Source organism: Salvia hispanica, chromosome 5 (assembly GCF_029641045.1).
Source record: "Salvia hispanica isolate PSC_SH4W2 chromosome 5, Shi_PSC_v1, whole genome shotgun sequence".
NCBI lineage: Eukaryota > Viridiplantae > Streptophyta > Magnoliopsida > Lamiales > Lamiaceae > Salvia > Salvia hispanica.
In genome coordinates, this window is record NC_142696.1 from 5,650,649 (window position 1) to 5,711,596 (window position 60,948).

The 60,948-nt window shown below is 35.7% G+C and overlaps 9 protein-coding genes and 2 pseudogenes across 9 annotated transcripts in view; 9 read left to right on the top strand and 2 right to left on the bottom strand.

Moving 5' to 3' along the window:
- CYP59 (cyclophilin 59) overlaps nt 1-872 on the top strand; it is a 6,716-nt gene extending 5,844 nt beyond the window's left edge. Inside the window, exon 14 of the mRNA XM_048087368.2 lies at nt 78-872. Within this exon, the coding sequence (XP_047943325.1) occupies nt 78-648 (571 nt within the window). The 3' untranslated portion in view covers nt 649-872. The remainder of the gene's footprint in view (nt 1-77) is intronic.
- A 2,118-nt stretch (nt 873-2,990) lies between these two features.
- On the top strand, nt 2,991-3,732 carry LOC125186017 (SAUR-like auxin-responsive protein family). Its single transcript, XM_048082316.2, has one exon. The coding sequence runs from the start codon at nt 3,148-3,150 to the stop codon at nt 3,490-3,492; it is 345 nt and encodes a 114-aa protein (XP_047938273.2). The 5' UTR covers nt 2,991-3,147; the 3' UTR covers nt 3,493-3,732.
- Nucleotides 3,733-4,879: 1,147 nt separating this feature from the next.
- Nucleotides 4,880-9,370, top strand: LOC125191258 (uncharacterized). Its single transcript, XM_048088773.2, has 12 exons — nt 4,880-5,219; nt 5,670-5,738; nt 6,290-6,378; nt 6,597-6,643; nt 6,729-6,809; nt 6,887-7,052; nt 7,154-7,373; nt 7,470-7,535; nt 8,521-8,634; nt 8,786-8,849; nt 8,948-9,003; nt 9,122-9,370. Exons 1-12 carry the CDS (start codon nt 5,020-5,022, stop codon nt 9,189-9,191), a joined length of 1,242 nt encoding a protein of 413 aa, XP_047944730.1. The 5' UTR covers nt 4,880-5,019; the 3' UTR covers nt 9,192-9,370.
- A 707-nt stretch (nt 9,371-10,077) lies between these two features.
- Nucleotides 10,078-10,682, top strand: LOC125187149 (large ribosomal subunit protein eL27x-like). The gene has a single exon (XM_048083681.2). The coding sequence runs from the start codon at nt 10,144-10,146 to the stop codon at nt 10,549-10,551; it is 408 nt and encodes a 135-aa protein (XP_047939638.1). The 5' UTR covers nt 10,078-10,143; the 3' UTR covers nt 10,552-10,682.
- A 2,533-nt stretch (nt 10,683-13,215) lies between these two features.
- On the bottom strand, nt 13,216-19,306 carry LOC125188529 (BTB/POZ domain-containing protein). The gene is made up of 8 exons (XM_048085438.2): nt 19,029-19,306; nt 17,763-17,886; nt 17,156-17,657; nt 16,928-17,061; nt 16,395-16,840; nt 15,061-16,194; nt 14,506-14,661; nt 13,216-13,995 (listed from the first exon to the last, which is right to left on the bottom strand). The coding sequence occupies exons 1-8, from the start codon at nt 19,127-19,129 to the stop codon at nt 13,554-13,556; spliced, it is 3,039 nt and encodes a 1,012-aa protein (XP_047941395.1). The 5' UTR covers nt 19,130-19,306; the 3' UTR covers nt 13,216-13,553.
- Nucleotides 19,307-20,356: 1,050 nt separating this feature from the next.
- LOC125186353 (uncharacterized) lies at nt 20,357-21,853 on the top strand (annotated as a pseudogene).
- A 1,820-nt stretch (nt 21,854-23,673) lies between these two features.
- On the top strand, nt 23,674-31,650 carry LOC148924256 (uncharacterized; annotated as a pseudogene).
- A 3,662-nt stretch (nt 31,651-35,312) lies between these two features.
- Nucleotides 35,313-38,329, top strand: LOC125187752 (NAC domain-containing protein 21/22-like). Its single transcript, XM_048084387.2, has 3 exons — nt 35,313-35,600; nt 36,488-36,759; nt 37,743-38,329. Exons 1-3 carry the CDS (start codon nt 35,429-35,431, stop codon nt 38,160-38,162), a joined length of 864 nt encoding a protein of 287 aa, XP_047940344.1. The 5' UTR covers nt 35,313-35,428; the 3' UTR covers nt 38,163-38,329.
- Nucleotides 38,330-45,284: 6,955 nt separating this feature from the next.
- RECA1 (recA DNA recombination family protein) lies at nt 45,285-49,590 on the top strand. The gene is made up of 13 exons (XM_048085720.2): nt 45,285-45,541; nt 45,687-45,778; nt 46,019-46,094; nt 46,489-46,551; nt 46,693-46,822; nt 46,955-47,040; nt 47,129-47,254; nt 47,421-47,525; nt 47,611-47,667; nt 48,177-48,239; nt 48,320-48,396; nt 49,034-49,106; nt 49,298-49,590. Exons 1-13 carry the CDS (start codon nt 45,368-45,370, stop codon nt 49,400-49,402), a joined length of 1,227 nt encoding a protein of 408 aa, XP_047941677.1. The 5' UTR covers nt 45,285-45,367; the 3' UTR covers nt 49,403-49,590.
- Nucleotides 49,591-49,642: 52 nt separating this feature from the next.
- On the bottom strand, nt 49,643-50,517 carry PSBR (photosystem II subunit R). Its single transcript, XM_048085721.2, has 3 exons — nt 50,312-50,517; nt 50,007-50,121; nt 49,643-49,919 (listed from the first exon to the last, which is right to left on the bottom strand). The coding sequence occupies exons 1-3, from the start codon at nt 50,463-50,465 to the stop codon at nt 49,772-49,774; spliced, it is 417 nt and encodes a 138-aa protein (XP_047941678.1). The 5' UTR covers nt 50,466-50,517; the 3' UTR covers nt 49,643-49,771.
- A 1,757-nt stretch (nt 50,518-52,274) lies between these two features.
- Nucleotides 52,275-55,697, top strand: LOC125186849 (cold-responsive protein kinase 1-like). Its single transcript, XM_048083316.2, has 7 exons — nt 52,275-52,542; nt 53,307-53,437; nt 53,651-53,766; nt 53,877-54,087; nt 54,183-54,420; nt 54,565-54,715; nt 55,024-55,697. The coding sequence occupies exons 2-7, from the start codon at nt 53,374-53,376 to the stop codon at nt 55,414-55,416; spliced, it is 1,173 nt and encodes a 390-aa protein (XP_047939273.1). The 5' UTR covers nt 52,275-52,542; nt 53,307-53,373; the 3' UTR covers nt 55,417-55,697.
- Nucleotides 55,698-60,948: the final 5,251 nt, after the last annotated feature.

The following is a 60,948-nucleotide window of genomic DNA, read 5'->3' on the forward strand; positions in this document are numbered from 1 at the left end:
CTACTGCCTACTGCAATTTTTCTTTCAAAATACCCACTGACGCATGCTCTATAATCTTGCGTTTCATCATTTTTTAGGTATGAGATGGTTTTTGATGAAGATGAAGATGATGGAGGGCCAAGGCATAATAAAAGGAGAAGAGACTATAAAGATGAACAGAGTGACGATAAGCATGACAACAGACATCGTGATGAAAGGAGAAGGGATACGCATGATCGGCCGAGTCGATATGAAAAAAGTAAGAGCAGGGAAAATGAGGGTTATGCACGGCGTCAAATAAGTCCACACAGGAGAGGAGCAAAAGACTATTCGGACAGAAATGGCGGAGATGAGAGAGAACGCAGAAGAAGGCATGGCAGTGGGGACCGTGAAAAGAAGGATGGAGATGATGCTGGCCACGGACACACACACATTAGGGATACAGTTAAGTACGAAAAGAAGCGTGTAGATGACGTCGACCATGGAGACAGGAGAAACGAAGATGAGATCAGAAGGAGAAATGGCAATGAAGATGTACGAGGGAGTCACAGGAACAGACATGATTCTGAAGATGATAAATATAATCATAAACGTAGGGATGAAGAGCGACGCTCAGATAAGAGAAGCTCGAGAGGTGATGATTATCGCGGAACTAGTAGGAGGAACTGAGTTGAGAAAGTGCCTTCTCTCTGTGGCTGGGAAAGGTGAAAACGTTCTAGTCGATCATTTGGCTTTCATCCTAGATTTAAGTAAAGGTACAGATGCTATGCAGGATTCTTATAAAAATTGTACTGGTTATAGAGCAGAGTTTTAACTGAATCCCGCGTCAAAAAGATACTGATACAAATGATTTGGGGTTTTCATTGAAGTGAAAATTTTTCAATGCTGATTCACTTTGGATGCAACCGTGCAACCTTTTTCATTATAATGTATCCGCCACTTAAAATTATATAATTTTTTTAATTATATATCCAACAGATTGTGATTAGGTGAATTAGTTTTCTACGTCAATGAGAACAAAGAGAATTTTGTAACTTTCTCATAAATAGTTGTTCCCCTTGATTGTGCAATAAACCGTTATAGATGCCTATAAATAGACACGCAAACAGTTATACAGTTCCATTTAGTATAGGTTACTACTCGAAATTTGTTTGTGCATGTGATCAATTACGCCAACGTACAATGATCATGTATTCATGTGTACGGCATGGATATATAATATTACGATTTAATTGAAAATTTGGAATTAGTTTCGTCTACTAGAAGTCTGGAACTCACTTCTTATCATTATTAGTAATCAAGAGCACAGTGTTAGATGATTGTCACACCAAACTTATACTCCTAATTAAGATTTGTTACGTAGAAGATAAGATTTAATCATTCAAGATTCAAACTTTGTAAAAAACAAGTTTATTTTTCGTATGGAATAAAATGATAAGTTCTCCATATTTTTTACATTATAAGAAAAAGACAGTGAAAACTAACATTTACGGAAGAAAACTAGTCAACTAAATGACTTCATAAATAACTAAAATCGCTAGAGTCATCTCCAATCATTTATAGTTAGTTTTACACTAAATGCATACTCTTTTTTTTTTAGTATATGTTACATTAAAAAGTAATTTTACTCCGTATATTTACACCAAACTCAAATTGTAAACTTTTTTTAGTGTACGTCTCACAAAATTTTTGAAGTATTTATAGTGACACCCATACTTGGTATTGTTTTGTATACAGACGCAAAAATGGGTTGTATTTGTATTATGATCGGAGGAAGTTTTCTAAATTAGAAATGAGATTTGGTGTACGTTGAAGATGATGGTTTTAGACTTTTAGTTATCCAAAATGCCATACTTTATCCTAATTGACTGTATTTTGGGTTTTAATTAAATTTTAGAGCACAACGTTACAATGAAGTTTTAGCACGAAAGAAGCAATCAATTAGTGGTGGAACCTGAATTGATAAACACTGATAATTGCTATAGTATAATTGAAAATGAATATGGCATGTGGGTAGGGTTACCCTTCAAAAACTTCACACGTTCAAACTTTTGTCACTTAACTGCTAAAACCATCTCTAGCTTTTATTCCTTTCAAATCTTTCGGATAATGCAATCATAAAAAAAAGAGACAAATTGTCAAAAATCACTATTATAGTACTACAATGATAAATCTCCTACATATATGGTTTAAGAATTTTGCAATTATCTCCTATATGGTTTTTCCGATGAAACTCATGATAATGTGCCAATCTATGTGGACAAAACGGCTGTGACAAATAACAACACTGTGTGGTTTACCTAGAAACGATCATGGGATAATTGCGAAATCAGCCACATCATCGCGGGGTCTATTGAAAAAATGACGTATGTGATAATTACAAAATTCTGAAACTTGGTGATTTATTATTCGATGTTTGAAAAGTATAAGACAAACCATAATTAAACTGTTCTTCGTAATTTATTTGACAATTTATCCTAAAAAATGATAAATCATATTTTAATGTCCATATTTAATTTTTTATCCCATGTGTTGTAGGGTCTACATATTAATTTATTCGTCCTCCCTCGTGTGGGAGAGTGGAGCCCTTAAACGGCCACTTGAAGTATAATTGTTTAGTTTAGTGCATGCACTTCTTGTTATGAGAGCTTTGTCTTTTTGTATTCACATTGCGATTCATGAATCATTTTAGCAGATTTGACGAAAAAATCTTTAAATACAAGCTGTAAAATGTAAGTGTTTAACTAGGCAAGATCTAAGGTAAAGCTTCAATTTTTGATGTGGTAAAAAGAATGATTAAGTTAGTTAACAAGTTTGGTGAGCAAGATAAGTCCATCTATTCCCTGACAAAGAAGATGGCATGTTGAAATCACAGCAAATATGGTCGGTTGCGAGTGGATCTCAAATACCCGTACCCGCTTCCCACGAACAGCGACCCGCCACCACATGACCAATCGAGCTATATACTACTCTTATTTGCTAGAGTAGATAACTTTGATAACTCGCTTAATGTATAAAAATATCAACACTGTGACAGAAGTATGTCAACTATATCTTTGTGTTGACATTTTTTATATACTGAATTGATGAATGATCACATTAAGCTAGTTATCATCGAAACACGACCCTATATATATTAATCAATAACCTCATCCATCTAGACAAAACATGAAGAAGAGAATCAACCACTTGCTCCGGAAATGCAAGACCCTTTCGCGGCAGCTGAGCCGGAGCTCCTCCTACACGAGCTTGAGATCGAAATCCGCCAGGGAAGACGGTGGGGAGGAGATCTTCGTGGGGAGCTCGCGGAGGAGGTACGTGATCAGGTCGGAGCACTTGAGCCACCCGCTGGTCACCGCGCTCATCGAGAGGGATTCGGGCCTGGCTGCTACTGTGGTCAAGTGCGAGGTCGTGCTGTTCGATCACCTCTTGTGGATGCTTGAAAATGCGGATCCAAATATCGCTTCCGATTCTCATTCTCTCCAAGAGCTGGCCGACCTCTACGTTTACTGACCATCTCCACTCTTCTATACGTATAATTATATTAAACCTCTTTTTTTTTCTCTTTTCTTCTATAATTATAGAATAAGATTATGTTCAAACTTTATTCATTCATATCTTCATTGTTGTTAAATTCTCATCTTGGAATTAATTTCCACAGGATATATATAGGTTTTCGGATTTTTTTCACATTCTTGTGTTCTCTTGTAACCAACCATATAAGATTCTATCCTATGATTCGGTTCCTTGCAATTTGTATGTTGTTGGGGTTGAAACTATCACATGTTAGAGAATTAGAAAATGTACGAGCAATATATAAGTGAATTCCTACTCTATTAGTACGAGGCCTTTTGGAGAGTGATCTTTAAGTAAAACCGTGAGGGCTTTTTCCCTGTGCGATTATGGTTAGTTGTTGCCTCTATGCAGTTTAAGGAAGGGTCGTTTTAGTTGTGCTTGTTTTCAAAATTGTGTGTTCGGTTTTTCAAAATTTTATTTGTGTGTTCGGTTTTCAAATTGATTAATTGTGTATCTTCGTGTTAACGTCATTTTTAAAAAGAGACATCGTTTCAAAATGGCAAACCCGGGTATAGGAATCACACCTATTAATAGAAAAAAAAAAAGATTTTATTTGGAAAGAAAAAGATAAGTGTATCTATATAACCAACAAAAGTATATTTTCGAAGCCGAGAGCAAAAACAGTCTTTATGTGACTATTGTCGTGCCCATTAGCGAACCTTTTAAAATCAATAAAACCATCATATAGAACAATAGGTTAGAGCTTTTCGTTTGTGAAACATATTTTTTAAAAATATCCTTGTCGAGTCTCCTTTCCTGTTTCTTCGGTTGAATGTACGGTATTAGCTGAACTGTGCTAGAGTACCTACACATTAAGTCCTTCTATTGTGCTTTCCCATGGGGACTTTATCATTTGTTGACAACATCTCTCTTAAAACTTAGTGCTTTCTTCTGAAAAATTGGTAAAACTTGTTCCATGCGTGAAATGTTTATGATACCACTTTTTAAATTCGTGACAAGCATGATAAAAAGCAAGCAAAAAACCATGTTGATTTAGTTGTTTCAAGAAGCATAATGCCACGTGCGTTAATGAGATATGATGATTGACCTGCCGTAGGAGTTGATATTTTAAATTAATTTTAAAATTGATGGAACCAATAACCTTACTTAAGAAAAGTGAACGTTCATATAATCAATAAAATTAAAATTTTAATATAATCTCATTTGTACAACTTTTTAAATGAAGATGTGGTAAAAATAGTAGTGACTAGTGAAAAAGAGGTTTGGATCCCCTGCTATGCATTCAGCCACGGCAGGGGTGCTGTTACATGTATATTTTAGTAATATATATTAATAGGATGTATGTAATAGCATCCCTTGCTGTGGCTGAATGCACGGCAGGGGATCCAAACCCGTGAAAGAGGGTAGAGCTAGAACAATAGAAGCACAAATCCTGTCCGTTCATTTACATCTTGAAGTGAGTTAGGGTTTATCGGGGGATAGGCTTTGAATCGCTCTACTCCGATGGCTAAACCCGCCCGCGGCCGCCCGGCGTCGCCGTCGGGATCAGATTCTCGCTCTTCCTCCCGCTCTCGTTCCCGTTCTTACTCCGGATCAGGCTCCCGCTCCACTTCCAGGTCGCGTTCCCGCTCCCGTTCTAAATCCATATCCTCCTCTTCTCCTTCTCGTAGCGGCAGCTCCCACAGCCCTCCGCCGCGGAAAAGGTGAATTTCATCCGCTTATTCTGGAATTCTTCTAAGATATCTTAATTAAGTGTCGATTTAGATTTTATAGTAACAAATTTTGTGTTACTTTAGTGGGTGATTACATTGGCTTATGATCTAGCTTCCAATATAGATTTTGGTACTCCAAACCCATAGTACCGTTCTGATTTGTAGTAGAAATGTGGTGGGACAGCTCTATAACGCCTTTCAGTTGGTATCTGGTTGATTAATTTGTTAAAATGTGCCTTTGCTACCGTCTTTTGCTCAATTGAGCTGCATCCCTCGGACCATATATTGTTCTTCTTCTGTGATTTTACATCAATTTGCTAACCGAGGGTATAAGACAGCTATTTAGGGTCTGGTTGCGCAACATATGTGTGGTCTTACTTGTTTTCATGTTTCCTGAACTACACCCGATGATACTATTTTATTTCCAATTCTTTTGCTTAGCCCTGCTGAAGGAGTTAAGAGAGGTCGCTCACCTCCACCACAAACCAAGAAATCTTCCCCACCTCCAAGGTGAGATAACTTCTTCCTTAACTTAAATTGAAATGTGGAATCTTGTTTCCATTCCATTTTTTGTCAATTATTTTGCACATTTTTGGTTTTGTGAATTGATGTTAATTTTGCTTGCAATTTTTCATGTATTGTAATTCGGATCGTGAAATGACCTTGCCTAGCAACCTAAATCTACTTATGGAAAATTTGTGCCCCAAAAGGTTAAGATAATTTCAATATTCAATAGCCTGATGTGGCATCTTGTGGTTTTTTCGGGCTTATGGAAGACAATATTTTTACATTGAGAATCCAAATGTCTATGATTTGCTGCTTCAATAGAAAAGCCTAAGATTTCATTCATTCGGATTTATTCTGATAGTTATACATTAGAGGGTCGATTCTGTAACCCATGTACTTTATCTGTTTTTCTTCATTGCAGCAACTCTGCTGGTCTAATTCCAATTCTGGTTCAGCTGTTCTTTTAGTTTCATACTTTGGGAAATTGTCTCTGGTACTAGTATCTCAAGATATGTGTTGTGCTTTTCCTTTTCTTATATACTATCTGTCTCCAGGAAAGCTTCGCCTGCTCCTGAATCTCTGGTGCTGCATGTGGACCAGCTTAGTAGGAATGTTAACGAAAACCACTTGAAAGAAATATTTGGTATATTTACAGTACTTATTGAAACATTTGATCACTTGCTATGTTTATTTTGTTATAATTTAATAGATTAGATTCATTATATGCTACTTATACTGGGAGTGTTTACTGTTTAATGACTTCAATCAATTGAAAGTATGTTGACATTATCAAATAGTTTTGTTATTTGATTCTTAAGTCTAGGTTTTCCATTTTGTTAATTTCTCTATTCCTTTTTGTAGGTAATTTTGGTGAAGTGGTGAATGTACGGCTTGCCATGGATTATGCTGTAAGTCTTATGCACCAATTCGTTTTATTACTCTAAGATCAGGGGTATTTGCTTCAGTTTTGACTTTGTTATTTTCTATACACAGGTTAACCTTCCAAAAGGATTTGCATATGTTGAGTTCAAGATTAGGGCAGATGCTGAAAAGGCCCAGTTATATATGGATGGTGTATGATTCTATTAGTTTTTCTATTGCTCTGCTTCATTTATCATGCAATCAATTTCTACCTGCCCATGTATTTTCAGGCTCAAATAGATGGTAAAGTTGTTCGGGCAAAGTTTACATTACCTGAGAGAAAGAAGGTTGCTTCTCCTCCCAAAGCTGTCGCCACCACATCAAGGAGAGATGCCTCAAAAGCTGAAGATACTGCTACAGATGGTGATAGAGATGTAGGAAAACGTGCAAGAGATGGTAAGATCTCATTCTCAAAATGCTGCTGAGTGTTTTCATACATTTTTTTTGTTTTATATAGTTGTTTAAGCAGATTTGGAAAAATTTCATTATATTATCAGCTTCTCCTCGTCGAAAGCAACCATCTCCTCTTCGAAGAAGATCTCCTGGACCACGAAGAGGATCTCCTAGACGAGAGCAAGATTCTCCACCCCCACCTCGCCGTAGAGCTGATTCCCCCTACCGGCGAGGTGATTCCCCTCCAATCAGGAGAAGGCCTCCACTATCTCCTGCCAGAGGCCGTTCGCCTTCTCCTCCGAGACGCTTCCGGTCACCACCAAGGTTTAGCTCTACCCTCCCATGTATCCCTGCACTTATTTTCTTCTGAAAGCAAGGGTTGGGGTCTCGGGGCAGCTTCTGATGATTTGATCTTGGCAGGTCATCTCCTAGAAGAATACGCGGTAGTCCTGTTCGTCGGCGATCCCCTCCTCCACCTAGACGACGGTATGTTAGATAATGGCTGCATTCTCATCTGTTCTTATCATAATTCTATTACTCCCTTGTTTTTCCCTTTCTTTTTCTACTGTTCTCTAGTGTTATGAGTATATTCTCTGCTTCAAATTTGATTATCCTTGCACTCCATTTGTATTGGCTCTACCATGGTTCCAACGCTACTGTTATTGGTGTTAACATTTTTGTTATCGAATGGTGTTTTTGTACTGGGTGAACTTTTTCAACTTGTTTTGTTTGCCTCGTATATTTAACTGGACGCAAATTGTTAATAATAATTGCATACACTGGAAAGATTCCTTTCTAACTTCATTTTTAGGCTTCAAAATCGGAATTACAGCCATTTGACAAATCATGTTGGAAATCCACTGATTATAGGCCTTCGTGGTTTGATAGTTCAGTCAAATGGTCATTTGAAGGAATGCACAAACCATACTAATTGCTATCATTGCTTAAAATATGTACTACTACCATTCCCTGGGACCATAAATAGTGACTTATATTGTACAGAATATCTAGACTAACACTGGGTAATAGCTGGCGAAGTTAGTTTGAGATAATTTTATGGAATATTTCAAGTTGTATGTTTTAACATAAAACACCTTGATTTAATTAGATTTGGAGTAATTATGATTTACATACAAAATGCCATATCATATAGTAGTTCTCTAATGCTCTTGCCTACAATTGGCAGAAGGTCCTTTCTCAGCAGTTGATTCTTCATTCACACATCTATATTTTTGTATAACAATAATCTAGGTAAATACCCATCTCTTGTAAAATGGTGCATCCTGTTAATGTCTCAGACTACTGAGTTCACCGACCTAATGAATTAACAACCTAGAACCTGCATAGCTTACTGTCCCAGACTACTGAGTTTAACATCCTTGTGCGTGGATTACATTTTCTCTTATCGTCATAGTGGGTCGTTTACTATTATCATAATAAGTTATCCTGATAGTCATTGATTATGTTTTAGTTCACCAAGGCGTCTTCGAAGTCCTCCAAGAAGGTCTCCTGTTGGTCGCAGACGTTCTCGCTCTCCTATTAGAAGGCCAGCTCGTTCGCCATCACGATCACCCTCCCCTAGAAGGTGATATTTGAATATTGCATTAGTTTTGGTTGATTACATTATCTTCATGACTACTTCATTACTTTTATACCCTCTCTTTTTATTGGAATTAAATCAGCCCACGGGCTGTTTTCTGTCTTAATCATGGTGTTTTCTCTTGCCATCTGTGCAGAGGTCGAGTGCCGCCTTCTAAACGTGGGAGGTCTTATTCTTCTTCATCGCCTAGTCCGCGCAGGGTTTGTATCTCTTCTCTTGATATTATATGTAATCTAAGCTGCAGGTTCGTTTTAGGTCAGCACAGCTAATGCTTGTATATCTTGTGAATATGCTGCAGGGACCTCGCAGGGTATCACGGAGTCGGAGCCGTAGCCGTAGCCGGAGCCCTCGAAGGTAATTTATCAAATTGTATTTTGTAAATTTTGCGTCAACTTTGATGCGCTGTGGAACTGTTCATTTTACCCTGAAATTTCATGACCTTGCGTGATTATATTTTTATATATCCTGTCAGGCCTATTAGAGGGAGGAATGACAGCACCAGCAGCAGCAGCACCAGCAGTTCTCCTCCGCCTAAGCCATAAATCATGATACAATCAAGCTGTGTTGAGTTTCAGCAGTGCTCTATAATTTGGGGGAACTTTTGTAATCCCTAGTTCGTGCCTGGATGCTGTCAATTAGACATTTGTTGTAGTGAGATACTATTCTCCAATGTAATTTAGGGACCTGCTTCAATGATTATATTAATGCCTTTTTGCTGATTTGAGATTATGAAATAAACGTTTAATTACAACAACAAAGACGTGTAACATTTCCCATACAAAACTTAGACAATCCAATCTTCTTCATGCATTTTGATGGTGGAAAGGTTGCTGGGGTAACTCGATAGGTGTTGACAATTGTTGTGTAGGCATTTTGTACATCTACATCACCTGAAATAAGTACTCCTATCATAGCAATCTAAGAATATGTCCAACTACATTTACTTTTAGTAATTTTCTTTTATGCTTTATTAATTTTGTAAAATTCGTAAATTGCATATATGAAATTATTTTTAGTTGACGGAGTATTAAAAAGATAGAATGTATTCCACCTTTCCATAAAAAAAAGTACACTTACATTTTTTATCCGTCCCAATGATATTATCTCATTATTACCATTTATAGAAAGTTCTCTCAAACTCATTAATTTTATTTATTACTTATATCACTAATATCTGCTATTAAACACTAATAATAATGTGAGTCTTATTATTCACTAACACTCTCATTTCTTCATCTCTCTTATTTTACTAATTATACATTAATTTTTGTATCCTTTCAAATGTCTTTTTTTTTTTTTTCTTTTTTTTTTGGAAGACTGTGTAACTAACAACGGTAGAAAAGTAAAGATATTGAGCCCACTTTACAGAGGCCCATTCAAATTAAAAATGGAGAAAAACCCTAGAGGGCCTTCCCCCCAAACTCATATACTATAAATTCCACTCAAAACCCTAATTCTCCGATCGGCCTCTCACCTCTGCACAATCACACAACAATGGTGAAGTTTCTCAAGGCAAACAAGGCGGTGGTCCTCCTCCAAGGGCGTTACGCCGGCCAGAAGGCAACCATCGTGAAGAACTTCGACGACGGAACGCGCGACCGCCCCTACGGTCACTGCCTCGTCGCCGGCATCGCCAAGTACCCGAGCAAGGTCATCCGCAAGGACTCAGCGAAGAAGCAGGCGAAGAAGTCGCGCGTGAAGGCGTTCGTGAAGCTGGTCAACTACAATCACATTATGCCCACGCGCTACACGCTCGACGTGGATCTCAAGGACATCGTCTCCGTCGACGCGCTCGTCTCGCGTGACAAGAAGGTCTCCGCCTGCAAGGAGGTGAAGAGCAGGTTCGAGGAGAGGTTTAAGACCGGGAAGAACCGTTGGTTTTTCTCAAAGCTCAGGTTCTGAAGCGTAGCACTCACAGCGTTTCGTTTCCAATTTTTTAAACTAGTTTTGATTAACGAAGTTGTTTGTTTATGAGACTGAATTTATGATATGGCTACGATTTAAATTTTTATATGAAATCTCAAGTTTACATATGCCTACGATTATTTATTGTTTTTTTTTACTGCGAATTACACACCGTTGTTCAGTATGTTCCTTGATTTGATCATAAAATGCCAATGTGCCGTGTTTTGATTTCATTATCGACTTCTGATTGTTTGATGTTGTACACGGTTTTAAGAGCACTCCCAATGGGTCGGCGTTAAATCCGGCGAAAAATCGCCGATTATCGCCGGATTATCGCCGGGCGTTGGAGTGAATTCGGCGATAATTCGGCGATAAAACTCCCTTATTATCGCCAACTCCCTTATTATCGCCGATTTATCGCCGAATCATCGCCGCCCACTGTGGGCGCGAATCGCCGAATCATCGCCGCCCACTGTGGGCGCGATTCGGCGATAAATCGGCTATAATTTTTTTTTTTTTTTTAAATCTTTGTTTTTTAAATCTTTGTTTTTATGGTTTTTATTTGTAGTTTTTTTTAAATCTTTGTTTTTTTAAATCTTTGTTTTTTATGGTTTTTATTTGTAGTTTTTTTTTTTCTTGTTGTATTATATTTTCCAATGATTAATACAGCGATGAATTGTTCATTATAAATCTATTTATTAAACACATTTGTAGAGAAAATTAAACAATATTAAAAATGATAATGTAAAAATGAAATATTGAGTTAGGGAGAAATAAGGGAGAAACTATTGGAGCAGTTGGTTAAAAACTGGGGATAAATTTTAGTGCTGATGTGGCGCTGATGTGACAGGAGTTAAGGAGAAATAAGGGAGTTTTTAGCTGGACCATTGGGAGTGCTTTAACATGTACTATCACGGAGCTCTTCACAAGTTCATTTCTCGTTAATTTGAAGGCCTCTCTTGTTGATTTGGTGTGGTTTTTAACTTTTCATTTTCCCGTTGTTTCCTTTGGTAATGCTGTGATAAATTTTTTCAAAATGGAATTGAAATGAGTGTACTTATGAAAGTATATTAGACAACTCACATTTATTTATGAGTGAACTTCAAAAATGGTTCCTGGACTATGGGTTTATCTCGAAAATGGTCCCTGGACTTTAAAAATATCACCAGTAGTCCCTGGACTAAGGGTTAATATCAAAAACAATATTTTGAGACGAAAATGCCCTTTTGAGGGGTTTTGGAGTTTGGACAATTTGGTCTTTTTACACTTTTAACATTTTAAATCTGATATTATTTTAGTTTTGTACTAAATCTGATATTATTTCAAAATTATCATTCTTCTTCACTTTTGTCATCCTTCACTTTGTTTCTTTATTTCAATTTAGATTTAATTTTACAAAATTAAATTTTAAATTTCAGTTTTTAAATATCAATAAATTTTTTTAATTATAAAAATTATTAAATAACAAAAATTATTAGTCATAATCAATATTTGATAGTGTCTAATATTTAATCAATAAGATATAACAACGTCTTAGTTTTAATCAATATTTAATAGCTTTAATCATAAATAGACAATATAACACGATTTATTCTGAAATAAATATGCGTCTAATGTAAGACTAATATAATTTTCGTTTATTAATTTGAAAACAATCAATCAAAATGACTAGAAAATTTCAACAAAAATACTCCTATACAAAATTTTTAGTCTACTTCATAATATTCAATCACAAGCAATTATAACAACCGAACGAAGGCTAAATAGAATAGCTCTTATTTTTCCATCACGATTAATATTATTTTTCTGTACTTCTTCAATTCAGCTTAATATTATATTAAATAACAAAAAATAATAGTTTCAATCAATATTTATAGTGTCCATGAATTAATAGTTTTAATTAAAAAAATTTATTGATATTTAAAAATTGAAATTTAAAATTTAATTTTGTAAAATTAACTCTAATATTGAAATAAAGAAACAAAGTGAAGGATGACAAAAGGGATGAAGAATGATAATTTTAAAATAATATCAGATTTAGTACATAACTAAAATAATATCAGATTTAAAATGTTAAAAGTGTAAAAAGACCAAATTGCCCAAACCCTCAAAACCCCTCAAAAGGGCATTTTCGTCTCAAAATACCGTTTTTGATATTAACCCTTAGTCCAGGGACTACTGGTGATATTTTTAAAGTCCAGGGACCATTTTCGAGATAAACCCATAGTCCAGGGACCATTTTTGAAGTTCACTCTTTATTTATTAAGCGTCTCTGCACCAATAGCTGACCTTGCACTATAATATTTTGGAGAAATTATTATTACGTGTAACATATCTACTCGAAAATAGGTTTGAGTTGGTTCTCGAAAATAGGTTTGAGTTGGTTGGAAATGTCACTCCAGTAATTAGACTCAAGAAGAAGCTAATGACACAATTTTCTTGTTTACAATATTTTCACCTAGTATTTTGAGGTATTCTGGCCTCTGGGCATCGGGTTGATTGGGGCTTGTACCCGGAAAGGAGTTAAGGTCCGGCTCAGGCTCGGGCATCAGTTTAGCACTCAACCGGCTAATCAAATTTTTAATCATTAAGCAGTTTATTTACCCGAGTGATAGTAGCACTACATTTCACAGGCATTATTTCTTGTATAACCAAAGAAGCTCATCAAAATTAAGATGGCAAAATACCACTTAATGAAGTATAGTATACAACTATAGCCTGATGTATACACAGGTGATGTGAAGGTGAGTTGTATTATCCAGTACTAGCAGCAATATAAGTCAGTTTGCCTCTACATAACATTTCAAAAAAATACAAATCGTTGTAATCAGCTGCGCTTTGCTCTAGTCCACCCTATTTCACCTGTATACAATATATAGTTCCATTTCTATGTCCTCCACCCAACAACCAAATAGGTTAACATCAGCTGGCAAGATTCAAGATTTTTCTTGGGATGAGTCACCAGCAAAAAGATAACAGTGATGATACAGTACACCCAGTCATCTGGGCTGAGCACGCTCTTGAGAAAGCCGCACTGATGCAGCCCGCACCATCTCAACAAGATTGCTGTCTAAGCCATCGAGCTCGCCAGAATTGCGCAGACGATGATATGAAGGTGCCATATGGTCTGCCGCCATTTGAGCCAGTCTCCACTGGGAGAAATTAGCAGCAGTTTGAATTACTTTAGTAGACAAATACTCCGTTGAATCTAAGCAAGAGATGACGACTTCGTAACATTCTTCATGAAGGTCTTCAATAAACCAAAACTCGGCAAGCCAACACAGCTCTATGTACGTCTGGATTTCTTGAAGTTTGATCTCAGGATCCAAACTCTCCCATAGACAGTCAAAAGCGGGCACAGGTAAATGCTCAGAGTAAAACCAACTGACCAGTTTATTGAGAGACTCCCAACTTCCAGGGACCTTGACAACTTGCAAATGACTGCAACGAGAATCACAAGTAATAAATTAAACTTTCAGGTTTTTGCAGCCAACACATAGTCTTATACTTCCTGGACATAAAATTTGTTAGCAAGTGATACCTGCTTAAGACAATGATTAGGCTCTCTAGTATTATTTTATAATTACTGGGCTGTCTACCTTCAGAATCCATGGGAAAAAGCCCTAGAATGCTAATTAGAACATATCCTACTTGTGGAGAGAACAAACAAATTCACGATTGGAATTAAATGAAGAAAAGCATGAAGGTGCCATCTCATCTAATGATCCGTATGTAAGAATATTAAATGCATTCTCAGCCAATCAACAAAAGTGCAAATACAGAAGATAAAAACTTATGTTGGAACCTAACAATCCTAACAATATCTCAGACTTTGAAGTCTACAAAAGATTCAATAAACATTAAAGGTAACAAAACATTAGATTTGATATGTCAACTAGTATATTATACTCCATGTAAAAACTTATGCCCACAAAATATATATCTGCTTACCTTTCTCTCATTCCTGATTGAAATAACGCCCGCAAATAATCACAACTTGACTCCACTATAACTTTGTGAACATGTAGATGTGGAACCAAAGAGGAGCAACTATTGCACTTCCAATTCACCAATGGCATCGTGCTGCTAGATTCAAATATGAGATCTCTGAATCCATGAAAAAAACAAAAGAAAAATATGAAAAGAGAGCTACGAAAAAATGTGGGGAACAAATAACCGCAAATAAGGAACTCCCCACCCAACATCCCATAGAATAGCCCTTCTCCAATTGTGCATATAGTAAGCTAGCTTCATATACGCTAATCAGTGTATCCAGGACTCGAAGTTATATTTTGAAATCTCTTCTTATTAGACCAGTGTCAATACCCATATATTTTTAGGAAAAAAGAATAAAAAGTAACAATGTTTAAGATGGTGAATGTATAACAACCAGATCAAGAATTCACAAGGCCACATGACCTTCTTAAACATGGCCCAATATCCAAACAATTATTCCAAGATAGCACGCAAATGCCTATGGTCATTAATTGGGGAAATGGTACTTACGAAAAATGTTGTCCGCCTGGCCTAAGAGCAGGACTCAAATCAAAGCTTGGTAAAGGGATACCCCACTTCGGATTTCTTCTAGAAAGCATTTGGACTAAAGGTTCCAGTTTACAATGCCTGGAGATGACTTTAAGCTTTCTGACATGGCCTTCTTCTGCTTGTAAATAACCAGAGTAAACATACTCCAGCAACTTCAACAATGATTGCCGATCCACGTGAGCAGATAGATGGACTGCCTTTGTAATGTTTCTCTCAATATCCAATTCTGTGCTCACTCCATTGGATGATTTCTCATCAGGAACTGCTGTCCCAGGAGGAAGTAATGATGGACATCTTACAGCGAGAATTACTTCATGAACATGGACAGATTCCTCATGAACAAGAACTAGATTTATATTAGAATGATCTCTCACCCCTAGGGATTTCCCAATTCTCTTCCCCAAATTACTTGGGAAACCATATAGTCCAAAATAGCTAAGCACATATGCAGCATACCATCTTGAACCATAAGCACTATGGTTTCTGCATATAGCTTCCAATTCCTCAATCAACTGGGATTTAGAAAATTCTATCTGGCTGTCAGAGGGATGAACTTTCACATCAGTAAAATGATGTAACAACTCAGCAAGGATCCACAAGCTAAAAATCAAAAGTACATCCTCCCCTTCCCAATCTTCTATGCCGGAAACACAACAACTCCTATCACTGAATGGATCACGTAAATGAGACACCAAAGCAGCTCTTTTGACACGAACAGGATTGTTTAACCACCATCGTATAAAGGCCAACACAGTCTTCATCCCTTCGAATTTAACTATGAGTTCCCGATATGCAGGTAGGCTACAATAACTTGCCAAACTAATCAAGCTGACCATAATCTCAAGGTTTCCTGGAAGACCAAACATGCTACCAGTCAATCCAGCATTTAGAATGTTCAGTAAGTATTGAACATAATCCTTAGCATCCAGCCTAAGTACTTCGTGTAGTATGGACCTGGCTGAGGATGCAATCCATTTGCAAGGAGAATAAACCATCATAAGAACTGCCCTACTTGCTGATTCAGATTCGCTCATATATGTGAGACCATATTGAGAGACTTGACGTAATGTCCGAATTGAGTTTGCGAAGGACAAGCTGCCAAAGAGACAAGAAAGAGAAAAGAGTATAAATAGAATAAGCACCACATGTTAAACCGCCACAATCAACTGTAATAACAAGAACTAATTACAGAGAGTAGCAGGAAAAAACCCACAACGATAATACTAATTGGAGAAAAAAAAGAAAATATTCCAACCTGAGCTACAAAAGCACTCTCTTGCAGATAGATGTATTACCATGCACATATTATGAGGACATTAAGTTGGAGTTCATTCCCTTGCACCTTATGATTGATATTTCCTGCACAATTAGCCGCAAGTCCTCCAAGAATATCCCATACATATGGTCTATAGGTAAGTAGAAAATTTGCTTCATGGCTCTCCCGCACAATAATTATCAGATCATTCAAGGAGGACTCACACTGCATTTTTTGAATTTTGGGATAATCTTCCAGAAGAAGATCAAGGAGTACTCTATCTACACCAGCTTTCCAAAAGTGCATGTGGTGATCACCGACCCATAAAGTTATTGAAGCCAAACGACAAGCTTCCTCCACAAAAGATGGTTGGCTTTTAGCAGATTTTTCAGCAATTGAACTCCGACTCTTCAATGCATTGATGACAGCTTTGACAAGCGGCTCAGAGCATATCTTCAGCATTTTTGTAGATCCTCTCCTGCTAAGCTGATAAAATTCATGAAGTAGAACAATTCATACACAGAAATGTCTACAAGATCAATTCAGGATAATGGTCAATACAAGAAAGGATACCGCTAAGCATCGAGCAAGTTTAAATGACTCCATGCGGACTGACTCAGTATTTGAACTATCCATGTAGCTAACAATCATCTCAAGAAGGTGCTCTCCCTTTTCAAGAAGCTTCTCCGCACCATTTGCACACAGGGCTGGCAAACACAAAAGACAGAAAAAGTTGTTTACATTTACAAGATTAGCTTCAAACAATAGGAAATACTTATATCATAACAAATAATGTGATACCTAAAGAAGAATATAACTGCAGCACAGCAACTACTGAGTTTTCAGACTGTATGATAGCATCCAAGATGTTTAAGAACTCAGAATCATTCCACACAGAGTATCTAAAGGATGACCACCGCCACAACATTTTACTCAAAACAAATGACATCTCTAGAAAGTACTGAATTGGTTTTCCGTCTATATAGAACTGCTTGATATTTTGGACAATACAACTAACTGCATTTGCTTCCTTCAGAAGATGCCACACTTCTTTTTCGTGTCTAGAATTTAACTTGGATAGAATGATATTTGTGGATGCAGCACATGACATTGCAACTTGCCATTCTTGGCAAGATAATAAATCTGCTAATGGATAGAGTATATCCAGAACATGAATATTCAGCATTGAACTCGGTAAAATATTAACCAGCTTTACGGTAACATTAGAAGCCAGGCTCAATATTGATTGACTTTTGAATTCCAATATGCTCTTTATTGCTCTGACTATATCAACCACTGAGTCCTGGAACAAAATGAGTTAAATAGGGCTAATAAAAGGTAGACACATATGAATTAAGATTATGAGCTATTCATATTGCTTCGTTTAGATCTGTCATAATATAAGTACCTTGACAAGTGGGTATTGCAATGTTTCACTAGAGACACACTCAAGGAACGCATCAATTGAACGAAGCACTTGTTTTTGTATCTCATTGTCTGAACAGTTCCATTTCTCTTTCCTCTCCCAGCTTCTGCGATCACAAGTTGCAATATGATATGATGTAACCAATTTTTAAAGAGACTACATTTGCTATCTTTTTGGTGTTGAAAAGCTATTACTCTAGTAACTCTGAATGGGAAGACATATCTACCATTACAATACCCAAGAAATAAAAGTGCAATAAATAAGCAGTTAAAACCAACCACTTTACCGTCCATCTAAACCAAGCAATGTTTGATAGAAAATGCGATTATTTTAGTTTTGACTTTTGAGAAGTTTTTATTGGGAGTTTAAACAAAAGAATGCTTAGATCGAGGATAAAATATGAATAATCATTGACTTGAATTAATTTGTTTTGGAAAACTCCAGTATTTTAGCATAGCTCTGGGCCTCTGGCCATGAGAGGGTTTGCTATTAATGACTTCAAAGATTAGCATTGATCAATGCTACTTCAGATATATGCTTGGAGAGGCTTAAGTAAGAACTGCAGCAAAATATTGAAATGACTCATCTAGCATTTCTTGTATTGTGCGGCAGAGTTCCATGGCTCCAGATTAAAATACATATACAAGTATTGATATTTAGCAGAAAGAGGAAAAATTATTAAGGATAAATGAGTACAAGGGGATGAGGTATCCGTGCTGATTAAAATACGGTCGGATCTGATGAACTATGCATTATAACTTGCACAAGGAGAGGCACCATGAGCGTTTTGATATTCGTACCTAATCAAAACAGAATTTTTTTCATTCACTACTGAGGTGCACACACCCCATTTAGCAGCCAGATTCTCCTCTCTAGCTTAAATCGTACAGTTGATCTATGTGTATGCAGGCAATGCATATGTAAAGAAATTTCTGTAACTTATCCGAAGAGAAGAATACGTGACATCTACACAAACCGAAGATTGAACTCTTAAATAAGATGAAATAGTTACTTGTTCACGAATTAATCCCCATTCCACAGCAACTTCAAATAGCACCGAAAGCAAATAGATGAAACCTCGAGCCAGAAAGCATAAACTATGATTGAGCTCACAATCCTAGATGTACAGCTAATTGAAAGAGAAGGTTCATACGGCCAATAATAATGCATATAACAAGACGCCTCGATTCAGAAAAACTCAGAACAAAAATTTTGAGGAAAAACACGAAGTGTTAAATGGAATGATACCCGAGGCTGAGGGCGTGGTGAAGGCGTTGGTGGAGGGTGAGGACGTGGCGGCTTATGCCGCGGTTGTTATCGGCCGCGGCGTGCTTCGCCGAGGATCGCATTTGATTATAGTCGAGGGATGTGAGCGCTGCGGGGTGAATTCAGGAAAATCTTGTTGGAGCAATCGCACCTCCTCCTCCAGTGGATAAGACAAATTTATTGTAGAAAGTTCAAGTCTCCAACCGCCATTGAAGAGAAGTTGAGGGTTTATACGTCTTCTATGACCTGCCTTTTTTCCTTTTTTTTTCCTGATTATAAATAATCCGAACAGCATTTGTTTACAATATTCTTATGCCTACAAATAAGTGTGTTAGTAGTTTTTTTTATCATAAACAATGTATTCATCATATACAACTGTAATCACTGCAAAGGTTTAATTTTATCGTTTATTCAGATTTTAATAACTTAAAATCTATAATCGATGACATTATTTTTTATAAATTACTACTACTATATAAGTATAAAGCTCGATTTCTCAATAGCTTGGAATAAGAGAATAAAATAGTAGTAACAGTTTAAACTTAATTTATTATATACTCCTACTTTATAAATTTAATGATACCAATAATAACTTGTCCATAGAAAAAATTCATTTCTATTTTTGGCATCTCTTGTAAAAATAGTTTATCTTTATCTTTAGTTGTAGTAACTTTTTTCTCATTAATATGGAGAGCCTCAATTTTCATTAACATTACTATAATCAATATTTTATTATAATCTTTCTTATTTCATTAATTATATATTAAAATATATTCATTTCCAAAATTCTCTATTTTTATAAGGTAGATATTACTTTTTAAGGTACTCCTATTATTCTCTTTGTTCCATATTTTTTTTTAAAGATATCTCATTCTAAATGAATATACTTTCTTAATAATTTGTCATCATTTGATCTAACACGAATTTTAAAAAATATAATAGAAAGTGAGTTGAAAATTTGAAGTGGTATATGAGTCCTATTTTAATATATTAGTTTTATAATAAAATGTGAATGATAATGAATAGGTATAATGTGGATTCACTGTTAAAAATGGTAAAAATAAAAGCGATAATACTAGGGATAGACGGAAATGAAAATAAGTAACAAATTTTTATAAGGCAGCATTTAGACAGTGGGAATAATATGCAATATCACAACGCTGGTCACTTCAACGTTGCTTTGACCGACTGAACACGTGGCTTGTTTCCATTGGATCAGAACCGGGACCCCATCCCTAATAGATACTCTTTGAGTCTTTATTCTGTTTGCTAGGGTACACACTTCCTCAACACATACACGTACTGACATACACAATCTCTGGCTCTCCTATTCAGTTTGAAAATTTGAAAGAGGCTGTCCATTTATTCTCTATCCGGACTTTTTTTTAACAATTCTTCTGTTGAAAAAGCCATCGCGAAATTTTGCATGTTAGCTGGCGATGACATCGGCGTGCGTTAACAACATCGGAATGTCGGCGGATAACTTCCTCGACTGTCCTTCAGCAGCGTTCCCCTCGTACGGCTGGCTTAGCCCGAGGATATCGTTCAGTCGCGAGTTTCCCGATGAGGACGCCTCGAATAGGTTGTCTCCTAAGCGTCTGCCAATTGTGCACAATGCGGGCTATGAGAAGCTGGAAGAGCAAGATTCGGAGCTCTCCAACAAGGATTTCATTGATTTCGAGTTCCGCCTCGAAGATCCGATCGCAATGCCTCCCGCCGATGAGCTTTTCGCCGACGAAAATTTCGTTCCGTTGCAGCTGTCCTCCATCCGCCACTCGTTGATGTCAGTTCTTGCGTTTTCTGAAACCAGATCTCCGGATACGCCTAAGTATCGGCGTAGGAATGAGATATCCTCTGGAGATCCGTATTTGTTTTCGCCCAAGGCGCCGAGGTGCTCTAGGAGCTTATCGGCTTGAAGAAACTGTACCAGAAAAGCAGTTTGAAGCATGAGGATCCGAGAATAGCGTCCTCTGTATACTCGAATAACAACAAAAATTCCTCCAGAGGCCTCAAACATATGCTCCAACGCAGCTCCAAATCCTTAGTGAATACGTCCTTGGATTCATCCTTAAATCAACCGTTGCTAAAGGACTCGGATAATGAGTCAACATCGTCTTCATCCGGCCACGAACACGACGGTCTGCCTCGACTCTCGCTTGATTCAGAAAAGCCAGGCAGCGCCATTCGTAATGCTCATCAATCCAGCAGCAGAAATCAGTCTAGTGTTCGATTGTCAAAATATAAATCAGAAAACCGGACTCTGGACGAAGCCAGATGAGAAGAGCTCCTGAAACCACCGTGCCAGTTCGTGACGTTTCCATGGACAGTCCTAGGATGAACTCCTCCGAAAAAATCGTGTTCCGTAGTTTGGAGAGAAGCACCAGCAGTTTCAACGATGGGCCAAGACACAAGCATAGTGGAATGGAGCGGTCATATTCAGCCAAAGTCCGTGTCACTCGGGTTATCAACGTGTCGGTGTGCTCGCTTCGAGGCTCATCAAAGTCCGGCGTTTTTGGTTTTTGTTAGCGTTACAAGCTCAATGGATCCAAAGATCACAAGTGTTGATAAAATTCAAGACCATGAGGATATGAAAGATCAAGAGTCTGCTTTTAATAATTGAAAGAGAATGAAGAGCTGAAGCAATATCTATAGTTGCACCATTATTACCCATAATTGTAAATCAACTGTTATGAAAGCTTTATGCATTCTAGGAATTGGATTAGATGTACTGTAACTCTATATATCTTGTCTTCCATGACTAAGATATTTATTTCTCTCAATCATTTTTACAATTAGAAGCATAATTGTCTTCTCAGTTATATTATTCTGGTTTTCTTCATGGTATCAGAGCCTTGAAGTAACCTTTTACTTCTCTACCTTCTTTTATCTATCTTCCATTCTTCCTTCTGCATCTTACTCTAATGTCAGAAAGCGAGACATCTGATGCTGCTACACAGAGCTCTACACCTTCTCAAAACTCTATTATTCCCATTCATCCTCACAATCACCCCATTTCTTTCAAACTCTCTTAATCAAACTGCCTCATTTGGAAACAACAGATCATGGCCACTGTACGCGGATATGGCCTTGAATCATTTCTTGAAGGGGATCAACAAATTCCTGAACAACTTATCTCAGTCACGGGTTCAACAGAAAGAATCATCAATCCCGAGTTTCTTCTCTAGAATCGCCAGGACCAGGTATTATCAACTTGGATCCAATCTTCTTTAACAGAAAGTATCATGATTCAGATCGTGGGTCTAAAATCTAGCCATGAAATCTGGAAAACTATTGAAGCTAATTTTGGGAGCCAGTCAAAGGCGAAATTGTTGCACTACAAGCTGCAACTTCAAACTCTGAAAAAGGACGCACTCCCTTTGCGTGAATCAAAATGTGTTGTGACCTGCTCGGAGCAGCAGGTTGCAAGGTCATGGATGAAGACCATATCCTCTATATTCTGGCGGCCGTCTTGGCAAGCAGGGGCGGACACACGTTGACAGAGGGTAGGGCTGAAACCCTTACCCAATTTTTTTTTTTTTTTTTCTACTTTCAAATTTTTCAAAATTTCAAAAAACTATGTTAAGCCCTTACTCAATAATGCTATTGAAGAACAAATTGTTTTGGGATGAATAATTATAAGGGGCTGAAAATTAAAGGAAGAAAAAATAAGAATCTATAGAGAAAATTGTAACCATGGCGTTGGAAGGAAGCATAAGGAAGAAGATGAGTTTAATTGAATTAATTAATATTCCCTCCGTCCCACATAATTTTACCCAGTATTCTATTTTGGGTCGTTCCACATAATTTTACACACTTCACTTTTATCATTTTTGGTAGTGGACCCCATATTCCACTAATTCATTCCTACTCACATTTTATTATAAAACTAATACTTTAAAAGTAGGACCCACGTCCCACCAACTTTTTCAACTCACTTTCTATTAACTTTCTTAAAACCCGTGCCGAGTCAAAATAGGTAAAATTATGTGGGACGGAGGGAGCGTAAAAGTAAGTCAAATGGACCCCACTTCTTTGACTTGTTTTAAAAAAAGGAGAACGCATTTTTTAAAAGTGCTGCTATCACTTTCTAAAGTGGACACATTTTTTTAATTAAAATTTAAGTAAAAGGTGCGTGAATTTTAAGTGGCACCCATTTATAAGATTTTAAAAAATTAAAAAATTAAAGAAGAGAAACAGAAGGGTTTTATGAAGTTTACGGAGCTGCGCGCGGCGATACAGAAACGGACAGCGATATTTTGTAAAAGGAGGGTTTGAGCCTTTGAAACTTTAGAGAAATTAATATTCAAATTCTACACAAATTGTGAGCTAAGGAGTTTATTGAAGTTGTTAATTTTATATTCTATTTCTTGTTTTTGTAAAATTTTGATAGAATAGATGCAAGCCCAAAAAGTTATAACAATGGTTAGTTGCAAGCTAATATTTGTGATTGTCGTATAGAATACCGTTTATGTTAGTGAGTGTTGATAGTATCTTATGGAGTTATGAATATAAACTAATATTGTACATCGATCATTATTGCTTAGGTTGACCGTAGAGCATGGAACGCTTCTTTAAAAAAAAGCGTCGGGATGAATTTTCTTCTCCAAGTGAACCCATTGTTGAAGCAATGGAAAATCAGCCCCAAAGGGAAGTCGAGTTGAACTTGAATGATATTGTTAGTGATCCGGGAAAACGCAAGCCAATTGAAGAGTTCGATGTTTCAATTCGTGATAGAGTATGGAGAGAGTACTTGAATAAGGGCCCTTGTCAACCAATTGGACATAAGTATGAAAAAAAGAAATATGGTATTCAAGAAAGAAGTTTTCAAGATATTTGGTTTAAAAGGTATACATGCCTAGAGTATCAAAGGATGCAACTTTTTGCTTTTGGTGCTACCTTTTCAAGAAATCAGATAAAGGAGGTCGATAATCAGACGATGCTTTTACAAAGACAGGTTGTAGCAACTGGAAAAATGCACTAGAAAGATTCAATTATCATGTTGGAGGCGTGAATAGTTGTCATAATCATGCTAGAATTCAGTTCGAAGCTTTTCAAGATCAAAGGAACAGTGTGGCAAGTATATTACGGTCAAATACCCGTGAGATGGAAGTTGCATATCGCATTCGGTTGACACTCTCATTGAATGTGACTCGGTTTCTCTTAAAGCAAGGATTATCTTTTTGGACATGATGAGTCAAGTAGTTCTTTAAATCGAGGTAATTTTATTGAGTTGCTTCTATGGTTTAGTGAACTTAACGATGTTGTATCCAAAACTTTGTTTGCAAATGCTCCTGCTAACAATCAAATGAATTCACCACGAATTCAAAAGGGATTAGCAAATGCTTGTGCTTCTGAGGTCACACTTGCCATAGTTAATAATATTGGAGATAAAGTTTTCACTCTTTTGGTTGATGAGGCTCGAGACGTTTCAATGAAGGAGCAGATGAGAGTTGTTTTAAGATATGTGAATAATGAAGGATATGTGATTGAGCGATTTATTGGGATCGTGCATGTAACTGACACTTCCTCTCATACTTTGAAATGTGCTATTGATGATTTATTGGTGAAGCATAATTTATCTCTATCTAAAGTGAGAGGGCAAGGATACGATGGAGCTTCTAATATGAGGGGTGAGTTTAATGGATTTAAATCCTTAATATTGCAAGAAAATCCATATGCCATGTATATTCATTGTTTCTCTCATCAACTCCAATTGATTGTTGTTGCGGTTGCCAAGGGTATTAGAGTTGTGAATGATGTTTTTAGCTATGTCTCCATGATTGTGAATATGGTCGGGGCATCTTGTAAAGAAAAGATCAACTTAGGCAGTTGCAACATGAAAGATTAGTTGAACAACTTAATGATGGAGAAGTCATAGTGGAAGAGATAAAAATCAAGAAACTAGTTTGGTATGACCTGGAGACACTCGTTGGGGCTCACATTACTTTACATTGCTTCGTCTATGTTCTATGTGGTCTTCGGTTGAGAAAGTGTTGGAAGTTGTACGTGACGATGCTACTCTCCGTGATAACAGAAGTACCACTGAAGGATTGATTGAAAGGATGGATAATTATGAGTTTGTTTTCACTTTGCATCTGATGAAACATTTATTGGGAATAACCAATGAATTGTCCATTGCCTTGCAAAAGAAAGATCAAAATATTATCCAAGCCATATCTTTGATCCAAAGTGTGAAACATCAATTGCAATGTTTTAGAGAGAATGGATGGGAAGACATACATGATCAAGCAACAAAGTTTTGTGAATTGCATAATATTTCACAAGTCGATATGGATGAAATCATACCACGCCGTGGTTATAAGAAGTATGGAGCAGAGTTGAGCACGAATTTGCATCATTATCGTGTAGAGATTTTTAATCAGGTACTATAATATTCCCATTCAAGTCTTCTATACATATATTTTTTGTATCAAAATTTATGTTAATGTGGTTGCAATGTCAAGGTTGTTGATTTAACTATACAAGAGATGAATAATCGATATTATGAAGCTAGCACCGAGTTGCTAGGATGCATATCATGTCTTGATCCAAGAAATTCTTTCTCTCGATTCAATGATGATCAAATAATCCGTCTTGCTACTTTATATCACGAGGACTTCTCTGCAAATGAGTGTTCACGTCTTCCACTTCAACTTAGTAATTTTATTGCTAATGTACGATGTGATCCTCAATTTGCTGCCTTAAGCAACTTAGGAGACGTTGCTACGGAAATGGTCAAAAGTGGTAAGCATTTGGTTTTTCCGTTGGTTTATCGGATTATTGAGTTGCAATTGGTTTTACCTGTTGCTACTGCTTCTGTTGAGAGAGCATTTTCTGCAATGAAGACTATCAAGACTGACTTGCGAAATCAGATGGGAGATGAGTGGATGAATGATAGTTTAATTGTGTACATTGAGAAGGACATGTTTTCAACGATTGATAACGAAAAAATCTTTGCAACGTTTTCAATCCATGAGAACACGTAGAATTCAGTTGCCATTGCTTTAGATGTAAAACCGTAGCTATGACATGTTCTTTTTATTAGATATATTTTGGACTACTTCGTATTAAATATATATCCATTTTACCATTTTTTCGGTTTTTATATTGTATAATTATATATATATATATATATATATATATATATTATGTTTAACCTCAAAAAAATATATAGTGAAGTCCAGCCCTTACAGTCAAATTTTTCTGCGTCCGCCCCTGTTGGCAAGGAATACGATCCATTGGTCGTAACCATCACCTCCAAGGCAGATTCGTTGAGCGTGCAGGATGCAACTAACTTGCTTCTTTCTTTTGAGTCAAGGTTGGAATCAATAGATGTCTCCCCTATCAATCTTGATGGATCCCAGCCGACGGCTAATCTTGCTCAAGCCACTGGTCAGAAGCGAGAAGGACCATCGCGTAACAACCGTGGCGTTTTTGTAGGATATGGAAGAAATGAAGGTAGAAGAGGAATTGGTTACCGTGGAGGGAGAGGGGGTCGGGGAAGATTTTCTAGTAACCGTCTAGTGTGCCAATTGTGTCAGAAGCCGGGTCATACGGCGGAAAGATGCTGGCACAAATTCGAGCAAAACTTTGTTCCACAATCCTCCCCACAACGACCACCACAACAGCTCGTCTATGGCCAGAAGCAACAGTCTCTTTTGGGCCAGCATCCTGCTGCTAACATAGCGCAGGCTCGGCACAGCAATGGTCAGTCTCATCACTCCCACTCGGAGTTCAACTTTGACAATTCTTCCTCAGCATGGTACCCGGATTCCAGAGTCACGAATCACATCTCAAATGATCTGGCAAATCTGAATGTCAGCTCTGAGTATCATGGAGGTATGAAGCTTCAACTTGGTAATGATAATGAAATTAAAATTGCACACGTTGGTCACTCCTTGTTCCATTCTACTCCCTCTCCTACCTGTAGATCCCTTCTGCTCAAATAACCAAGAATCTTCTAAGTGTGTCTCAATTCGCTCAAGACAATTCTGTATTTTTTTAATTTCATCTGTCTGCTTGTTTTGTTAAGGACCAGGTCACCAAAGCAATTCTTCTCAAGGGGACTCTTAGCCATGGGCTATACAAATTTCACCTTCACAAGTGGCCCCCCATCAAATGTTAGGTTTGGTATACTGAAAAACATGTTTCGAGCAGTTTCGAGCGAATAGAATCTTACTTGTATAAGAAAAACTCTACAATTCATTTTTAACCCGATTCAGTATTATTCGAGCAGTTTTGCACAAATAGAATCAGTATATTATTACATTGTTTTTGCTTGTGCATTTATAAGATGTTTTATAAATATTTAATTGTATAAGAAGCAAACAAAGTCTAAGTCTTTTGCTTAGTACACCGGTTGTGGGCGTCGTCCACTTTAAGGTAACACAGTCAGATCTATGCAATGTCTTGCAAAAGAAAAAGAAGAATTTCACAACCTAGATAGGCTTAGACTACCTATCGTGAAAGGTTGCAATGTCAGTCCGCATATTTCTAAGCCTTACTGAAATAAGATGACATTTGTGTGGTATAGCACTAAACGGATCTAACAGCAAGACGTGTCTTTATGCTATCTACTGAAAGACTAGGTCTTGATAAAATACTGTTTCTTAATCTACATATGTTAGCATTGAGCATACGGTATTGATTATGCACTACTTTGACTTATCAAATGGTGCGGGTTTTTCGCAACCCAATAATCCTGATATATTGGGTAGTGGTGATTAATATCTAGCGGTGCTAGGATTGCTATTATGTTGAATAGTGCACGAGGTGGGTCTCGTTTGATAATGTCCTCAAGAGGAGCTCGAACAAAAGTTTTATTATTCAGAAAACTGGCCAGTTGGAGTTTTATTACTCTATGAATAATAAATAAGTGTTTCTTGTCTACTCTTGGAATTAATAAGATGTTAATTAATTAAGTCCATAGCAGACATTAATTAATTAATGGACATTTATATCTTAAGCACGAGAAATAAATAATATAAATAACGGAAACCCGGATTACTTGTAATTTCGGATTTGGATGGGGAGAGTTCAATATTACTTCTGTAGTGGCTGCTTGTAATATTCCAATATAAGCTTGTATTAAATTGTGGGTTCAATTTAATTAGTAAAAAGCTAATTGGGGGAGCCCATATCCAAAACCTGTCATAGATCCCTGTCTGGGCCCAAAAGGAACTTAATATAAATAGGAGAATAAATGAGACAGAATAATTATTTTTCATTCACATGAAATTTTCGTCCCTTCTCTCTAGGAAGGAGAACGAAATTTTCAGCTCCTCCTCCATGAGGAATTTTCTGTCTTCTTTATTCGAGTCCTAGTATTTTGATGAGATTAGCCCACCCTGATATCGAGATACAGTTCGGGAACCAGAGAGAAGATCCATAGTCTAGTATTGAAGATCATCACGTGGAGAATGCGCAAGCAATCGTCGATTCTTTGGAGAATCAAATCGGTAACCCTAAACCGTAGAAATCATGTTTAGGATTTATATTTTCTAAGCATGAATTATTTGCGTTCTAGCATGCAATTATATGTTTAACATGTGAATTGATTAATCACATAATCGGTCAAATAGATCCGTATCTGATTTATTTGTTTTGTACAAGTCTTCCGCTGTGCAAGGGGCACCAAACCCCAGTATCAAGTCCCCTGCTCATTCTTCCATTTCCAAGAAAACTCCAAGACAACCTGAGGCTTCTGCAGTGTCTCTCTCGAGTCGTCCTTCTCCTGTTTCTTGTTTCTCTAGCACTCATGTTTCTAGTTTAGAGCTTTGGCACAAACGATTGGGTATTGTTAAAAAGGCTTTCACTAGTTGTAATGTTTCTTTCCAATCAATGAATTCTACTTCCTTATGTCAACCATGTTGTCTTTCCAAATCTCATAGACTTCCATATATTGCATCATCCACACAATACACATCTCCTCTGCCGTTAGTTCATAGTGACTTGTGGGGGCCCTCTCCTATAATTTCCAGAAATGGGTATAGATATTATGTTACTTTTGTTGATCATTTTTCAAGGTTCACATGGTTGTATCTTTTGAAAAGTAAAGGGGAGGTAGAATCGGTCTTCAAACACTTTAAATCCTTGGTTGAAAATCAGTTTAACACCCGCATAAAGACTCTTCAAAGTGATTGGGGAGGGGAATATATAAGCCTTAGAACTTTTCTTCATGCCTCGGGCATTCACCATAGGCTCTAATGTCCTTACACTCCTCAATAAAATGGTTTAATAAAGAGAAAACATAGGCATATAGTTGAAATGGGACTTTCTCTCCTAGCTCAGAGTGGTTTAGCTACTTCTTTTTGGGATGATGCCTTCACCACTTCAGTTTTTATAATCAATAGACTGCCTACCAAAGTCCTAAATTTCTCTATTCTATACGAGAAGTTGTTCCACTCCAAGCCTAATTTTAATCTCTTAAAAGTGTTTGGTTGCCTATATTATCCTTTTATTAGGCCATATAATAAGCACAAATTGAACTACAGATCCAGCCCCGCTACCTTCCTAGGCTACAGCTCCACACACAAAGGGTACAAAGCTCTTCTCTCATCTGGCAAAGTTACCATTATTAGAGATATCTCTTTTGATGAAGGAGTTTTTCCACATAAATCTTCTCCTCCTGTCTCACCTCCACAACCTCAAGTTGATCTTTATATTAGTCTTCTTCATCTCCCAATATCACCCCAACTACAAGATTATACCCCTTCAGCTCAAGTATCTCCTCCCACTTCTGAATTGAACTCTCTTCCTCCATCCGAGTCCTCCTCACACACTGGATCTCCCACTCAAATCCCTGATCCTCCTACCCCTACGTCTTCCAGTTGCTCACAGTCATCTCATGCGTGTCCTATTTCTTCTCCTCAGCCAATCCCTGCTACTAAATTCAAGCCTCCTCAACACTCCATGATCACTCGTTCTTGTGCCGGTATATTCAAGCCCAAAACTTTTTCCATCACCATAAAACCCTCTGACCTTGTCACTCCAAGGTCATATATTGTTGCTCTATTGATTAAAGTGTGGAAAGAGGTCATGTAAGAAGAATTTCTTGTTCTATTGAGAGCAAAACTTGGACATTGGTGCTTCTTCCACCCGGTAAGAATTTGGTGGGTTGCACATGGGTTTTCAAGTTAAAAAAGGACGCTGATGGAGCCATTGCAAGGCACAAAGCATGGCTGGTTACTCAAGGTTTTTCACAGGAACCTGGATTCGACTTCAACGAGACTTTCAATCCGGTTGTCAAGCCGAACACGATTAGGCTTATCCTTGCAATTGTTGTTTCTTGTGGTTGGTCCATTACCCACCTGGATGTGAACAATGCATTCTTACATGGCGATCTTGTTGAAGATATCTACATGAAGCAGCCCCCTGGTTTTGAACAAGGCTCCCCACGTCTTGTATGCAAGTTGAACAAAGCCATATACGGCCTGAAACAAGCATCTCGCTCTTGGTTCCTCACTATCCGTTCAGTGCTCCTTGGACTTGGTTTCTCACAATCTCGTGCAGACACCTCTCTGTTTTACAGGAATCGCAAGAATGAAGTTACTTATCTTCTCATATATGTGGACGACATGTTGATTACAGGTAGCTCGTCTACTGCAATTAAAGAAATTTTGTCTCAACTTCATATGCACTTCTCCCTAAAAGATCTAGGGGAGGTTACTCACTTCCTTGGAGTGGAAGTCACGCGTACAGCCGATGGACTTCATCTTTGTCAAAAAGCTTGCATATCATATCTTTTGAAGAAGATGCACATGGACGGGACAAAAGGTTGTCCAACTCCAATGGTTTCATCTTTGCAATTGTCAAAACATGAAGGGAATCCAATTGTGGATGGTAAACTGTACAGAAGTGCTGTAGGTGCTCTTCAATATGCAACGATTACAAGACCTGAAATCAGCTTCGCCGTCAACAAAGTGTCTCAGTTCATGTCATGTCCGCTCGACACACATTGGAAGGTTGTAAAGCAAATATTGAGATATCTTGCAGGTTATGTGGATTATGGATTGCATGTTGATCCTGGTGCTCCCTCTCTAATAGGGTTCTCGGATTCTGATTGGGCAGCAGATCCCGATGACCGACGTTCAATGACAGGTTATTGTGTTTTCTTCGGCAAGACCCTTGTGTCGTTGTGTCAAGGTTGATTACAGAGGCCGAGTATCGAAGCCTGGCGCAGATCTCATGTGAAATTGCATGGCTCGGTTCACTTCTTAAAGAGATCGGAGTAAAACTTAAGAATGCACCTGTGGTGTGGGTTGATAATCTGAGCACAATTGCTCTAGCTAGTAATCTCGTATTGCATTCTCGCACAAAACATGTGGAGCTTGATGTAAATTTTGTGTGAGACAAAGTTAGAGCCAAACTGATTGAACTGAGACATGTTCCTACTCTTGATCAGATTGCAGATGTTTTGACAAAGCCATTGAGCAATCAATTGTTCGCGAAGTTGAGGAACAGATTGACCATATGTCCTCTATCCTCGCTCAAATTGAGGGGCGGTGTTAGTGTTACAAGCTCAATGGATCAAAAGATCACAAGGGTTGATGAAATTCAAGACCATGAGGATATGAAAGATCAAGAGTCTGCTGTCAATAATTGAAAGAGAATGAAGAGCTGAAGCAATATCTATAGTTGCACCATTATTACCCATAATTGTAAATCAACGATTATGAAAGCTTTATACATTCTAGGAATTGGATTAGACGTATTGTAACTCTCTATATCTTGTCTTCCATGACTAAGATATTTATTTCTCTCAATCATTTTTACAATTAGAAGCATACTTGTCTTCTCAGTTATATTATTCTGATTTTCTTCAGTTTTACATTGTTCGCTTCAACAGAGGAAAGTAACCGGTGGCAGTAGCGCTGGAAACAGAATTCAGTATAGTCACAGCAAGAACCGCACGGATCGAACTTGAGAGAGAGGAAGGCTTAGAGTTTTATCCCTTGACAATCAAATTTACTAGTGTGTGTAGTGTACATAAATAATTAGGGTGCGTTCGTTGTTGATGCTAAATCCCATTATTCCAAAATATTCTTGGACGTGATTTGTTTTGAGATGGGTCGTTCTCTATTTTTTCACTCCATTTGTTTATGGGAAAGTAAAATGGAATCTCTGTTTTTTCCACTACTCCACTACTTATCAAAGGTTCCTTTGATTTGGATTCAGTCGCACGCGCCCAATTGTGCGAGTTGGGTATTCTCCGGTCTTCAACCAACAAAATTCTGAGTGTAACGTAACATGGCATGCTATGACATGCAATGCTGTATGCATTCACTGTTGCATTAGTACTCTGCTCTTTAACTCTTTTATCTTCCTTTTTCTCGATTCCAATTATTGTGTTTATATATACACTCTTCTAAATTATTGAAAACGTTTCAAATTATTTTAATTTGAGTCTTTGCGTTTCCAATTATTGATGTTGTTTTCAATATACTTTAATAATTGTGTTTTATAAGTATCAACATACTTTAACAATTATGTTTTATAAGCATCTTGAATAGTAAACAGGGTTAATATATCTGCTCTTATTCTGCCCACGTTCTGTTCACTCTGTTACAAGGCGAAGTAAAAGTGTATGTTTTGTCCTGCCACAAAAGGCGAGCTCAAAGTCTCAACAAAATAAGTAGAGTGCACGAGAAGCTTACAATTCACAAACAAAAAAAATTAAGGTAAGCTTACAACCTACAAACCAAAAATCAGTGAAAATTCAAATATCTGGAAGCCAAGCAACCAACATCAGAGACTAGGCGAACACAATACAAAATGATGCTGCAATAAGAGTAACCCACTCACATTGTGAGTTGGATCATTACTTTTGTGGATGCATTGAGCTCTCTCGAGCCCTAATGTTGTTGAAATATTACAATCATATGGAATTGTGCTCGTACAGATACAATGTTTCTTTTGATAAAAAAATTGTGGTTCTAATGAGTGAAATTTATTGTTCTAGTGAATTAAAGTTATAGTCGAAAGTTACTTCATCTGTCCGCGAATAGGATTCCTGGTGTATAATTATTATAAATGGTAAATAGGCCTCACATTCCACTAACTCACTCAACTCACATATTATTCAAAACTAATATATACAAGTGAGACTCATATTCAATTAACTTTCTTCCATCCACTTTTCTTAACATTTCTTAAAACCCGTGCCAAAATGAGACTCCTATTTGCAGACGGATGGAGTACTATTTTTATGATTTAACTAATGAATCAATTAATTTTTAGTCTATTAAAATAATATTATAAATAATTTTTTACTTTTAGTCCGTTAGTACAGTTTTTAAAAAATTGAGTGTTAAAATTTATGTACATATAATTATGTGAAAATATAAAATTATATGGATTGATATAGTTTTAAAAATGTATTGCATATTTTTCACTATTATCTTCTTATATGCACGTCGTATTTCTATATAAATTGAAACTAAAAAAATATGGTGTTATATTTGAATTCCTAAAATATTAAAGTTCAGGGGTAAAATGAAAAAAAATAAGTGGAAATGAATCTTAAATGTGATTAATATTTTTCAGAGAGATCTGTAGTAATTATTTTTTCACATGGACTTAAAAGGTGTGAATCTCATTTTCTAGAGATCAATTTTTAAGTTCACTCTAATAAAAATTATTAATTTAATGGAGTATTATTTTAATGAATAGAAGCCACAGTTATTGCGAATAAATTTTTTTATTATTATTCTTGCTGAAAATTATTAATTTAATGGAGTAATATTTTTTATTAAAAGTTGTTGTAGTAAAAATTACTACTTCCTAAACTAATTAAATAACTCAATTTAAACTTAGTTTTCCCTAATGAACTAATTAATAAAAGGCTCAATTCCAAAATATTTCAGCAGCCAATAAATCTAAATTTGATTAATTTTGCTCTATTGGGCTTAACGCATATTTCTAAAGCAATTTCAGCCCATAAATCTGAAATAGAATGATTTAGCCAGTGAGATTAACTCATGTAGTGCGGTACTCAACTACTCATACTTAACAATTTATTATTTGAAACGCAATCATTAAGCAATTTCTAATATTAATCCCAATCATTACAATATTAAATGCGCTGACCGTTGGCGCGTGTCTACTACCAGAGTGCGGCTCTTCTTCTATGCAAAATATTGGATGTTTAAATCAGCTATTATTAATTCAATTTTTTAAAAAACACAAAATCTAAGAGCCAAATATATAGTGTTTATAAGGGGATTGGTCAATTGATAACTCATCATTTAATTGTTAATTACAATTAATTTAAGGTCATGTGATTTTAGAAAACGCATGGTCTACAATTTGGTCTACAATTTGTCATGTGTAATTTTCGTTTTTATTAATAAAATAGAAAAAGATAAAATAAAAAACTTCAAATTTGGGTTTTGGATGAAAATGTCAATATAGTGTTTCGAAAATATCAACACAATGCTTTGAGAATGTCAACATAATGCTTTAAGAATGTTAACCCATTGCTTATATTAACATTCTACATATATTATATTGACATATTTTATATAGTATTTTGACATTTCTGCTTGTACGAAAAAATTAAAAAAATTTAAATTTTTTTTTCAAATTTTGACGTCGGAACATATGCACGTAGGATATCGTTGGAATCCTTATGAAATTATATTTAATTTGATATATGTTATATGAATTTAAAGTTTTGGGATTTCTTTTAAAAGTTAGTTATAACTAAACATGTAGTTAATTGACATTAATACTTCTATTGATATTTTTTGGAATTAATCCTATGGTCTTATTGACGTTTTTCGTTGATCGTATTGATATTTGTGGATTAATGATCTAAGCCCTTAATTTAAATATCTAATGGCTATTATTTAGTTGTAGTTAGCAATTAAATTGTGAGTTAGGTATATACTCCCCGTGTTTATAATTAGTCACTTTGGCTAGTGATTTTCTAAACAAAATTAAAACTGTGTATTTACTTAAGTTGCACGGTAGTCTAAATAACATCATTTTTTTCACTGGGGATATTATGACATAGTAGTAGATATTCCATATTACAATTAGATTGTCAACCATTGATATAAAATAGGGTATTTCTACGAAATGGCAAAAAATGTGATCCGTGTACCACGTCAGATGTGAAGGGTCCAGATGTGTAGCCACGTCATGAAACGAATCAATATCGAAGTTCGAAACCACTTGAAATTCCTTACTTGACTTTCCAACTGTATATTTGATTTTTGTGAAAATGAAAGTGTGTGTGTATATATGAGGCGTGCAAGGGGCGGCATTTGTTAGGCGCACACACAATAATTAAGCTGTGTACATAAAAAAGGAAATAAAAAAGTGTGGTTAGCTCTTCTCTGCTCTCTTAATTCCTTCACCGGAAAAAAAAAAGAATAAATATGAGCAGTCTGAGCAGCGTGGAGGCGAAGCTGCCGCCGGGATTTCGGTTTCACCCGAAAGATGAAGAGCTTATCTGCGATTATCTCCTCAAATGGATCACCGGCTGCCCCCACCCTCTTCCTCTCTTCATCCAAGTTGACCTCAACAACTGCGAGCCTTGGGATATTCCAGGTCTCTCTCTCTCAACCGTTCATCGTCGTCTCTTCAAATTACTAATCTCTCATTTTTCAATTGAATTTGCAATTATTTTTATTAAACACTAAATATGTTCATGTGATTTATATCTGGTAATAAAAGATTTTGGTTTGTGGAATTAACCATTTTAAATCTTTCGGAAAGAAATTATGTGTTGTTGATGGTGTGAATAGAAAGAAAAGTTTGCCCAATCATAGACAAAAACATCATCTACTCAAGGCTAGGTGACATCGGCTTCTATTTCTTTTACATTTAATAATTCATGTTATTTCACATATCAATGTAATCTCTCAAACAATTAGCCTTCAATTTTGCATAATCGAAGAGCCTCTGCATGTGTGTGCGAAAGCATGATTTTTTCATAACATACGAATGAAAACATGCGAAAGGATAATCTTGGGACTGCGTATGGACAAGGTTATTTATTTTGTAATGGAATATATACTTTTCAATCATCTCTTTCAAATACTTTTTTTGAAGAAACTGACACTCTTTGGCCTTGTCCTAACCTGAAGATTGAGACAGCTATAAATTCCAGATAACTAAGATAAATAATTCAAACTCATTTAGCTAGCCATACGCGTGGACACCTAAAAACTCAATCTCTCTTCAAATTAGCCACCGTCGTTTAAGCCTACATTTTTCCCTATTTCAAACTTCGTAGCTTGATTAATTATTAATTAGTAGTACTAATTATTTATGTCTCAATTGACACTAATTTGCACATGATAATTGGGCTATGGGAATGTGATAAGCCATGTGTTGCCGCCCACTAGTTCGCATCATCTATGTGGGGAATTTAGCATGTGTTTGGATTCATGAAAAAATTTAATTTTTGAATAAAATTTTGATTGTGTTTTCAGAGTATGCATGTGTGGGGGGCAAGGAGTGGTATTTCTACAGCCAAAGGGACCGGAAATACGCAACTGGGCTGAGAACAAATCGGGCCACGGTGTCGGGCTACTGGAAGGCCACAGGCAAGGACCGGCCCATAATCCATAAGGGTTCCCTAGTCGGTATGCGGAAGACGCTTGTATTCTACCAGGGCCGGGCCCCCAAAGGCCGGAAGTCGGATTGGGTCATGCACGAGTTTCGCCTCGAAGGGCCCGGCCCGAAATCCGTGTCCTCCGTTAAGGTACCCTACTTAATTTATTAATCACTATATATCATCTTTTTTAATCCTTGACTAATCACAAATCTAGTTGATCATATATATTCGTCATCATCTTCAACTTGTCAATATTATGGACGTCATTTAGTTACGGGTTGTTTTCATTTAAAAAAGACTTTCCCGAATATCTCAATTATTCTAATCCTAATTTTGTTGCCTTGTGCATAAAGAATTCAATGTATCACGACAATTAGTTATTTGGCTCCACACTAATTTAATCCTGACCATATAATAATCTCTTTTGTCCTTTTCCGCTTTCCTCAACTTCCGCTCACCAGAAAGTAGGTGTAATACACTCTCCCTATAATAATATAGTATCCATTTATATCCATTCATAAAAAATAGTCTTAATTGTGTATATACATATTTCTTTTTTATAACGTGTATGACACATATTTTAATTTTAATACAAGTAAAATAGATATAAAAAATTAATTGAAGTTATTAGTGAAAATTGAAACCAACTTGACTAGAAAGGACAAACTTATGGTATAGTAAATAGATAGAGATTAATTTTGTTGTACAATCCAAAATTAAAAACAATAGTACTACTAGATATTACTTCCTCGTCTATTTTTAGGAGTCTCATTTAAGATCAGCATGGGTTTTTGGGTTTTAAGAAATACTATAAAGAAAAGTTGGTGAAAAAGGCAATGGAATATGAGCTTTATTTTTATACTTTAGTTTTACAGTAATAAAATGTGAGTGAAAAAAAGCTTCTGGAATATGGGCCTATTAAATGAATATTCCAACATGGACTTCTAAAATAATACATTAAAAATGGTGAATCGGGACTCCTAAAATGGGACGGATGGAGTACTAATTTTACAAGAAATAAAAAACGTGTGAACAGAATCACCACTAAGATCAACACATCATTAAGCCTTTAATTAGAATCTTGACTAATTAATCATCTGTTTTTGATTAAAATAAAAATCCTGGTGCAGGAGGATTGGGTTCTATGCCGAGTGTTCTTCAAGAGCAGATCAGAAACCTCAGTGAGATCAGAGGAAATCGCCGGGAGCACCAGCAACGACGTCGTATCGTCCTCCCCATCTCTGCCACCGTTAATGGACCCCTTCTTCTCATTCGACGCCAAGGATCAGTATAATCACGAGCAGGTGCCCTGCTTCTCCATTTTCAACACCAACCAAACAAACCCTAATTTTTCGCTCCTCGACCACATGGACCCGCCGCCGATCCAGGATCCTTCTACTTGCGATAAGAAGATGATCAAAGATGTTTTGAACCATCTGACCAAAAGGGAGGATCAGACCAGTATAAGAGGCGGCTCGCCGAGCTTCGGGGAAGGGAGCTCCGACAGTTATCTGTCGGAGGTGGTTTGGAATAACTACTCCTCATGTTAGTTCTTGGAAACATATTGTGTTGTGTTTTGGAATTTTCATCTAGCTAGATTGGAGTTTTGACGTCAAGAAAGATTAATGTTGGGCTTGGTAGGTATAGGTTGTATCTATGTGCATATGAAAATGTTTGGATTGTGCTAAGGCTAGAAATTGTGAGATCAATTTAATTAGTACCATGCCTAATTTCATTTGTGCGCCTCTGTTGGTTTCTTAATGGGGCTAGTTTTAGCGAGGCTTAGGTTATTAGTTCACGGACGGCTCACATCGAAATCCGCAAAATCAGCGAAAATCAATATATCGATCCCAAGGACTCAAACCATCCCACATCAGGAAATTAGAAAATGTGCAAGAAATGAGGACTTTTGTGAAGTATCCCAAAAACAAAATCACGAGGGCTTAGCCCAAATCGGACAGTGTCATACTAATGTGGAATTCATGTGTGCATTGCTGAACTCTCACAGTACTGTTATATTGCACATTTTCTGATGTGATCTAGACCAAGACATGTGTTAATCTAAGCAGCTTGGTGTGGTCTTGGTTTGAGGGGAGGATTGTTGAGATTCAAATACGAGAATGTAACAAGGATTGATAATACGATAATGTAACAAGGTCCGATAAAAACTTCTATGGAACACGGTATGTACATCAGAAAATATTACTAATAATTTGATAGCAAATACCACATCATTTCAAAGTAGATCCATCCACAAGATTTATAAAGATCATGCGAAATCCTTCGACGGAGAAATATATAATCTTGTTATTTAACATTATATACGTAATATTATGAATATTTTGACTCAGGCAGTTGTTTTGGCAAGGTGACTAAACAAACTTGCAAGTGGAAGAAGAGCTAGCTGTTATACTGTACTATTAATTAATTAATCACTGTTGGTGAAAATGAGATGAGCAACATGAAATATTTTAATTGGTATTTAAACTCCAGTTCTTTAGTAATAATGTTTCCCTAGCCTCGTGGTATATATTCTTTTAGATTGACCAAAATAGTGAAATTGCATTGGTTAATTCATCTAGCTACTTGACTTTTATATAAAACGTAATCAAGAAAATATAGTAATGATTTATTGTTATATGGAATTAATTAGAGATGTCAGTGCAGTCCGCAATTCGTGGGCTAGCCCGAATAAATCACTAAACTTAGAGGGTTATGGTAGGAAATTATAGCCCTATAAATCATGATGCGGGGCTAACCGGAAAACTCAACGAGCTGACCCGAAAACTCAATAATAAAATTTCTGATATTCTGTCTGTTTGACTTCAAATTAACCCTTTATTAATTATCATTATTATATATACTAAATTAGAGATTAATAAATTAGAAACTTCAAACTTACTAAAAATATATTAAATTTCTAAACATGCTTTAAAATTTTTTGAAATATGTTTACTTCTATTTATTTATAAAAATAATAAAATTAGTATTGGATTATGTTTGAGTCTAAGTATATATCTCAAATTTATTATAATTAAATATTTATATCCTATAAATATAACTAATTTTCATCATTATGTATTAGATCGATGTTATATTAATTTGTCGGCATTAACTCGATTAGCCCAGTGGACTAGCCCGAAATCCGAACCTTTAGGGTTAGGGTTAAATGTTTATAACCCGATAAATATACAACTCAATTAACCGGAAGCTCGAATAGAGTTGGCCCGAAACTTGCTAATCTCACACGATTGAGATCCCTAGAATTAATGTATCGTTAAATATGAAAAACTGAATTAAAAAAGTCATTTACAATAGCAAAGTTTACATATAGTTATTTTTCTATTGCCAAAACTAACAAATAAATATAAGTATTCTATATCAGTATAAAGAAATCAATATAAAGAAATAAGTAAATTATTTTATAAGTGGATTATTTTTTCTATGAATTGATTTTTAGTATGAAATCTTATAATTATAGACTTCAAATATAGTCCGCCTCATTACAAATAAAATGTTTTCCTTTTGGATTGTTCCGTTAAAAATGAAAGATTTAATAAAATAGAAAGGACACTATATCTACTTTACTAAACAACGCTGTATAAAATATTGTACCATTAGAAACTAAATATTTTATGGAGTATTTATCTGTGAAAGAATATTAGATCTTGTTATCAATAATTAATTTTAATATGGAACCTTATGGACTTCAAACAAAATACTTATTGAATTGCTGTAATCTAAAACTTCAAAGTATCATATACTATTAAGGAGCACTATAATAATTGAAAATCTATAAGTAAAATTCACTTACGAGCGGGGTGGAATTAAGCTTGAGTTTTCATTAGCTCATTCGAACTTTTCTAAACAAATATTTATCGAATTAAGATCCAAAATTTTCACGAAAACTCTATTCATTCACATTTCTATTAAATGTGTCGACAGAAAAAGATAAAATCAATCTGCAAAATACGTAATAGTGTTAGTCATATTGAAGACGATGTAGGTGTCAAACATCATACCAACTTTACCTCAACCAAAAATATTGGAACAAAAATCGACACTTGGAACATCGATTTCATCCCTTTTAAAATTCACAATAATTAAAAGTAGAAAGATTAAAGGTGTCAAAAAAGATGAAATCAAATAAAGTGAGATTGCGTGATGAGATTACACGTATTGCCAAACACTAGAAAACAAGCAAATTACAAGGGTTACGTTAGTAATCGTAATTACAATAATTTGACTATCACTTTCACTCATCTAACTACACAGGTAAGAAGACAGCTATGTCAAGGAAATAAATATAATTCTATAAATCCATCTAACATCATCGCTCAGATTTTTAACCCAATATATTCATTTTTTTCGTTTTTTTTATAATAATAATGCGAACCAAGCGCCAAATGTGTGGTGACGATCGGCTTAAATTAAAGCTTGACAAAAATCATAATGGATTTTACATTAACTTCAATTTAATAGATTTTTAATTACTTTCATTTTCAACTTTGACCAATATAGGTTCTAATTTAATTAGAGAATCTTATAAAAATGGCACAATTACCCTTGCATAAAGAAAACTACCAAAATGAGTTTAATTTAATCAGTGAACAATTGTCCTTTTACATAAAGAAAAACTACCATCATCTCTTAATTCCATGCTAGTACCATTCAATCCCTAAGTTCAAGTGGCTAAAATAGATAAACCTAAGCAATTTAGCATGATTAAATTTGATTATCTGTATTTTTAGTTAAATTGATAATTTATGTTAAAATTTTATCACTGTAATTACCAAAAATAATTGTCAATGAAGAAACGATGAATAATTCCATGTTGGTCACTTGAGAGTCTTGTGACAGTAATACTTGGCAATTAGGAGTATTTTTTATAAACAATTCCATTTAAATCTCAACAAAATAATTTCCTTAAAATATTACTCCTGGGAACACGTCAATGACATATGTGATTAGTTATCGATGATTGAATTTGAATCATGTAATAATTAATGTTATTGATGGACTAATTAATTAGAATAATATCTGACGTTAACAAATCATTAAACAAAAATTACACGCGCGCGTATATGCATATTATACACTTTATACATCTATCCAAACATTATACTAATATTTTATAAGCAAAAACAGATGGATAAACATTATCAAAAGATATGCCGTACAAAGGGCAGTATCCACCAATCATTCGATGAAGAAGATGTTATTTACAAGTATAAAATATATAAGTATAGTGTATGAAGAAGATATTGGTGCATAGTACGGTTGAAAGAAAATAATTTAGAGACTTGTATATAATTATAGTATAACAAAGTTTACTTTGTAATCGCCTGGGGTAGAAGAGATTCTTGAAAGCAATGTATCACCAAACTCACCAATAAATCAAAATAAAATCCCGTATCTCGCGCCAAATTATCATCTAATTTGGCTTCTACATTTCATTTCATATCTTATTATATCAAAAAATGGAAGATGAAATTGGATGGATTTTGAAAACACAGTAATAGCTTTTTGGTTTATTCTAGGGGTGTCGAAACGGGTACCTGCGGGTACCCAAACCCGATTTTACGGGTACCCGTACCCGAAAACTTCAATATTATAGTACTACCCAATCCCGACCCGTATAGTTAAACGGGTAATCCCATACCCGCATCGGGTATCCCAAACCCGCAGTTGCGGGTACCCAAATCCGTAGAGATAATTTGAATTGTGTATTATATTATTCAATGGTATTATGCTTTTAGTTTTCGCTTATCATCAATGCTAGTCATCTAATACAATAATTTTATGTACATGTTTGAAATTCTAATGAATTTTGGGATTGTTGCTAGTTGCTACACTATGATTTTAGATTTGTATTATTTTTACTTTGTTGTATTTGCACAGTTTCCAACTATTACCTATGCACAAATATGATGAGTTCTCATCTCTTAAATATAATATGACTACGTATGAAATATAATGCAAATTCAAATTTCAAATAAGCAAATATGATAGAAACATCAAGCATGTCTAAAATTAAATCACCAATCAAAAGTTTAATATAAAATCAAAAATAATTTACTTTCATCAAAAGTTTAAATATAAATAACTTCAAAGAAAAGTCTAAATATTTTAAATCTCTAATCTAAAGACACTAAACTAATAAAAGTTTCACTTTCACCAATCTTGCAATCATTCATTTGGTAGCGGATAATAAATGGAAATAAAGTGTATCATTGGGGAGTATATATAGATTTGAAACTAACTAACTAAAACAAAATATTTGAAAATTCTAATCCTAAAAATAACGGGACGGGTATACCCGCGCGGGTAGCGGGTATACCCATACCCGCAAAAATTTAAAACAAACTACCCGATCCCGCCCCGTTTCCCATTATCATCGGGTAGCAGGTACCCGTTACCCCGGCGGGTAGCGGGTCGGGTTGAGGGTTTCCCGATACCCGCTACCCATTTCGACACCCCTAACTTTATTCTGTGTTTTTAAATCTGTATTGTAAAACATCTTTACAGTGAACTAAACCATAAACCCTTCACTATAATGACATTTTATTTCACTCTGTGTTTTCAAATCTATGTTATGAACTAAATCGCTTTTATAATCAACTAAAACACTATTTTAGTAAATTATGTGTTTTATCTCTAGGTAGTCAGTGGTTTTCCTATATCACTACTTCAACACAAACATATCTATATATTTACAACTGATATACCCACATCATCGACCATAAACACGCCAATTTGTAACATTTAATCCATGCCAACATTTTTTATTTTTATTTTATGGTGAAATACAACAAGAAAATAATAAAAAAATTTTTGTAAAACTATTCACTCCGGAGACAATTAGCTTGCTGAAATTGGCTATTTAGGTAAACATTTGATGTGAAATTAACTTGTGTGTGAAATACTGACTCTTTAGGTTAACATTTGAAGTGAAATTAACTTGCTGAATTGGCTATTCTTTCCTATTCCTTAGCTTATGATGATTTATTTATATGATTTATTTTATGTATTAAAGGTAAATTGGGGATCAATCATTTTTTTAATTACGGAATACCTGATGATGCCGTAGATTCATTTGAATAATGTTGTAGTGTAATGTAAATAGTACACTTGATGCGTTGTTATTAGGGATGGGAAAAAATACCGAAAAAATGATATATCGCTCGTATCGTATTGAAAAATATCGAAAAATTATCGAATTTTTGGTATATCGTAATTTTCGATACAATACGGTATCGTATCGTAAGTTTCCGATACGATAACAATATGAATTTCCTTATATCGCGATATATCGTTTTATATCGAATATATCGAAACATATTGAAATTCAATACATATTGAAGTTTAAAATTATAAATATATATAAATTCATTTAATTCATTCATATATTTAGAAAATATATATATGAAACCCTAATAAGAATACTATTTATTTTATTGGGTAGAAGTTTTATTAATTTTTGTGTTATTTTTCAGTTTTGAAATTATATTTTTCGATATATAGGTATTCGATACGGATCTTACGATATATCGAAATATCGATACGATAACGATATTGATATTATCCATATCGAAAGTTCGATACATCGAATTCGATATATCGAAACTTTTGATACGATAACGATATGAAATTCTTTCATATCGATATTTTCGATACGAAACACGATACAACATTTTCGATACGATATATCGTATCGACCCACCCCTAGTTGTTATAATGTTGTCGGTGTTTTTAATCTTTAATATCTAAAAAAATCCTAATAAATTTTAAGTTGATATAACTTTATTCATTTTAACTATTCTTTTATACCATATAGTACAAAATATCAGATTAAAGGTAATTGTACGAGGTATGTCACGAAATCACCCCAAGTTCAATTTATATAATGCGGAAACAATGTTATGTTTGATTTTGCAAGCAGTTGTTGGGTAATAAACCAAGTGGAATGTATATAATGCTCTAAGTGCAGTGTATATAATATCGAAAAATATTCGTATTTTTGAATTGTATGTGTATATTTAATACGATTATCGGTTTGATCATTTAACCGCTCAAAGCTACATCTGCACCATCTTTTTTTTTATCTAATAAACTACACTTGCAGTAGTTCTACCTAGAAATGGGAGAATACTAGTAACAAACATAATGACATGAGCATGTTTAAGTGCAAATGAAGAACATTCGACAACAATAAACCGTGAGTTGACTATATATGAATTGTTAGCTAAGGTAGATAGAACTTCCATAAAACTATGACATTCTTGTTGTGAATGATAAATGGGTTTGAGCTTCTATTATGTGCTTTGCTTAATCTCTTTTAAAATTCAAATCCATGTATTTTACTACTAGTACTTGTTATGTGTTCCTTTCTATACTTGTCAATCTCTTTCATATTTAACATTTACTCCACAAATTTCAATTTTCAATTTTCAATACAATTTTGAAATATTATTACGGAGTACTTAATTTATTGCAAAACTTTAATATATTTTTTTTCACTGTAGAATTGACATGTCATGCCAAATTTCTGGATTTGTAATGGACCAAAATGAGATTCGAAATGCAGTGAGCAGTCCACTAGGGCCCATTGGGCCTCCTGGAAACTGCAGAAGCAGAAAGGAGCATTCATCATCGATCACACAAATACAGAGAGCGCCACTTTTACTGCAACAAATATAATCTCGGCGTTTGAAAAGTAGAGAGATTTTTATGAGATAACACAAAGCACAAATTTATGGATTTAGTTTTGCCGCGGTTTGTGTCGCCCAAACTCAAGAATTGCAGCTCGCCGAATACTCCTACGCTGGCCAGTCGGAAAACCCCCAAAACTGCTAGGGTTCGTTCGGAATTCGACGCTAAATTGAATGGCGCCCTTTCTGCTGACTTCGACCCTCGCTTTACTGACCGGGTTAGCACCATACTCACAGTCTGCTTTAATGTGTCAATTTTTCCAATTTCGACAACATGTTTTGCTGTGTATTTTGTGAAAAAAAATCGTAGCTACTTCAATTTCGTCTGGCCATACATTGTAATGAACATGTTTGGTACAACAGCAAAAGGCCCTTGAAGCTGCCATGAACGACATCAATAGCTCCTTCGGGAAAGGAAGTGTTACGAGGCTTGGGAGTGCTGGTGGAGCATTGGTGTAGGTGTTCTTTTATAATGCTAACTAATGCTGTCCAGTTGGTTATAACAATATTTGTGGCTGAAGCTCTAAATGGAAATATTATTGGACCCTGCTTCTCCAAATATTGATCATGATTCTCCTATTAAAAATGATAACTTTAACTGCAAGAGGAGTTTAAAATCCTGCATTTTTTTTACATATTCCAAATTCTGCAGTTTTTTTCTTATTAATCTTTGGCATAACCATTTCGTCATGCAGGGAAACATTTCCTAGTGGCTGCCTGACCTTGGACTTTGCTTTAGGTGGTGGTCTTCCCAAAGGAAGAATCGTAGAGGTTTTTATTTATAATTTCCCATGCTATCTCATTTCATTTGATATTGCTTGCTTTGTATCATGAACACAATCGGATTATTATTCCAAAAAGCATGAGTATTTCACATCATGCTGCGTGTATGATCAAAACAACTCTAGACACTCGCAAATTTGTGATATTATGGAACATTGGGATGTTTGCATGTCATACTGACATGAAGTTCGGTGACCTGTATCATCAGTTTGTCATTTTATAATGCAATAGACAAAGGCCTAATTGGTCAGTGCTTGATTATATTAATTCTGCTCTCTGGAGTCTGATAATTATGAACAAGCTTGAAATGGTTCATGATTGTAGTTTACTAGTTATAGGCAATACTGGATGGAGCCTGATAATTTGTGTTTTTCCTTGTCAGATATATGGGCCAGAAAGTAGTGGAAAGACCACTCTAGCCCTCCATGCAATTGCAGAAGTGCAGGTCTAGTATGTGCTCACTTTTTCTTCTGTCCGTTGGTTATCACTTGAAAAGTCCATGCATTTAGAAGCTAGTAGTTAGACTAATCCTCCTCACTTTTGACGTGAAGAACAATCTGACATTCTTTTGACATTGGACTATCAGAGGCTTGGTGGAAATGCTATGCTTGTCGACGCGGAGCATGCCTTTGATCCATCTTACTCAAAATCTTTGGGGGTTGATGTAGAAAATCTAATTGTTTGCCAGCCTGACAATGGAGAGATGGCGCTAGAGAGTAAGTAATCTTGTTGACATTCAAAGAATTTAACTACAATTTCTAAGATTGGTGGCCATATGATCCTTTAAGCCTTTAAGCTTAATTTACTTTACATAATTTGTTACCCTCACACTTTTGTCTCTGTGTCAGTTGCTGATCGCATCTGTAGGTCTGGTGCTGTTGATCTCATTTGTATTGATTCAGTCTCAGCACTTACTCCTAGAGCTGAAATTGAAGTTAGTCATAACTTGTGCTGCATTCATATGAAAACTGATTTTTACTTTGTATAAAGTAAATAACTTTTGGTATGCACTTTCCGCATAGGGTGAAATTGGGATGCAACAAATGGGTTTGCAAGCACGCCTTATGAGTCAGGCTCTGCGAAAGATGTCAGGCAATGCTTCTAAAGCTGGATGCACACTTATATTTTTGAATCAGATCAGACACAAGGTACTTCATGGAAAATGTTTTACTTCCAACTTATTTAGAGGCAAATAGCAAATCCTATTTTTCGAATTGTGTGATACATTCATTATTTTCTCATTTTGATATTATGTTTTCAGTTGACTTGCTTATAGTCTTAAACCTTATACCAGTACACTTTTGTTTGGGCCAGATAGGAGTGTATTATGGAAATCCCGAAGTGACAAGTGGTGGAATTGCTTTGAAGTTCTTTGCATCTGTCCGGCTTGAGATAAGACCTATTGGGAAGATAAAATCAGTATGTCCTGATCTATATTAGCAAATTTTAGCCTGTTATATTAATTGTTTTAGCTATGAATCTTAAATGTTACATGTTGTTAAAGGTTAAAGGTGATGAAGATGTCGGTGTTAAAGTTCGTGTGAGAGTTCAAAAGAGTAAGGTACATGACAAGTTTTTTTTAAATTCTGGCGTTGCTCAAAAAAATTGTGTCCGTATCCTACTGTTCTGTCTTGAAAATGGTGGTTCTGCTGTGTTTCTATTTCTCAACATTTTTAGATTTTTTACTATGCAAAATACCTAGATCATATTTTTCTGATCTTGCTTTATGTAGGAAATTTTACTTTCTATTTTAACCACCATGCACATTCTTCTTTATTTCTAACCACCACTCTTTTTTGAGCCTACACATCCACAATTTCTGATACTTTTGTGCAACATATTTTCAATCTCACATACATATCCAATATAACCCCCGTAATTGGAAATTGGACTATTGGAGTTGAGAATGCATCCATATCTGTTCTATATTTCCTTTTGTGTTTTGTCTCAATTGTGCACATTGCATGTCATCGAAACAAAAAAATAGACATCTTGACTTCGATGTAATTTTATTTTCTTCATTCTAGTAGACATTAGTTTTGACTTTTAAGCTAATATACATTTTGGTAGGTGTCAAGGCCGTACAAACAAGCTGAGTTTGAAATTATATTTGGGGAAGGAGTCAGCAAACTGGTTTGTGCAGTTGTGCATATTGTTTCTTTCTATCTTATTATTATTTTCGTACTCTTATGTTGATTTCACTTTCATTTTAGGGCTGTGTTCTAGATTGTGCTGAAATATTTGATGTTGTTTTAAAGAAGGGGTCGTGGTACAGCTATGGAGATCACAGGTTTGATTTGTCCTATTTTTGGTTGAAATGAATGGATAATATGACACAAGTTGTGTGATTGGTTAGCCGGGTCTCTAATTAGATTAATTTGGATGTCTATTAAGTTAAACGAACAGAAGATAAACAATGAAAGAGCGATCCCCACTCAGGAGGCCAACGACTAAATCGTCCTATTACTGATTTCCCAAGATGCTTTCTATCGCCTAGGGTTCTCACTATGTATAGGCAACTAATGCAGAAAAATAGAAGCAATGAAACTGAAATAACAACCTAACAAGACTGCCGATTTTCTCTCCCAAATCTTCTCCATCGGCTAGCATGAACAACTAACCGAGATTTGTGTGATATTGTTCTGCGGGCGCTCACTTGGCCAAACAACTTCCCTATTCCTGCACCAATATACTTTCTAACTGCCACCCGTATCAAATTACAACACTTTTAACATTCCATTTAACTTTTGATTTTGAAATGCATACACATGAGCTACTCATTGTTTTCTCAGAGGTACTTAAAAGTATAAGGAATGTGTTGCTAACCCAGTTTTTCCTATGTGGAAACCTTGTTTGCCTTCATGTATACCTGTCCTCAAGTAATGCATCGTCAATCCCATTATTCTGAAGTTGAGTTTGAAATGTAGGTTGGGACAAGGAAGAGATCGAGCATTACAGTTCTTAAAGGAAAACCCTCTCTTGTCTGAAGAGATAGAGAAGGTACTGCACCCTATCCTGAATCCCATTGCATCATTATTCTTTAGACACAAGCGTGTTCATTTGATTGAACAAAACACAGCACCAGTTATAGAAATGGTATCTGCATAAAGAGTGCATTATTATTATGTTGGTTTGGTAGTAGGGTACAAGTTATGTTGTGCTTAAGGGATTATCTATGTTGCCTCTTGCAGAAAGTCCGAGTTGAGTTGACAGAAGGCAGCGGCCAAATAGGTTCATTTGTAAAGTCATCGATTCCACTGTCCGACGAGGAAGATGCATTCCAAGAAATGCAATGAGAGGAATGGCTGCATACACCTTGTATTATTCATCAGACTTCTTGTGTGTTCATTTTCATTTTAATTTTATGTAACATGAATATTGGTTGCAACTCGGTGCAATTGCTTCTATATTCAGTTGAAGCAGACATGAATGAATCAAGATTGCTCCTTCCCCTTTGTGGGAAATTTTGGCTCAAATCAAAGAATCGTCATATATAAAATAGTGCATTTGTTGATTGCGGAGGATGAATAGTGGAATTGCTGGTAATAAATTGAGATATGTATATCACAAGGCAAATTTTACAAGACGTTGAAACAGAATCATCTATAGATTACAGATGGTAGTGGGATACATTGGGAGAAAGATACATGATAGTAGTTCTAGTTTTACTGCGCCAAAGCACTGGTGTTGTAGACAAGAAGCGCACCGCCGGCAAGGATGCCTAGGAGGGTGACGGCCCATATGGCCAAGCCAGTAGTGCCTCCGACATACACATCGCCACTCGGAGACCAATCATTCCTGTCGTAGATAGGGCTGCACATGCCATATATCCAGTCAACGTTAGTCGAAAATCATTCCACAATTGGTAAACTATGCTGTGCTATTGTGACGACTACTCACCTGTATCCGTCCACGTTAGCACCGTATTTGTCCACGAATTGGTACACGCCCTTTCCGGTAGGCTTCCTGCCGGAGGCGTCGACTCCATTTCTCAAGTCCATGCCGCCGCCAGTTCCTAATGCGTTGAAATGGTGAGAAAATGAATGATTAAGCTAAGGAAAAGCGCAAGTTTTTTTATTGATAAATGAACATAAATTTAAGGACTGCTGTGCTAGAAGTTGAAATGATTAAGCTAAGAAGAAGCTTAAGTTCTTTTTTTTTTAATTGATAAATGAATATAAATTTAAAGGCTGCGTTTAATAAACCATAAGGTGTGTCGGTCTTGATCTTCTTGATGCCGCTGGCTTGGACTGTGAAAGAGGCGGTTCTGGCGAGGGATGGGATGCCGCGGACGGCGAACTTGTCGGCGGTGAAGGAAGCGGGCTTCAGCGCCACTGAGCTCATCACTGTGCTTGCCATTTGATTCCTTCTCTCTACTAATGCAACTGCAACTGCAACTGTAACTGCTCTGGCTCAAGTGCTTTGGGTTGATAAAATATTATACTAGCATTCCACGATTCTTATCGATACACGTGGCGCTCCTTTTCTGGTTTCATTCTGGATATGATGTTAAAACGTTATCACCATTTTGGAACATTTTGACACCTGGAGATTACCTATTGGCTGCCTAGATATGTCTTCTACCTTATTTATAACCATCTTTGCGATTCAATATTGTGGAAACAATATTTCCAGCTCTTTTTAATTTTTTCCTAATTATATCCACAATAATTATTTTTCGCATTTTTCAACTCCACGTAGCACGGTAGCAGTGTTTCTATCTTGGAAATTTCCAACCAAAAAATATGTTATTATTTTTTAATAAAAAAAACTCAAAGCAAACCATATAAGACTAATCAAGAAGTAACCTAAAAAAATCAGGAGATGCATCCTCTATACAAAAAATGGAACCAAAACACCGCACATCCTAAAAGGAACTCGAGCTAAATGTCACATTTGCGTCAACCAGGAGAGAAATGGTTCGTCAGTTCAGACCCGATCAAATTTTAGCTATAAATAAAATTTTGCACATTTATAAAGCGTGTGACATAACATAAAACTTCTAATACACCAAGTTCCAAATCCGTATCTTCATCTTCATAATATATAACAAAACCATGGCTGAATATAGGGAGTACCTTTTTTCAACTGAAAAAATGTTTCAGTTATAGTACTATTACGCTGTCATATTTGAAAAATAAAATCAAATTTAACTAAGCACATCAGGTAGCCAGCACAGCTCCCTCAAGAAAAGTGTAATTATGTCTAAGCAGGTAACTATATCTACACCAAATTTTCTTTATGAAACTATTAATCCTATTCTGAATTTTTTATATTAAAAAAGTTGAATTGTGTCTGAACACCTCGTGTGTGCTTTTTTGTATGATTAATGTTGAATATTTGAAAAGGGAATTTCTTGTATGGGAGTCAAGCTAAAGAACATTTTCAGACAATCACACAGCAGCAAAACAAATTAAATAAGTATGGATTCTCCCACTTGACCAAATATAGGAAGGAATACAGCTAAGCCATACTATCGTCAATAATAAAAAAAATGCATTCATATATAGTTCTTATTGGAATAAGAAAGTTTTTATTAATCCTTCCTTATAATTAAATGTATATAGCTTAGCAAAAAGCAATGGTATATTGGATTCGAATTTGTTGTATGACACTGAAAAAGAAATGATAGAATTACGTTTGCCATGTACAAATTTTAATGTAACATAATAAAATGATTCCACATTTAAAAATAATGAAGGAAGAGTCCTGAAATTGTGTTTGCCATGCAAAATTAACAATTTTTGTGTGAAATTTCAACGGCAATATACGATATAGAAATCTCTAATTCCAATTAAAGATTGACATATATTTCGTGTATTTTGAGTTTGTGATCCTAATAAAAACATATTGAAACTCAAATTTGAGCTTTCCTAGAAGAAAACACATTCCCACATATAAAAAAGGTTCACACCCATTAAGAAAACGTGACGCTTTACCCTTCAAAAATCAAAAGTAAAAAATCATACGTTAATCATAAGTTTGATGTATGTATTTTAATTTGATGAGAATTTATAAGAAAAAAAATGATTAAAAATGCAAATTATAGATTGGGTATAGAAAAAGTGGAGGCGTGTTAAAACGAGGTGACCCACTTGACCAGACGATAGTGAGTCATACGCCGCGGTTGACTTTTATAGTCTTCTCTTTCGATAATTCAATACTATTGATTTATTGATACAGTCTTCTTTGGCAGCACATCTCTTTGTTTTTTTCTTCTTTCTTCCTTTCTTTCATCCCTCCTTAACTCTGGATTTTCTAAATATATTCATCTTGCAACACATGGAACTTCCTAGATTTCACGTCACAATTTTTGAACAAAACATTTTTCTCTAAATCACCGGCGATTTCAATTTATTTTATTATTTTATTCTCAACTGTAGTTCGTTTTCCGTGGATCAAAGTTTTTGGAGCTTCTCGTGTCCTTGGGCTGCAGGTGCTTATTAATCTCAGCTGAATTCTCTTTAATTTTATGCCTTTTCCACTAATTTCTCTCTTGTTTCATATTGATCAACGGGTTTTTCTTTTCTGCTTATAGGCATGATCGATGAATTTAATCATTAAAATTATCTTTATTTTTGGGGGCGGTTATTATGCCACTTTGATTGAGTGCAGAGTTATGTACAATGATTAGTAACTTTCCGTCCATTCTAAAAGTGGGAAGCAATCTCATTTGGAATTTCATTACTTCTTCATATCAATTGTCTAAAATCAGAGCTTGATGTAAAGTTTTAAATTTTGATTCTGATAGACATTTTGAGCTACCACTCACTACAATTATGCATGGCATTATTTGTACATATTTGCGAAATACATGTAGAATGCGATTTGTAAGGATGCTGGTTACATTGTGATTCTGATAAATGTGGCTTCCTTTAATTCTCTTATTGTGATGCTCCTCACCAGAAATACATAGCCTTGTTGTTGTAGATGTTTGAGAAACACATGTAGATTTTGATTCATAAGTTAAATTGAGGAAGCCATTGTAGAATCTTGATTCATTTATCCTAAGAGATGCCTTATATAACTCCCTAGATGAACTCAGTAATTGATTATCGATGCACTACGGCATCCCTTGTAATTGAGAGTAGAAGATTTCATGTTTCCAACATTATACTATCACGTAATTGAGAGTATGATTTAGCAACAAGTTTTGAGTGTTAGTTTAATTTTGATCTATATATCTTTTGTTTGTTGCAGTTTCCACATTGTGAAGCAATATATCTGTGGATATACAAGGCTGAAGTCACTGGTATATCCTATAGTTATGACTTGTCTATCATTCTTATGCGGACGAAATTCAGCACAAAGCGATCCGGTGCTTGGAGATGGTAAACTTCTTAATCTTTTGCGTGTAAATGATCCCTGCAAATTATTGGATCAATGATAATTCTTTCTTTTAACTTTGGTTGTACTTCCTTCTTGAGTGGCCTGTTCATTTTTTGAAGCTGCTGTTTGTTCATATTTCTTTTGTGTATTTTCACTTATTGTTATATTTCTTGATCACCTTTGAGTTGATGCTAATGAGGCTAAATCATTTACAGAGCTCTCAGGAGTGCAAAATGTTACTCTATACTCATACAAGGAGCTGACAATTGCAACCAATGGTTTTAGTAAAGCGAATAAAATCGGGGAGGGAGGATTTGGTTCCGTCTATAAGGTAAAAGAGGCTTGTCTCATATTTTTCATTGCATTAGGTAACAGAATATGCTTCTATCTTTTGGAGGCAACGATACAGAATTCTGATGGAAATTCTCTTGGGATAAATAGGGAAAACTTAGGAATGGGCAGATGGCTGCAATCAAGGTTCTCTCTGCTGACTCGAGACAAGGAGTTAGAGAGTTCTTGACGGAGATTAAAGTGATTTCGGACATAGAGCATGAAAATTTAGTCAAGCTTTATGGTTGTTGTGTGGAACAGAATCAAAGAATCCTCGTTTACAACTACCTTGAGAATAACAGTCTAGCAACGACACTTCTTGGTACACCTTATATAGATTATATGTCCTTGCTATCATAAACAAGTATATCTTCCATTATTAGGTAAGCTTGTCTGATGATCTCTAACCATCTGCAGGTGGGGGTCACTGCAGCATCCATTTTAGCTGGCAAACACGAGTTAAGATTTGTATAGGAGTTGCTAGGGGGCTTGCCTATCTTCACGAGGAGGTTAGACCGCATATAGTCCATCGAGACATCAAAGCAAGCAATATACTTCTAGACAAATATCTGAGCCCAAAAATTTCAGATTTTGGCCTTGCCAAGCTCATGCCTCCGAACATGACTCATGTTAGTACACGCGTTGCTGGAACCATGTAAGTTGCAACATCACATGCATGCCTTTGTTGAATTGAACCCAAAGGCTTGTATGATTTGGCGTTTATTTAGATATTTTTGTTAAGACTTATGATTCTTTTTTATCCAAATGATTCAATATGGATAATTTTGATCATTTGCAGAGGTTACTTGGCACCAGAATATGCGATAAGAGGTCAGTTGACACGGCGAGCAGATATTTACAGCTTTGGGGTTCTTCTTATTGAAATAGTCAGCGGGAGATGCAATACAAATACACGATTACCTATAGAAGAACAGTACATTCTAGAAAGGGTACAAATCTCAACTTTGCTGAACCGTCTCTTTGAAAACCTCTTGTGTTCTATTAATCCATGGAGATGACAAAAACACTTTGCAAAAATAAACCATCAAATGGCTTGAATTATTTTCTACAACCACCCAAGTCTGCATTGGATGTCATATTTTCAAGCTTCATTGTACAGCCTGATCTCATCATGGTGACATTTTATTATCTTGTCAATATTTGTTTTGTTATTTTTCTTGAGATAAATCTTGTCATATTTGTTATATAGCCCTTAAAAGAGTTTTGATCATTAAAAATTGCTGTATTTGGGATGCAGACATGGCAGCTTTATGAGAGAAAAGAGCTTGTGTTACTAGTGGACACAGCGCTCAACGGACAATTTGATGCCGAGCAGGCTTGCAAGTTCTTCAAGATCGGTCTTCTCTGCACGCAGGACTCTCCAAAGCTTCGGCCCTCCATGTCGACTGTTGTCCGGATGCTTACCGGAGAGCAAAATTTTGATGAAGATGCAATCACGAAGCCGGGGCTGATCTCTGATTTCATGGACTTGAAGATCAAAAGCGATCCAAAGCCAAAGCCCAACGCACACCTCACATCGTCCAATTTCAACTCATCTGGTTCCGATACAGCTGCGAACTCAACATGGACGTCTGCACCATCTTCTCATGCTACCTTCTCCTTCACCGCCGTTTATGATCGCAGCTCTTGATGATTAAATCTCAAGGGGAATCCGCTCATTTGAGGGTATTTTTTCATTTGTTAGACACGGTTTCTTGTACAATTTGTACCCGGCTTGCTTAGATTGTGTATTGTCTCTTTTTCTTTTCTTTCTTTTTCATGGTTTTGTTCCAAGCTTGTGCTTCTCATGAGACGAGATAGCTGTGTAAATGAAAATGAAGTTATCTATGTCAGATTTGTTCTACAAATATGGAAACCATGTATAGTTTATCTTCTTTCTATTTAGAGGTGAACCTACTCCATCTTCAGCTATGATCTATCTCTTTCATTTTATTGCAGAAAAATTAATATCTTACATATTTGTTTAAACATATTAATGTGCAAGTGGAATTTATTTCATATTAATATGTTATTTCTACAAAAAAAGATTTAATTTGTTGAAACAAGGAGTGATCTCTATATATGTGATTTGATCATAAACATGTGAAATTAGCTTAGTCATATATATAAACACTCATCAAATTGTTAATGGATATAGATAAATAATGAACTTATAATTTACATCACTGACTTTTCAAACCCATGAATAGCATTTGTTATTGTTAAAGGTCAACTAATAATACTGGTAGTATATTTTTTACTAAGTTAAGTTAAAGTTAATTAAAGAGTAAACCGCTAAATGTGATCCCTAAAATATGGTCGTTTTATCAATTTGGTCCTTAACATTATCTTTTTTATTATTTGGTCCCTCACAAATAAACTCAAACCCGAATCGGTCCTCACTTAACAGAACCGTCAAAAAATAGACGATGACCGCAATTTGACTATATTAAATTACTAATGGTAATTAATTATACCTAGTTATAATTCTTTTCCTATTAGCAAAATTGGAAAAAAAATAGTATCAGTTGCAAAATGAAATGAATAATTTGTAATTTAATAGGAATTAAGAATTATAATTAGGTATAATTAATTACCATTAGTAATTTAATATAGTCAAATTGCAATCACCGTCTATTTTTTGACGGTTCTGTTAAGTGAGGACCGATTCGGGTCCGAGTTTATTTGTGAGGGACCTAATAATCAAAATGATAATGTTAAGGACCAAATTGATAAAACGGTCATATGTTAGGGATCATATTTGGCCTTTACTCTTAATTAAATTAAATAAGAGTTGATTCCTGCTCTAATCGCTCTCACCTCTCTCTTCCTCTTAATTAAATTAAGTAAGAGTTGATTCCTGCTCTAATCGCTCTCACCTCTCTCTTCCTCCAATCTGTTGTTTCAAAGGCATATACAGTCTCCATTAATAATAGAATGTGCAACTCCTTTTTTTTTCTTCTTCTTTTTAATAAATTATAATTACACGACAAATTCGAGTAGGTTGTTGACAGCCAGCTCTATTATGATAAAGCCACAAATCTTGTAAAAATAGAACAGCGGTTTATGATTGGGGTTGTTTATTGTATCCTTCACTAAGTACTCACATGATACACATTATTGTAGAAGAGCAGAGGGAAAATTTCTATATTTGGAATTGATGAATAAATTTATTTAATTTCTACAAGTCAACCATCGGATTATAGTTGTTGCATTTTCCCCGCGTAAAGTCTCTCTGCCTTGATCTATTCGCATTTTTTATTGTTTACCTTTTCAGTGTCATCATCCTATGCAGTGCATGACCCAAATTATTTTCACATGAGTACTATTTGTATATTCTCAATAAATCAACAAAATCAGTAAGAAATAATATAATTATGCGAACTTTACAAATCAGAAATGTATATAATAGTAACACATTGTATAACAACTAAAAACATAAAATTTAATAAGTTAAAAACTAAAATAGTTTGATTAGAACAATTATGGATCTTAATAAACATATGCATATTTTTAATAAATATTACAAAATTTAGATTAAATTATTTAAAAAATATTTGTCATTTTGAATAATAATAAATTGATAGGATTCATGTTTCAGATATAGATAGAAGGATAAAATTTATTAGCATGTCATGTTGATAGGGGATACAATGTTTGTGTCGTAATTAAATTTTGTTATATTTAACACAAATAAGGATGCATAGACAAAGACCAAACGCGTATTTGATATTGGAAATATGCAAAATACTTTTTACCGACCAAAATACATTTTTGAGACAAATTATCTGTAGTAATAAATTTGCATACTTGCAATGCGTATGCAAATTAAAGATGGCATTTCATCCCAAACGTATATCGTTTGTATTTATGATGTTTATTTTTAATTATTACCTCACATGGCACTATATTATCTTTTGTTCACCTCAATATATTTATTTTTTGAAATTATAAATTAATTCAAAACTTTCATATATCTCATAATAAATTAATTAAACTTATGTTGTCATAATTTTCATATGTCAAATGCATTTTTTATATACTCCCTTCGTCCCACAAAGTGAAGGTGCTGGCAGCGGAAGCGCGCGAAAATAAATCAATCACATAATAATCAGATCTATTTAGCAGATTATTTAGACAAAACCTATTCTCGTAAATATCACATGTATCATGCTTACAACTTGAATCAATCATGTTTTAAGAATATTGAAACCTAAAACATGCTTTTCTACGGAGCAGAAAAATACCTAATTAATTCTCCAAAGAATTGAAGATGGCTAGCTTCTTCTCCACGTGATGCTTTGAGTACTAAACCACAAATCTTTTCTCTGGTTCCCGAACTGTATCCCAATATTAGTGTGGGCTGATCTTACTTAGAATACTAGGACTTAAATAAAGAAGACAGAAGAAATCCTTTTCGGAATAGGAGAGGAATTCGAAAATCTCCTCAGCTGGGGAAGGGATTTTCGAAAATTACAATGATGAGAAATTGTGTTTTCTGTCTCCTTTATTCTCCTATTTATATTAAGTTCCTTTTGGGTCCAGACAGGGATCTATGGAAGGTTTTGGATATGGGCTCATCCAATTTAATTTTTACTAATTAAATTGAACCCACAATTTAATATAAGTTATAATTGGAATATTACGAGCAGCCACTACAGAAGTAATATTGAACTCTCCCCATCCAAATCCGAAATTACAAGTAATCCGGGTTTCCGTTTAACTTTCATTTCCCGTGCTTAAGATTAAAATGTCCATTAATTAATTAATGTCTGCTATTGACTTAATTAATTAACTTCTTATTAATTCCAAGAGTGGACTTAGCATGAAACGCTTATTTATTATTCATAGAGTAATCACACTCCAACTAGCTAGGTTCCGAATAATAAAACCTCGTTTCGCGCTCCTCTTGAGGACATTATCAAGCGAGACTCAGCTCGCGCATGATTCAATATAATAGCAATCCTAGCACCGCTAGATATCGATCACCACTGCCCAATATATCAGGATAATTGGGTCACGAAAAACCCGCACCATTTGATAAGTCAAAGCAATGCATAATCAATACCGTATGCTCAATGCTAACCTACATTGATTAAGAAATAAATATCTATCAAGACCTCGCCTTTCAGTAGATAGCCTAAGGCAAGTCTTGCTGTTAGATCCGTTCAGTGCTATACCACACCAATGTCATCTTATTTCAGTAAGGCTTAGAAATATGCGGACTGACATTGCAACCTTTCTCGATGGATAGTCAAATTCCATCTAGGTTGTGAAATTCATCTTTTTCTTTGTTTAGAACTGACCGTATTACCTTAAAGTGGACGACGCCCACAACCGGTCTACTAAAACAAAGACTTAGACTTTGTTAAGTTAACTTATACATTTAAACATGCATTAACATCCATTAAATGTAAAACATAACAACATTATGACAAAAATAATCTGTTTTATTTATTGGAAAATAAAATAAGAGTTTTACAGTATTCAATCACTCGAAACGTGATTTCTAGTATACAAACTCTAACAATCTCCCACTTATACTTAAAACACTTTCGAGTATACAAAAAAATGTGCTAACGTCTAAAATCTCCCACTTATACTGAAAGCGGATTGAGGTCTTGAATTAGTCGAACTCCCATTCCTTCAACATGGCTTTCATACGGCTTTACCGCTAATGCCTTCGTGAAAGGATCTGCCAGGTTGTTTTCTGACTCAATCTTGACCACTTGTATGTCTCCTCTCTGCACTATATCTCGAATGATATGATACTTCCTCTCTATGTGCTTGCTCGCTTTATGAGCACGTGGTTCCCTCGAATTTGCCACAGCACCAGAATTATCACAATAAATGGTGATGCTCTTGGGCATATTCGTAACCACACCTAAGTCCAGAAGGAAGTTCTTAAGCCATACAGCCTCTTTTGCAGCCTCTGAAGCAGCCACATATTCGGCTTCCATGGTAGAGTCTGCAATGCATTTCTGCTTTACACTCTTCCAAATTACGGCTCCACCTCCTAAGGTAAACACATATCCGGAAGTTGATTTCCTCGAATCTACATCAGATTGAAAATCTGAATCTGTATATCCTAAAGGACAGAGCTCGGCTGCATTGTAAACTAGAACATAGTCCTTAGTCCGATTAAGGTACTTGAGTATGTTCTTTACGGCAGTCCAATGTCCTTGGCCGGGATTAGATTGATATCTTGCTACCATGCCAACAGCAAAGCAGATATCGGGTCTAGTACAAAGCATAGCATACATGAGACTACCAATTTCCGAGGCATATGGTATTCTTCTCATCTCTGCTATCTCAGATGCTGTCTTAGGACACATCTCTTGAGATAAATGGATGTCATGTCTAAAAGGAAGAAAACCTTTCTTGGCATCTTGCATGCTAAAGCGTCTAAGTACTGTTTCGATGTAAGATTCTTGGGATAAGCACAACATTCTCTTACCTCGGTTCCTAAGAACCTTGATACCGAGAATGTGTCCCGCATCACCCATATCTTTCATCTCGAACTGGCTGGACAACCAAGTTCGCACTGATGACAACATCTTTTTATTGTTTCCAATTAGAAGAATGTCATCTACATACAAAACTAAGAACACAACATTTCCCTTTTCAACCTTCTTATACACACAGCTTTCATTTGGGCATTTCTCGAATCCAAACTTTTGAACAGTTTGATCGAAACACTGGTTCCATGATCTAGATGCTTGCTTGAGGCCATAAATGGCCTTCTTAAGCTTCCAAACCATGTGTTCCTTGCCCTTTACCACATAGCCTTCGGGTTGTTCCATGTAGATGGTCTCCTCAAGACTGCCGTTTAAAAACGCAGTCTTGCCGTCCATCTGCCATACTTCCTAATCCATGTAAGCCGCTATAGACAAAAGTATACGGATCGATTTGAGCATGGCCACTGGGGAGAAGGTCTCATTGTAATCGATGCCTTCCTTTTGGGTATACCCCTTAGCCACTAGTCTTGCCTTAAAGACTTTAACTCGTCCATCGGGTCCACGTTTACGTTTGTATATCCACTTACTCCCAATGGCAGTACAGCCTTCGGGTAGGACAGAAAAATCGTAGACGTCCTTGTCTACCATTGATTGTAGTTCCGAATCCATTGCTTTCACCCATTCGCAATGATCGACATCTGTCTGCGCTTCTGCAAAATTCCAGG

What these genes read in the sequence shown, in the direction of transcription:
- LOC125186849 (XM_048083316.2), top strand. Translation starts at nt 53,374, where the DNA reads ATGACTTGTCTATCATTCTTATGCGGACGAAATTCAGCACAAAGCGAT. An exon ending in CGATCCGGTGCTTGGAGATG is followed by an intron (nt 53,438 to 53,650) that starts GTAAACTTCTTA and finishes AATCATTTACAG; the next exon opens with AGCTCTCAGGAGTGCAAAAT. An exon ending in TCTAGCAACGACACTTCTTG is followed by an intron (nt 54,088 to 54,182) that starts GTACACCTTATA and finishes AACCATCTGCAG; the next exon opens with GTGGGGGTCACTGCAGCATC.
- LOC125191258 (XM_048088773.2), top strand. Translation starts at nt 5,020, where the DNA reads ATGGCTAAACCCGCCCGCGGCCGCCCGGCGTCGCCGTCGGGATCAGAT. An exon ending in GGCTTGCCATGGATTATGCT is followed by an intron (nt 6,644 to 6,728) that starts GTAAGTCTTATG and finishes TTCTATACACAG; the next exon opens with GTTAACCTTCCAAAAGGATT. An exon ending in CGCTTCCGGTCACCACCAAG is followed by an intron (nt 7,374 to 7,469) that starts GTTTAGCTCTAC and finishes TGATCTTGGCAG; the next exon opens with GTCATCTCCTAGAAGAATAC.
- LOC125186017 (XM_048082316.2), top strand. Translation starts at nt 3,148, where the DNA reads ATGAAGAAGAGAATCAACCACTTGCTCCGGAAATGCAAGACCCTTTCG.
- LOC125187752 (XM_048084387.2), top strand. Translation starts at nt 35,429, where the DNA reads ATGAGCAGTCTGAGCAGCGTGGAGGCGAAGCTGCCGCCGGGATTTCGG. An exon ending in CGAGCCTTGGGATATTCCAG is followed by an intron (nt 35,601 to 36,487) that starts GTCTCTCTCTCT and finishes TTGTGTTTTCAG; the next exon opens with AGTATGCATGTGTGGGGGGC. An exon ending in AATCCGTGTCCTCCGTTAAG is followed by an intron (nt 36,760 to 37,742) that starts GTACCCTACTTA and finishes ATCCTGGTGCAG; the next exon opens with GAGGATTGGGTTCTATGCCG.
- LOC125187149 (XM_048083681.2), top strand. Translation starts at nt 10,144, where the DNA reads ATGGTGAAGTTTCTCAAGGCAAACAAGGCGGTGGTCCTCCTCCAAGGG.
- RECA1 (XM_048085720.2), top strand. Translation starts at nt 45,368, where the DNA reads ATGGATTTAGTTTTGCCGCGGTTTGTGTCGCCCAAACTCAAGAATTGC. An exon ending in TGAGAGTTCAAAAGAGTAAG is followed by an intron (nt 47,668 to 48,176) that starts GTACATGACAAG and finishes ACATTTTGGTAG; the next exon opens with GTGTCAAGGCCGTACAAACA. An exon ending in GGGAAGGAGTCAGCAAACTG is followed by an intron (nt 48,240 to 48,319) that starts GTTTGTGCAGTT and finishes CTTTCATTTTAG; the next exon opens with GGCTGTGTTCTAGATTGTGC.
- PSBR (XM_048085721.2), bottom strand. Translation starts at nt 50,465, where the DNA reads ATGGCAAGCACAGTGATGAGCTCAGTGGCGCTGAAGCCCGCTTCCTTC. An exon ending in CAAGACCGACACACCTTATG is followed by an intron (nt 50,122 to 50,311) that starts GTTTATTAAACG and finishes TCAACGCATTAG; the next exon opens with GAACTGGCGGCGGCATGGAC. An exon ending in GCTAACGTGGACGGATACAG is followed by an intron (nt 49,920 to 50,006) that starts GTGAGTAGTCGT and finishes TGGCATGTGCAG; the next exon opens with CCCTATCTACGACAGGAATG.
- LOC125188529 (XM_048085438.2), bottom strand. Translation starts at nt 19,129, where the DNA reads ATGCGATCCTCGGCGAAGCACGCCGCGGCCGATAACAACCGCGGCATA. An exon ending in CACCACGCCCTCAGCCTCGG is followed by an intron (nt 17,887 to 19,028) that starts GTATCATTCCAT and finishes TTGTGATCGCAG; the next exon opens with AAGCTGGGAGAGGAAAGAGA. An exon ending in GTCCTCATAATATGTGCATG is followed by an intron (nt 16,195 to 16,394) that starts GTAATACATCTA and finishes TCTCTTTGGCAG; the next exon opens with CTTGTCCTTCGCAAACTCAA.